Raw genomic sequence first — 72089 nt, forward strand, 5'->3', positions numbered from 1 at the left:
GGCACGTATGCCTAAGTATAAAATACATGCTTCAAAACTGTAAATTGTCATGCCATAATAAACAGTACAGCAAGGGAGTTTTTCGCTAAAAGGCCCAAGCTTACTAAATTCATTTGTGATTCTTAAAGTTCGACTGCAGTCTAAGTTCTCTTGTAATCTATCATATCTGGAACTTTGTGCCGGAGAGGTGGCCACCTCTCACGAACACTTGACCGGCCAACCCGCTAGATGACTCACGGTCGCTGGTGTACACTAGCCCTGGCAGGATAGCTATCAACTGCTCAAGACCCGAATTCGATTACATGATAATAGCCACATCAGATAGATATCATACTGAAATTAAAACATTTTATGGCAAGACATTATTTGAAATAACTTCAATTAATTTAGTCATGAAATAACTTGCTTGAACGTAACATTTAAACTCATTTGATATATATGAAAGTAATGCCCACCTGATAGTGATTTTCTGTGATACAAAAGCTCCTCAACAGATTGTCAATCTCGCCCTTGACCTTTATTACGAGAATATATGTACATATATAAGATATTTGCTCGAATAAAATCCTCAAATGAGAATGTGTATTTAACTATGCATGATCCTTATGCATGAATTATTATTCTGAAATAATAATCAGGGAATTTCTATTGTTAATCCAAGCTATTGGATTTAAACAAAAGCTAAGTCTCGTCTCATGAAGCCGGATAATTAATAAAAATTAATCCATTCTCTTAGGGTGTTCTAATTCGCCAATTAAATAAATCCATCCTTCGTGGTCGTTACTAAGATATAACTAATTCGGCTTATTCGCTGAATAATCTCATAAAATCTCTCGGGCTTAATAAATAGGAATAGTAATGTTATAAGATTAAATAATTAAAAGGCTCAACATAAGGCAGCCTAATAATTAATTAAGTAGAAGTTGGCTTGAATAATTAACATGAGAGGCCCAATTGAAATAGTTCATCGGCTCAAGTATTTAAATAAATCTTGGCCTAATAAATAAATAATTTGATTAGCTGGGCTCAATTAAATAAATCAAACGAGGCCCAACGAAGATAATATAACAGCCCAATAAAATAGATGGGCTTCAATTTAAATAAATTCGGCCCAAAGAAATAATGTAATAGAGGCCCATCTGAGTAAAATAAATAAGGCCCAACTGAAATAATATAACAAAGGCCCAATGAATTAAACTAAAGCCCAATTAAAATAGAATGCAGTTGGGCTTTCATTAGTAAACTCGGCCCAAAGAGACACAATAAAGGCCTACATGAAAATAAATACAACAAGGCCCAAAGAAAATAAATAGAAGGCCCAATTTTCGGCCCAAATATTAAATAAAGCCCATACAAATCAAAACAACAAATAAAGTCAAAGCCCATTAGAAATAATGAGAAGGGCCAATTAAATAAAAGTCTGGCCCAGTTCGAATTTAAATATGAAAGCCCAGACAATTAAAATTAAATCAAGCCCAGCTTAAATAATTCGGCCCACAACAATTAAAATTGTGAGGCCCAAAACAAATTAAACAAAGCCCAAGTTTCCTTTTAAATCAGGGCCCAAAGACTTTAATATAATCGGCCCAAACTTAAATAAAAGAAAGCCCAAATTTTAAAATAACTCAAGCCCAAACAAATAAAAAAACTCAAGCCCAAATCAAGCCCACTCTCTTTCTCTTCTCTCACAACTTTCGGTTCTTCCCTTTTCTATCTCTCAAGGAGCCGATCTCTCTCTCTAATTCCTCAAATCAGACGCCACCTAATATCTCTCTCTCTCTCGATCAGCCCCCAGCCGAGGAGTACGCCGCCTCCAACCGGCCTCAGCCGAGGCGCCTGCCGCCGCAGCTCCGGAGCCCGGCGAGGTCGACGCTTCGCCGCTTCTCCTCGTCAACGTCAATCCCTCAACGTCCTTCTTATCCTCTCCGAAACAGAGCTGTCACTCTCCCCTCCCAATTTAGAAATCGCCGCCGTCGCCGCTGCCCATGGAAGGACGGCGAACGGTCGCCGGTCGTTGCTCTGCCTGACTCGGACACTCCCTTCGCCCATCTCCTCTCGGCTTCAAACGTTCATCTCTCCCTCGAATCTATTGAAGGAACGAAGAAGAAGCCCTAATTTCTCCATCATCTGAATCTGCCACCTCCACTTTCGAAATCCGGCGAACGGCCGTTGCCGGTGAGTGAGGCCGCCCCTCCTTCGTCTGTCGACCTCTCCTCTCTGAACTCAGTTCTGGTCGAGCACTAGTCCCCTCAGCCCACTCTCAATCTCGTCGTTGCTGCTGCGTTCCTCCAGTGAGCAGGTAAAAGTTCGACGCCTCCGTCGATTCCCCGAGCCCCGACGCCGCTGCTGCTACTGGAAGGCCGGCTTCGCCGTGCCGCTGCACTCCAGAATCAGCGAGATTCGCCACTGAGGTCGGGAGTCTTCTACCCTTCACCGCTCGACGCCGCCGCCTGGGAGCGCCGCCAGCCGCTGTTGTTAACAGCAAGAGTCCGGCAGTCGCCTCTTCCGGAGCCGCCGTCGCCGTGAGTCGCAGAGCTCCGACAGTCCAGTACCACTCATCCTAAAGCTAAGTTCTCTAGTCTCGTTTATTTCTATTACGCGAATGTTGACGAGTATGCAAACTGAATATTGAAACATCAATGTTGGGACTAAGTCTGTGTTCGATTAAGAGCTAAGGTGTTCTCTTTCTTTTTGTCTGTGAAGCAATACTGATGCTATGGGATTTTACATGAATGAACTGATCATGCTCTGATACAAATGCTTGATATAATAGATGTTCGAAATAGAATAATACCTTGAATGTTCGAACTGATTGGTTGGTGATTTGTTGCTGAGTTATATGAACTGGAATGGCTGAAATAATTTAACAGTTTTGCTCTTCAATAAGCGCAGGTGATGCTAAGGAATAAGGTGGAAGAAATGTAGCCAAAGTTTACCTTGAAGTGGCAGAGTACCGGATGAAGGTCCCTGCTTCTCCAAAAACTTCTAAGTGTAAAAATGAGAAGAGTGGTGAATTGGGACTGATTAGCATAATTGATTGATTGGCATAGTTGATTGATTGGCATAATTAGTGGTAATGGTGGTAATGGAAAACAAAGTATAGTGGTGTAGAAAAGTGGTGAAAGTGGTGGGGGAAAGTGGTGGTAATGGTGTGGAGGAGTTGGGGAACAAAAGTTGATAGAAGAAAAAGAAATAATCAAAATAATGTAGAGAAGAATTAATGATGTATTTTCTCTCTCTCGGTGATTCTGTAACTGTAAAGTGGATCGCGTGCTCATAATTGCTTGTACTGTTTATTTAAATAAATCCCGATTTCGACATGTGATATTTTACTAAAACGATAAGTTATAAAATGAATCTAAATTAAATCCGTAGATTTAATTCGTTCATTGATCTGATATCTAAATTAAATCCGCAGATTTAATTAACTTATTGAGTCGGAAATAATTCACGACCTGAGTAAAAATAAAATCAAATTTCATCTCGCTTAAATAAATAACGTGACTTTGCTAAGTCAGTTATAACTCTGAAATAATATCATTGACTGCTTTAACAATATAAATTCAGGATCATAAGCTGAATTCATATCAGGATAATAACCGTTTTCATTTACTGATGAACAAAAATAAACACTCATTACTGGATTTAAAATATATAAAAGAGCGGGTCACTACACTATCACAAATTAACAAATTGTTATATTAATAATTTTACTTATGTGATACTATGCAGGGAGATTTGATTTCACTTGATAGTCGAAATTTTGGTAATTGTCACAATTCCATTAATTTGACTTGTGTAATACGATCGAGGCAGATTTGATTTACTTGATAGTCAAAATTTAGGTAATTGTCACAAATTTTATAATTAGTTGGTTGGAGATTTTGTGAGCTGATTCAGATTGTAATAATATTAGATTATCGAGAGACACTAAAATTAACACAAAGAATTAGAACCAACACCACAACAAATACATATCCAATTCTTGGGAATTTCATGCTTAGTTATCGATTATGTGAAAATCATATATATATATATATATAGGGGCGCGCTCTAGTGAGACCCCCTATTTTTCGTGTAACATGAGTACAATGAATAAGAAAATAATACTAATGAACAAAACATATATCTAATGAACAAGATGTATATACTGATGAAATATAAAATTTAAAAAATTCGTAATGAATAAGACATATATACTGATAAACAGAGCCGTATATATTGATGAACAATGCAGTATATACTGATGAATAACAAAATTTAAAATATTCTGCTCCCTCCAGCATTCGAACCCTGCGAAAAAAAAATCACCCTCCAGATACAATATCAGCCATAGGATTGATAAAATAAACGCATCAGATCGTGCCCTAAATTTCACTAAAATTAGGGGGTCTCATTGGAGCGGGCCCCTATATATATATATATATATATATATATATATATATATATGGTGCGGTTATAGTGAGAACCACAATTATCGTGAGAACATAAGAACCAATAAAATTACTGCATCTGCTATATAAATTAATGCATCCGCTATTAAATTTAATGCATCCGAAAAAAATAATTTTTTTGCTCCCTTCAGGATTCGAACCCAGCACCTGCATCCATCCACCAAGATGATGCATCCACCGTAGATCTTGATGATCGAATGGCTTAAAATGGTTCTCCGTTCTTATTTTATTAGTGGTTCTTATTTGAACCTCTCCCTATATATATATATATATATATATAGGGGTGGGCTACCGTGAGAGCACATCTTAAAATAAGAAATAAGAGCAATTTTTAATGTATGAATTTTATATAGAACACGTATGAATTCGCTGTATAAAGATATGAATTGTGAAAAATAAATTTTTGCTACCTTTGGGATTCGAACTCAGGACCATAAATCCATCCCACAGGATTATGAATCAACCGTAGATCTTGATGATCTAAGGGCTGAAAATGATTCTTATTTTATATCTTAAGAAATGCTCTTATTTTAGCCCATCCCTATATATATATATATATATAGGGGGCAACTCCAATGAGACCCCCTAATTTTAGTGAGATCTAGGACACGATCTGGTGCGTTTATTTTATCAATCCTATGGCTGAGATTGTATCTGGATGGTGATTTTTTTTCGCAGGGTTCGAATCCTGGAGGGAGCAGAATATTTTAAATTTTGTTATTCATCAGTATATATGGCCCTGTTCATCAGTATATATATCTTATTCATTACGAATTTTTTAAATTTTATTTTTCATCAGTATATACATCTTGTTCATTAGATATACGTTTTGTTCATTAGTATTATATGTCTTATTCATTGTACTCATGTTACACGAAAAATAGGGGGTCTCACTGGAGCGCGCCCCTATATATATATATATATAATTAGGAATTTAGGATGATTGTATGAATTTTTATAAGAAATAAGAGCAATTTTTAATGTATGAATTTTATGTAGAACACGTATGAATTCGTTGAATTTTAAAATTCCGAAAATCGAGAAGAATGTAAGATCGAAACTCACGCCTTAAGCTCAATTTCCCACAGACGGCGCCAATTGGTGAAACGAGAAACCAACACCTAAACTAGAAAGCAGTAAACGACACCGTATTTACGTGGTTCGGTCGAGAAGACCTACGTCCACGGGGTTTTGGGGGTTTTCCACTATAATTGACAGAATATTTTATAGTTTACAAGTTGTTGGCTAAGAAAAAATGACTATCCTCCTTAATCTATGCCTCAAGGCCCTATTTATAAGCATGAACATAAACTTAAGGCCCTTGGGCCCATTAGACCCCTAAAGCTCATTAGTCCAATGAATCAAGCCCAAGCCCCGTTATTCTAATCTACATCTTGAAATTGAGCTATCAGAGCTGGAAAGCGGAGCCGATCTGAACCAAGCCGAGAGTCAGGGCAATCCTGTATCAGATATCAGAAATAACCACAATAACAATAATAATAATCATAACTAGAAATATTCTCGTTATGTTTAGCACAGCGCTGGTGCATATTTCAGTCCTCATCAGTATGAATTGTGAAAAATAAATTTTTGCTACCTTTGAGATTCGAACTCAGGACCATAAATCAACCATAGATTTTGATGATCTAACGGCTGAAAATGATTCTTATTTTATATCTTAAGAAATACTCTTATTTTAGCCCTTCCCTATATATATATATATATATATATATATATATATATATAGGGGAGGGCTACAGTGAAAACACTTCTTAAAATATAAATATAAACGTTTTTTAATGTACGAATTTTATCCAACAGGGTTACGAATTCATCCAACATGGTTACGAATTGTGAAAAATAAATTTTTGCTACCTTTCAGATTCGAACCTAGGACCTTCATCCAACAAGGTTACGAATCAACCGTAGATCTTAATGATCTAAGGGCTGAAAATTGTTTATATTTTATATTTTAAGAAGTGTTTTTATTTTAGCCCTCCCCTATATATATATATATATATATATAGGACTAAAATAAGTACACTTCTTAAGATATAAAATAAGAATCATTTTCAGCCCTTAGATCATCAAGATCTATGGTTGATTCATCATCCTGTTGGATGAATTCATGGTCCTGGGTTCGAATCCCAAAGGTAGCAAAAATTTATTTTTCGCAATTCATACCTTTATACAGCGAATTCATACGTGTTCTACATAAAATTCATACATTTTTCCTAGTTCTTATTTATAATTTTAAGAGGTGCTCTCACGATAGCCCTCCCCTATATATATATATATATAGGGAGAAGATCAAATGAGAGTGGATAAATATGGTGAGAATGGAAAATGATTGTATAAGCAATATATATGTTGCATAAGATGCTTCTAATAACTGCATAACGAAATTCAATTAATTAGATAATGTTTTTGCTCCCTTCAGTATTCGAACCCAGGTAAAAAATTTATGCAGTATTATGCTGCAGCTTATGCAACACTATATATTGGTTTATGCAATCATTCTAATTTCTTATGAAAGATAGCATTCTCAGTATAACTCTTCCTTATATATATATACATATATATATATATATATATATATATATATAGGGAGAGGTTCAAATAAGAACCACTAAATAAAATTAGAACAAAGAACCATTTTAAACCATTCGATCATCAAGATCTACGGTGGATGCATCATCTTGATGGATGAATGCAGATCCTAGGTTCGAATCCTAAAGGGAGCAAAAAATTTATTATTTTCGGATGCATTAAATTTAATAGCGAATGCATTAATTTATATAGTAGATGCATTGATTTTAATGGTTCTTATGTTCTCACGATAAGTGTGGTTCTCATTATAACCGCACCATATATATATATATATATATATATATATATATATATATATATATATATATATATATATATAGGGTGCGGTTATAGTGAGAACCACAATTATCGTGAGAACATAAGAACCAATAAAATTACTGCATCTGCTATACAAATTAATGCATCCGCTATTAAATTTAATGCATCCGAAAAAAATAATTTTTTTGCTCCCTTCAGGATTCGAACCCAGCACCTGCATCCATCCACCAAGATGATGCATCCACCGTAGATCTTGATGATCGAATGGCTTAAAATGGTTCTCCGTTCTTATTTTATTAGTGGTTCTTATTTGAACCTTTCCCAATATATATATATATATATATATATATATATATATATATATATACACGGTCCAATTCAATAAAAAATTAGATTAAGAATAAAGAATCAATCTAGTTCATTGATTCTAAATGATCTAACGATCCAGATTTTATTAATTATTGCTTTTTGATTGATATATATTGTGCAGGAAATTAATTAAAAAATCGAGAAGGTTAGATTGGTCACTCTTGCAAATCACGATTAAGGCAAGATTAATTAATTATCATTAGAATCCCTTATTTTCAGCAACAAATTGTAGAAGGAGATCTCATTAAATATTTCAACGAATTGTTCTTCGCCCGTTCGTCGAAAAACTTCCTGCTCATATTTTCACTGTTATTTTCATAGCCCCTTATGGCTCAACATTTCTTTGTTTGCCGAATTTGTTCAACACATTTATATTGAATGTTCATTGTTGGTAGATATTGAGTTCATAAAGTTTAGTACGTGTAACATGTTGGTTATTGTAATGAACTTAGAGTATAACGTAATGAACATGTAACTTTTGAACAAATAACCGAAAAATATTTTTTGGTTATTGTAATTAACTTAAAGCATACAGTAATGAACTTAGAGTATAAAGTAATGAGCTTAAAGAATAAAGTAATGAACTTAGAATATAAAGTAATGAACTTAAATAGCTGAAGACTACGTAATTGAATTTTAAAACTAACTGCATTACATGCTTAAGGTTAATAATTAAAATAAATACGCATTGATTATGGAGAAGATGTAATTAATTTTAAGAGAATTATATAAATTAATGTCATTAATTATTTGTTTATGAAATATTGTTATAATTGCACATTATATTTAATCTTACAAAGAAATAAAGTTAATGAAATGTGATTCAAAAAAACTAAAAAAGTTTGTAATTGTATGTTTTTAAAATAGTGTTTAAAATTTTATGGTGAAAGAATAAAATACAACACGTACAAAAAATTAATTAATTATGTTAAATAAAAAAAAGTTGTGCAAAATTAGAATAAATTAATTTTGTGTATAGTACATAAAGAACAAGAAGAGAGAAGAATCATTATGTGAATGAAACATAATAAAAATGTTGTTTGAAAATAATATTTTTTACATAAAAAAAGCATAAGTCAGAATCTACCAAATAGATAGATTTTTTTTTTTTTTAGACCCAAACCAAGAACTGCATTAAAAAGAAGGAACATAGTTCACATCAAAGGGTAACCCCAAAGAAGAAGACAGGGGCAAAAAAGAGCTAAGAGCAACATAAGCTAATCTATCAGCAATGGCGTTTCCCTCCCTCGGAGTCTAGCTGAAAGCAAGGCTTTGAAAATTCCGTTTCATCTAAAAAATCTCACGCAATGAATCACCCAAATAGGAGAGGTCTTTTTCTTGGCGTTCAAGCAGCCAAAATAATTGTTGACAGTCCGTTTCAGCAATGATATTTGTCGAGCCACGCTCATGGCAGAGTTTGAGACCTTCAACCATGGCCAAAGCTTCACCCTCCACAACTGTAAACACTCCTTGTTTGAAACCGTATCTGCAACCCCACCACCAATCCATCCCCAGAAGTTAGAACCGCGCCAATTCCAATCCCCTTGCTCTGATCAACAGCAACATCCGAAGAGATTTTGAACTCATCTGCTCCATTACAATCCAAATGACTTGCCTGCTGCTGCTGCTGCGTTTGAACACTTACCGGAATCGAACAAAGCGCCCTATTTGCGATGGCGAGACAGTCCAAATGAGAGAGCTCCTTTTGTTGAAAAACTAATAAGTTCCGAGCATACCAAGTCGACCAAGCGAGCGTTGCAAATAAGGCATGAACCTCTCGTTGAGGAACACTTCTAATTTTCTCAAACCAATCCAAAATCGAGCAAGACTCTCCCTGACTCAAAGGTTGAAGTCGAAGAGGAGAGATAGCCCACAGAGTACTAACCCAGCCACAATCCCGCAAAGCATGCTCTAACGATTCTTCTCCAACTCCAATACAGATAGATTTGGTTTAGCTTAATTATAGAGAATCACGGCTATGTTTTCTAAGCATTTTACAATTGTATCATTTTTATCAATAAAAACCGCATGAAATCAGAATCTTGGCGAACGAATTCTTAGAAATTAGAAGTCGTTAGATTAAGTAAGATGGAGGGCCAAGATTACTTCTCTTTTTCTCAATTACATATAAGCCTTCTCAATTGAACATTGGCTATATATATATATATATATATATATATATATATATATATATATATATATAGATAGATAGAGTCGCGTTTAATGAAAAACACGAACACACCCATGTTCATCAAAATATATTGAACATATCAATAAGTTCTTTGAACATAGCGTGAACATAAAAATATTTTGGGGATTCTGGGGTTCGACACCCTACATGTTCAACATAAAAATTCGTTGAACATAGCGTGAACATATGCTAATTGTTAGATTAGATAAGATCAATGACTGAGATTTGTTATCTGTTCTTTGAATATTTAGTACTCTCAATTGAGCACCCACTTATATAGGGTTAGGTTCAATTAAGAAGGCCTATATGTAAGTGAGAAAAAAGAAGTAGTCTCATCTGTTGTTCTTATCTAATCTAACAGTCAGCATTTATTCACGCCATGTTCAACAGATTTTTTCGTTGAACATTCATCAAATATATTGAACATATACAACATGTTTGGGGGTTCTGGGGTTCGACCCCCCATATGTTCAACGAAAAAATCCGTTGAACATGGCGTGAATAAATGTTGACCGTTAGATTAGATAAGATCAACGGATGAGATTACTTCTCTTTTCTCACATATAGGCATTCTTCATTGAACCTTGGCAAATATATATTAGATATAGGAAGTGGTTCAATTGAGAAGCTCAAATGTGTTGAGAAGTTGAGAAGCAATTTAATAGATGAACATGTCAGTACGTTTTAATGAACATGGCAATTAGACCCTAGATCAATAAATTCTTTGAACATACCAAATATAACTGACGAACATACGAATCTATTTAATTTGTTAAAAAATACGCCACCGCCAAGGATCGAACCCCAGATCAAACCCGCGTTCATAAAAACTAATTGACATGTTCATCTATCGGATTGCTTCTCAACTTCTCAACACATTTGAGCTTTTCAATAAAACATAACCCTATATATATATATATATATATATATATATATATATATATATATAGGGGGCGGTTATTCAATAAACCACCCTTATTTTAAGAATTACGAACCAGCAAAAATGCATGAATTTTATGTATAACACGCATGAATAAACTGTATAAAGGCATGAACTGCGAAAAATAATTTTTTGCTACCTTTGGGATTCGAACTCAGGACCATGAATTTATCCAACAAGGTGATGAATCAACCGTAGATCTTGATGATCTAAGGGCTGAAAATGGTTCCTAATTTATATTTTAAGAAGCGTTTTTATTTTAGCCTTCCCCTATATATATATATATATATATAGGGGGCCGCTCCAATGAGACCCCCTAATTTTAGTGAGATCTAGGGCACGATCTGGTGCGTTTATTTTATCAATCCTATGGCTGATATTGTATTTGGAGGGTGATTTTTTTCGCAGGGTTCGAATCCTGGAGGGAGCAGAATATTTTAAATTTTGTTATTCATCAGTATATACTGCATTGTTCATCAATATATACGGCCCTGTTTATCAGTATATATGTCTTATTCATTACGAATTTTTTAAATTTTATATTTCATCAGTATATACATCTTGTTCATTAGATATACGTTTTGTTCATTAGTATTATATGTTTTATTAATTGTACTCATGTTACACGAAAAATAGAGGGTCTCACTGGAGCGTGCCCCTATATATATATATATATATATATATATATATATATAGGGTTGGCTTCTATAAATGACCCTCCTAAGAGCAGACACGCATAGCATGCTCGAGGGCCACAACCAGCCAGCGCGAATCCATCTGAACCAAAGCTTCGAGGGCCTTGCATGTCTGTAAAGAATTTAAGGAAGGAGTTGGTCTCTCGTCTGCAGACATCAAATTGGGACGAAAAGCTCGCTTCGACTCACCCCACACATCCTGAACTTCATGCTCGCGTGAAATCTGCACACAAGTAACTGTCGTCGATCACTGTAGCAACGCTCTGAAAAGCAAAACAATGTCCGTAAGACCCGAAATATCAGTCTCTCTAAAAATATAAATAACGTCCGTAAGATCCGAAATATCACTTTCTCTAAAAAAAAGAAAAAATAACTTTCGTAAGACCCGAAATATCACTCTCGCTAAAAAGAACAATAACGTCCATCAGACCCGTAATATCACTCTCTCTAAAAAGAAAAATAACTTCCGTAAGACCGAAATATCACTCTCGCTAAAAAGAACAATAACATCCGTAAGGCCCGAAATATCACTCTCTCTAAAAATAAAAATAGCTTCCGTAAGACCCGAAATATCACTCTTGCTAAAAAGAACAATAACGTCCGTAAGACCCGTAATATCATTCTCTCTAAAAAGAGGCGCATCTCCCGAAGACTCTGCTCGCTTCGTGTCTTTATTTTCGCAAAGGTGTAATAACGCCTAGAACACGCTGCTCATCCCACGCGCAAGCAAAACATAAATTATAATACTCCCTCCGTCCGCCAAAAGTAGACTACTTTGGTTGGGCACGAGATTTAATAAAATTGGTGATGATTTTGATGTAGTGGAGAAAGGGTCCCACCACTTTATGAGATGTGTGGTTGAGATTGAATTTGAGGTGTAAATAAAGAGTGTTTGTAAGGATAAAAGATTAAAGTGGGTGGTGGGACCATTTTCATAAAAAGAAAGTGGTATACTATTTGCGAACGCCCAATATAATAAAAGTGGTCTACTTTTGGCGGACGGAGGGAGTAGCAAAAACGAACGAAGTGATGTTTGCGAAGAGATGAACAGCCGGAACACCCTGCATTCCCGTCTACTTTATCAAAATATGGTATGCAAAAATTGCCTACTTTTTCATGAGGGACCCACCAATATTATTTCAATTTTAAAGGGATTGAATGTATGCGTCCATGTGCATGTGCATGTGCATGTGCATGTGCATGTGCATGTGCAATGTGAATACATGTAAACTGATATACATATGGCTGCCGCTTTTCTTTAATGGGCCCATTTAGTATACAGCCCGACATATTATATTATCGGACATCGGTATATATACTTTCCCCTCTGTCCACAAAAGAACTTTTTAGAAGAGAGTGACATAAATTTTAAGAAAAAAGTTATTGAAAGTAGAGAAAAGATTATTGGACGTATTGAGAATTGTGAAAATGTATTTTAATTAGTATTATGATTTGTGAAAATATGAAAGTAAGAGTAAATGAAAGAGTGGATTTTTAAAATGGCCACTTTCATATTGTAAAATTAAAAATTGTCCACTAAGATAAAAATATTAAAAAATGGCCACTGTTACCAAAATACCCTTCCACATTAAAAATTAAAAAAATGTCCACTTTACATCACCCCTTTAAAAAATCCCGCAATTCACAACCAGTGTGAATTCACAACCAGAATTTTTTGTTTGTGAATTCACAACTAGTCGAATTCACAGCCAAAATTTAATTCACAACCAGTCGAATTCACAACCAAAATTTAATTCAGAACTAGAATTTTTTGGTTGTGAATTCACAACAAACGAATTCACAACCAGATTTATATTGGTTGTGAATTCACAATCAGTCGAATTCACAACCTGAATTTAATTCACAACTAGAATTTATTTTGGTTGTGAATTCAAGTAGTTGTGAATTTGAGTTTTTAAAGTTTGAATTCAAGTAGTTGTGAATTTGGGGTTTTAAAATTTGAATTAACAACTAAAACTATAATTTAATTTATAGTTGTGAATTCGGATTTTAGTTGTGAATTCATAGATATGGTTGTGAATTCAAAAATATTAAGTTGTGAATTCATCGAGTTGGTTGTGAATTCAAAAACAATAAGTTATGAATTCATCAAACTGATTGTGAATTCATAGATCTAAATGTGAATTTAAAAATATTAAGTTGTGAATTCATAAATCTAACTGTGAATTCAAGAAATGACATTAAAAACATTTAAAATGAAATAAAATTGAAACCATACACAATTTGCAAAATTGGCAAGACGAGGGTGCATTGTATATACATATAATACTAGTAGTAGTAGTAAATATTAAAAGAAATGGCGAGTAAAATTAAGATAGTCGAAACATATAGATTAACAGTAAATTATAAATTTATAGATATGATTGAAACAAGCCACTCGATTTCCTTTTTCCACCTCTCCTTCCTCGTTGCAAACACTAGCTCTAGCCTCGATTGCTCCCCAGAAACAGAAGCTGCATAGGTTACGATGAACTAAATCATCATGGTCATGTTTTTCGAGTAGTCAAATTAAGTAAATTAAACTCTTTCCAAAGAGGGGTTGTTTCACAAATTGATGACGTATTGACGGAGCTGCTCACAAAAAAGGAAGTTGCCTTGGCTGCATAAAAGGATCCCACCGCCACTGCCGCAAATCAGCCAATTTCTCTGCATGCCTCGCAATCGTCGGAGGACCCCCACCGCCACTACCGCAAATCAGCTAATTCCTCCATCTATTCATTAGCCTTTTGATAGATATTATGGTTCAATACTTCAATTCCTCCATCTATTCACGAAGAACCAACGAGAGAGAGAGAGACAGAAAGAAAGAGCGAGACAGATACGCCGATCTGCAGCGACGCTGCACCCTCCATCTCCGTCACCACCGCACCACTGCCTGTAATGTTAGGAAATTAGACGCAACTAATTCCGCCCTGGATCTAGTGTGACGCAAAATTTTGGATATCGACCGATATGAAACGAGAAAAAAAAATGACACCGATATTTTTAACGTGGTTCGGCCAAACTGCCTACGTCCACGGACCCACACCAATATATTAGAGAATCTCAAAAGGAGGAGTACAACAAAATATCACACTGTATTTTGTATCTGCCTACGCAGAGGCTATCTCTCAACTCTCTTTTATCACTCGTGTATAACTTCCACACTGAAGTTTTATCTCACAAGATTTTTTCTCTCTCTATTTCTATCTCTCTCTAGATAGCTATGGTTGTGATTTTGGTGTTGTGTTGTTGTGTTTGGGATGCTGCAGAAGATGTTTATTTATAGGCAAATGGTGGAGGTGGTAGGTGGCAAATGGTGGAGGTGGTAGGTGGCTACCTACTTCCATTTTTTACTAACAATCTCCCACTTGAAGACTGATTTCAATCTGTCTTCACACCTCGATCAACGCAGCAGCCTTTCTGTCTTTGTCATTCTAGCAAACCAATTGAAGCTGAGCACAACTTCAATTTATCAATGGTTACTGCCTTTGTAAGCATGTCGGCTGGATTTTGAGCTCCTTGGATCTTTTCAAGTATTAACACCTCATCCTCCAACAGAGATCTGATGAAATGATAACGAAGTCCAATATGCTTCGTTCTAGAATGAAATGCTGAATTCTTTGCCAGATGTATCGCACTCTGACTATCGCTGTGCAAGACATTCTTCGTCTGATCAAAACCCAATTCTGCCAACAACCCTTGTAACCAGATCATTTCTTTGCTAGCCTCGGTGATTGCCACGTACTCTGCTTCTGTAGTGGATAAAGCAACAATCTTTTGTATCTGCGAGATCCAACTAACAGCAGTCGTGCCAACAGTAAAGACATAACCGGTAGTGCTTCTCCTGCGATCTACCTCACCGGCAAAATCTGCATCTACAAAACCTTGTAGTGCTACATCACCTCGTCGAAAGCATAAGCATCTATCAGTAGATCCACGTAGATATCTCAATATCCACTTTACTGCTTCCCAATGCTGCTTTCCTAGATTTGCCATAAATCTGCTCACAACTCCCACTGCATGAGCGATATCTGGTCTAGTACAGACCATGGCATACATCAGACTTCCAATGGCTGAGGCGTAAGGAATTTTAGCCATGAAGTCTCTTTCCTCCTTAGTTTTTGGAGAATGCTCTTTGGATAGGCGGAAATGGTTAGCTAATGCTGAGCTAACCGGTTTAGCACTGCTCATGTTGAATCTTTGCAAGATTCGATTGACGTAGTTGGCCTGAGACAACTGCAAAACACCTTTTTGCTTGTCTCTGTAAATTCTCATCCCGAGAATTTGCTTTGCTTCTCCTAAGTCCTTCATCTCGAACTCCGCTGAAAGCTGCCTTTTCAACTTCTTGATTTCGTTCAAGTCTGAGCCGGCTACTAACATGTCATCAACATAAAGTAGCAAGATGATATAGCTGGACTCGAACCTCTTGAAGTAACAACAATGGTCAGCATTGCACTTCATGTAGCCATTTTTCTGCATGAATCCATCAAACTTCTTGTACCATTGCTTCGGAGCTTGCTTCAAGCCATACAGGCTCTTTTTCAACTTGCACACCAGCTTCTCCTTTCCTTTGACAGAGAATCCATCTGGTTGTTGCATGTATATTTCCTCCTCTAAGTCACCATTGAGGAAAGCAGTTTTCACATCTAACTGCTCTAGATGCAAGTCCTCCGTTGCAACAATACTCAGGACCGATCGGATTGTTGTCAACTTTACAACCGGAGCAAAGATATCTGTGTAGTCAATTCCTTCTTCCTGTTGGAAACCTTTGACTACCAATCTTGCCTTATATCGCTTTGAACCATCATGCTCTTCTTTGATTCTGTACACCCATTTGTTGTGTAGAGCTTTCTTTCCTTTGGGCAACTCAACTAGTTCCCACGTCATATTAGAGATAAGAGATTTTATCTCTTCTTTCATTGCAAGCTCCCACTTGACAGAATCTCCGACTTGACATGCTTCTTCATAGAATTCAGGTTCACCAGCATCGGTCAGTAACATCTGATTCATGTACTTCCTGTTTGGAACATGAGGTCGAGATGACCTCCTGGGTATAGGAGTTGGAGCTGGAGCTGGAACTGGAGACTGTGGTGGATCAGCCTCAGAGTTGGGCTCCTCCGTCTGCAAACCTTCATCTGTTTGCTTTGATGTACTGCACTCTGCAGTATCATCTGGATCAACGTATGTTGGATCGTCACTTGTTGTATCGGTGGACTGAACTGCATTCCTGTCCTTGTACATCACATTTTCATTGAATATGACATTCCTGCTTCGAATGACCTTCCTGTTTTTGTCATCCCAAAAACGGTACCCGAACTCATCTCCACCATATCCAATGAAAGTACATTTTAGTGATTTGGAGTCGAGCTTACTCCTGGCATTATCACTAATGTGTACATACGCGACACAACCAAATACTTTCAAGTGAGAAAGTTTAATTTCTTTGCCGCTCCAAACTTCCTCAGGTATTCTGTACTCCAATGGTACAGATGGCCCATGGTTAACGAGATATGCCGCTGTGTTGACAGCTTCTGCCCAAAATTGTGTTGGCAGTCCTGCATGTATCCTCATGCTCCTAGCTCTTTCTGTCAACGTCCGGTTCATGCGTTCTGCAACTCCATTTTGTTGTGGTGTCCCTGGCAACGTCCTTTCTAACTTGATGCCATCCTGGTAACAAAATTTCTTGAACGCCATATCTTCGTATTCTCCACCATTATCGGATCTCAACTTCTTTATCCGTAAGCCAGTTTCATTTTCCACCATGGCCTTCCACTTCTTGAACGCCTCGAACACCTCTGACTTGTGTCTCAAGAAGTAAACCCACACCTTTCTCGAGTGGTCATCGATGAAAGTCACAAAGTAAGACTTTCCGCCATTGGATGAAACTGCTGCTGGGCCCCAAACATCTGTGTGGACTAACTCAAGCTTTACTTGCTTCGGAGTTCTACCACTGGTATTGAAACTCACCCTCTTCTGCTTCCCGTAGATACAACTTTCGCAAAAGTCTATATCAACAGACTGAAGCTCTGGTAGTTTCCCTTTCGAATGCATATACTTGAGCCCTTTCTGGCTCATGTGCCCAAGTCTTTGGTGCCACAGATTTGCATTCTTCTTGCTATCAGCAACTGCAATTGTCACACACGCATTCATCGTTGTGTATAGGCTTCCAGTATCCTTGCCACGTGCAAGAATCATTGCGCCCTTAGTGATTTTCCAATAATCACCAGAGAAGTGTGTATCACATCCTTCTCTTGACAATTGCTTGACGGAGATCAAGTTCTTCCTCAACTCTGGAATGTGTCTCACGTCCTTCAATTTCCATACAGATCCATTGAGTTTGATCTGTACTTCTCCTATGCCCACCACGCTGCATGGATGATCATCTCCAAGATATACTTCTCCGAAATTTCCCGACATGTAATTTATGAAGGAATTTCGATTCGAGGTGGCATGGAAAGATGCTCCAGAGTCTATGACCCAATACTCGGCCCTTTTCTCCATGGAACATATCAAGGCATCGCCTTCTTCTTCAGCCACAACATTGGCTTCGGTCTTTGTCTCGTTTCCCTTTGAAGGTACTTTACACTGCGTTCTGTAGTGTCCGACCTGACCACAGTTCCAACATTCAACAGACTTTGATTTGTTGGAATTCTTGTGGATCCTGGAGCTCTGCCTGCCATTCCTTGACTTGCTCCGTCCACGCCCTTGACTTCTGTTTGAGTTTCTGCCTCTGCTTTCTGCATTTAAAGCGGCACCTGAAGTGGAGACTACATCTGACTGCCTCCGGATCTCCTCGGTTAAGATCATGCTCACGACATCATCGAACTTCATTTTGGACTTACCGGCAGAGCTGCTAATGGCCGTAACTGTGCCATTCCAGCTCTCAGGTAACTGCCCAAGAATTAACAAAGCCCGGACCTCATCATCGAATTTGATGTCCACCGTGGTAAGTTGGTCCGTCACTTCGTTGAACTCGTTCAAATGTTCTCCAAATCTTCCGCTCTCCGTCATTTTCATATTGAACAATTTCTTGATCAAATGAACTTTATTTGCTGCAGACGGCTGCTCGTACATGCTGGATAAAGCTTTCATGAGAGACGCTGTTGTCTTCTCATGCTTTATGTTGAAGGCGACTGACTTTGATAAGGTCAGTCTGATTGCGCCGAGTGCTTTTCGATCAAGCACCTCCCACTCGTCGTCCTTCATATCCACTGGCTTTTCCTTCAAGGGCTTATACAGGTCCTTCTGGTACAAGTAATCCTCCATTTGCATTTTCCAAAATCCAAAATTCACACCATTGAATTTTTCCATTTTGGAAATTTTATCGTCTGTCGACATTGCTCCCACTCGATCAAAAAACACGATAATTTTCTCAAAAAATTCGTTTCTGATGTGGAGGTTCAGTTTACACTGCAACCACAGAGCATACTAAGAATTTTAAAAGAATAATTACCGTTGCGCACGAAACACTGTTCGCAAAATTCACTATTCACGTGGCTCTGATACCAGTTGTTAGGAAATTAGACGCAACTAATTCACTATTCACGTGAATAGTACCAGCGCAAGAAAAAAAATTTCGCCACCAACGTGGCTCTGATACCAGTTGTTAGGAAATTAGACGCAACTAATTCCGCCCTGGATCTAGTGTGACGCAAAATTTTGGATATCGACCGATATGAAACGAGAAAAAAAAATGACACCGATATTTTTAACGTGGTTCGGCCAAACTGCCTACGTCCACGGACCCACACCAATATATTAGAGAATCTCAAAAGGAGGAGTACAACAAAATATCACACTGTATTTTGTATCTGCCTACGCAGAGGCTATCTCTCAACTCTCTTTTATCACTCGTGTATAACTTCCACACTGAAGTTTTATCTCACAAGATTTTTTCTCTCTCTATTTCTATCTCTCTCTAGATAGCTATGGTTGTGATTTTGGTGTTGTGTTGTTGTGTTTGGGATGCTGCAGAAGATGTTTATTTATAGGCAAATGGTGGAGGTGGTAGGTGGCAAATGGTGGTAGGTGGCAAATGGTGGAGGTGGTAGGTGGCTACCTACTTCCATTTTTTACTAACATGTAAATCACCCCAAAAACCCCAAAAACAAACGATTTTCCCTAAATCCTTGCAAATCCCTAAGTAGACAGAAATTTAGGGGAGGCAGAGGACGCAGCGGAGGATGGAGGCGGAGGTAGAACACGCGGCGGAGGACACGACAGAGGATGGAGGCAGAGGATGTGGCGGACGCTGCGGAGGCGGAGGCGGAGGCGGTGGCCGGCGATTGGTGGAGAGGCAGATGAAATGAGAGGGAGAGAAGTGAGAGAGCGTAGAGAGAGAACACGTTAGAGAGAGAGTACCGGCCATTTTTTAATTTTTTTTAAGAGGAGGGGTATTTCTGACTTTTTGTTCAAAAACTGGCCACTTTTTTATATTTTTATATGATAGGCTAGATTTTAATTTTACAATATGAAAGTGGATAGTTTTATATATTAGCTCTAAATGAAATATGTATAAGTGCAGATGGGATCCTCTGCCCCACTATTTTGTGTGTATCACTGTGTACCACTTTTAATTTATCTATTTTATAATTATTTTTTATAAAAATAAAAAATATTATTATATTATGAACTCTATTAATATTTATAACTAAAAATTAATTTTTTTAAAAAAATTATATACCCTAGCTTTGAGTTAATGAACCAAAATAATCAATTATTAATTTAAATAAATAAATAAATAAAATATAAACCCTAATTGGATGAGTGAATCCTTGTTAATTATCTTTCTATAATATTAAAGCATAATAAATTAAAATTCAAGAAAATATAATTAAAAATTATAATAAATTAAGAGTGGTACACGGTGGTACACACAAAATAGTATGACAGAGGATCCCATGTGGTATAAGTGGTGGGTTGGGATATAATTCAAAAATAAATAAGAAGTTCTTTTGTGGACGGAGGGAGTATTATTTTGTTTACCCAAGTCAGTTTGTCCCCAACAATCTTGATGACATATCCTAAATTTTTGAAAGAGGGTTTTTTTTTTTTTTTTTGAAAAAAAAGGTTTGAAATAGTTGAATCTTTAAAATTCTTTGCAAGAGGGTAAAATTCTTTGCAAGAGGGGGTGTTTTCTTCCACGACGAAGAAGAAAAATTATGTAGATCTTGGGAAGAAATTTTTAAGATTTTGGGAAGAAGAAGTTTAAAGAACTTCTTTGCACTTACGGAAATTCAGATTAATGACATGGGTAGATTTGTCTTTTTTCACAAATCTACATAAGGGAAAAAAAAAATCACCCCTGTCAATGGAAATTCAGATTAATCACTAGACGATTTGGTCCGACCGTTCAATGGCCTGAATGGAGGTGAGCTGAACTTGAGAAATTACAGCTCGATCGATTTTTGGGCCGGCCCGACCCGACCCGATATGCTCCAAACACCCTATGGATCGGACCGGGCTAGCCACCCATCTATTTTGCCACCTCGTACGGACTACCACACAAGAAAAAATAATATTTGTTATTTTCTTTTTATAGGGAAAAATTTATAAAATTTCTTTTGCCTCAATTAAATTAATCTATATATAATATAAAAGATGGGGTTTTCTTCAAATTTTCTCTTTCCTTTCAATTTTACCAACTAAATTTTTCTTTTTTTATTTTATTTTATTTTAAAATTTTCAAAATATCGTTAATTTTGATTCATAAAGAAAATATTATGTCCGTCCCACTAGAATAGGGTCGTAATAATAATAAAAAAAAAAGGCATGTTGGTGAAGGAGGTGTAATACCCCGTTCTTTTCTAATTAAATTTAGAGTAATTTTGAACTTAGAATATTTAAGATGATTCACACCGGAATAAGAAAATAAATTTATTTTAAATTCCAACAAAATGACTTGCAAAACTTTTATAAATATTTAAGTTATTTAAATTTTTTATGCACGGCATACTAGTTTAATTTGATTATATGAATATGTGAATCGATCCGATATAATTAGCATTGATTTATGTAAGTTTTAAATTAAAGTCTATGCTGGACGTTAATTGTTATTATGGGTTGGGGTTTAATAATTTATTTATTGGACCTTTGTTTTGTTAAATATTTTGAGCATAATAAAGCCCACAAAGCCCAACCCTTGTGATTGAGCAGCACGTTTATACAACAAGATATCAACTCTTTTTGCATCAAAGCCATGTTTTGCTTTTGAGTAGAAGCTATAGTAAGCCCCTGCCAACTCCATGCTTCCATGCCTCTATCTGCATATCCTTCCTCACCATACACACAACAGAAATCACCTCAATTCTCTTATTCACAATCTCTCAAACAAACATGTTGCCAATGCCAAGGAGAGAGGCGGCGCGGAGGTCTGTGGAGACGAGAGAGAGAGGGAGCAATCTGGTCCAGTGTGATTGTGTGTTAGCCGAAGAGAGGGAGAAGAAGAGGGGGAAGATCGGCGCCGGTCAAACTCTGGCCTCTCCGGAGTTTCAAGGGCGGCGGTGATGGGTGAGGAAGACAGACGGCGCCTGCTTGTGTTGTGTGTGTTGAGGGAGAAAGTGGAGAGAGAGATTTGCGGGAGAATGAATTGTGAGGAAGAGGAAAAGGGTTAATGAGTATTGGGCTTGATTTTTTTGTTGTCAGCTTGGGCCCTCAATTATTAAATTAATTGGGCTGTCAACTTATTTATTTAATTGACCATTTACATCGTTTAATTTAATTGATTGATGTTTTAATTATTTAATTAATTACTTTTACAGATGATTTCATAATATTATTATAGGCATACATTAAGTGTAATTACTTATTATATGATTAAGCATGAAATGAATTTGTAAATGCATATGTAATAAGAGTATTTATGATTTAAATGGGTTTGTTTATGAATCCAATTATTAAAGAATTGAGTAAGGATATTGTTGGTGTCCTTGGTTCAAGAACTAGTTTTCAATCTTTATTATTATATTTTAAAAATCCGACGTGGTGAATCATAAATCGATAAGCATTTTTACTATGACTTAAGATTAGATTCAGGAGACCTATGAATAATAGATTTCTTTTAGGCTTTGTGGACCAAGAGGATTAGCGCTGCTATTTCGATTCATAGTTATGAGTAAAACTACAGGCTTTGCCTAACCAGGTGGGCTTACTTTCCAAATGTATGATTGAGTTATTAAGCTCTAAATGTTTCATGAAATGCAAACTGTTTATCCAATAAAATATTTTGTGCACTCTGCTCTGTTTAAGGCTCACAATTCCTAGATCAATCGAGGTTCTCTTATGACCTAACACGTTTGAGAATTATGTACACTTGTGAGTTGTTTCGGTGGGTTGATCTTCATAGGACACTAATTCATGTAAAAGGCATTATAAGGTGCTCGACGGGATGTGTTCCGGAGTATTCACTACAACAAAATCAGCCTATAAGGATGCTTATATGAGGACTCTTTTAAGAAAAGAGTCCTATTATGTATTTAATAGGACTCTTATTTTAAAATTGTCTTATCTAATTTATTGGGAGCATCCACCAATACAAATTATGTCTATCACTGCAGTGTAGAAACTACGCTCAATTCTGTAGTCTATACGAAAATTAAATAAAAGTAAAAAAACTAAAAAATAAAAATAGCCAAAATAAAATCTCTAAACACATATTCCCCCTTCTTCAAGAACGATACCCCCAAATCCCTATTTCATTCTTCTCCTTATTTTCCCTCTCACAAATTTCTACAATGGAATGGATTAGCAGCGACGATTCGCCACCACCATGAAAAATCTCGGTGACCACAACCTTCGCCGTTCACCATCGCGAGGAAGAGCTCCACCTTATTCTCTCTACCAGAGCATCATGTGGAACGAACGTCACTCATTCTGTTACTCCGCTATACCCTCATCGACCTCGACACTGCGCCAACAAAGCACGTTCTGCTTCCGACACAAACAAACCGGTGTAATTTCCTCTCTCCTTCAACTCGATTCGAATTGTAGCATTTTTGCCTCTTTGAATTCTGCATCTATTGATGAAAATATTCGCTTGTTATAAACTGTTGTTTTCTAGTATCAGATTGGGTAAGTGAAACTCAATTTGTAATTTTGACATTTCTAGATCATTCAATGCATAAATTACGTTATGAGATTTAATCTGCAACTGTTCGATTCATATAATTGGTGCATTTCCAACTGAGAACTCATTTGCCAAAGCATACTGTATTAAATTTGTGTAAGTATAGCAGTTGCATTTACGTTAACAATTGCTGTAGACTGACTAATTCCATTGGATTACCAGATTTCAGTTGACAATACCTCCAAGCATGGGATATGAACAAAATCCGTTGAGTTTGTATTATTGCTACGATGCTGAAGGTGAAATTTGAGATCATAACGTATATGCATTTCCGTTTTGCTACAGGTATAGATAACTGGCAAAAGCTGGAATGTCCTCACCGTGGAGTGGTGGCGATAATTTCCTATTTACTTTTTATGTTTTACGTATATGAATCATCCTCGTATTAAATCAACGTCATTATAAATTGTCTTTTTGCAGAGTTATGGGGTATCAGTTGAGGATATATTTGAAGTTGAGGTGAGCGCTGGTCCCTCCTTTGACGAAATCAAGAAGCTACCAAATAAAGTCCTGCTATTGTGTGGTGAGTGTTGGAGATGTTACACTGTATAATTTCATAGTGCTGTGGTTTGGAATTTTTAGTCGCAGGCTTATATTTCGTGGATATTGCTAGGTACGCGAAGTTCCAATTTGTTGCGGCATCTGGAAAAGAGTTTCTTTCCTTTGTTGTGTTTTCTGCTTGTTCCTGGATACATGGTAAGGTCTCTAGATGTAGTGAAGATTATATTCATCGTTTGACTTCCTATCGCTGGTACTAGTGTTTGTGCTTAGTTTGGGAGGGCGATAGTCTGCTTCGATGCTACAGCAGAAGCGGCCAGGTATGGTTTCACGGTAGTGGACAGGCCAGAGGGGTTTCTGGTATTGGCAGTTGCATCTTTAGACGAAGATGTGATAGAAAACTAACTGGTGCTCCAGAGGTGCATATTTTTATTACTAATTTCATAACTTATTCATGTTTCATTTTATCATGGTACCAAATGTGGTCTTTGGTCTGTGGTCTGCGAAGGACGCAGCAGAACTGGAGGAGAAGAAACGTGGGGTGATCAGGCAAGGGAGGAAGAAGACAGATGAGTCAGAGTATTTTATGTGGAATGATGTCAAGGTGTCATGTGGTAAGCTAGTCCCATCGGAGCATAAGGACAGCCCCCTCGAGTACAATGAGTGTGTTGTCTACGATTTAGAATAGGTGGGTATAAAGTTTCTGGTGGCTATGAAGTTTGAGGAGAAGGATTTCTACTCTTCTGACTGGACGTTGCAGAACATTACATCCAAAGGTATAATCTTTAATCTCCCATTTTATTTTATTTTTAATTGGCATTCTTGATATGTATCTTTGATTCTGGTCATTGCCTAATCTTGAACAGATATGCCAACTTACTGAAATGAACCCCAATTCCCTTTTCCTCCAAATAAACTATGAAAATCACAAGAGATGTGTGATTCCCTCAATATCAATGTGTTGCCCTTCTTTAGATTCTACAGAGGTGCAGAGGGTAGAGCTTGTAGCTTCAGTTGCACCCATGCAATAGTAAGAGACCGCGTTTTTTGTGCTTTTTTTACTGCGTAAATCTGTTTGATTCTGTTGCTGATTCATGTTGTGCAGCAATACAATGTCTCAGATCAAGAAATTTAAAGATGCATTGGCCAAACATGGCACTAGCTCGTGCCGTCTCGGATCAGCAAAGGGCTTGGATGAATGGGAGCTGTCTGCATTGGCCTCTCGTGGTCTGATTTCAAGAAATTTGGTGACAAATTCATCCAAGGATTATGAAGCTGATGTCTTTAGCATAAGATGACAATTTGGTAGGTGTGAATGGTGTTGGCTTAGAGTAAGACCATTAGTTCTGAAATGCGGCTTGGTTTCTCGAAATAGGAAAGTAGCATCTAGGTCAAGTGATATCTAACATTTTCTTCTTTTACAATTCCATGGCTATTAATACTCATCTATGATAGCAATTCTGAATTGTGCAAGAGGATTATAGCTAGTCTTTGATTGTTGATGATGTGCTGATTACTTAAATATTTGCAGGAGAGACTTCCTTTCTAAGGGGCATTATCAATTTTGTGCCCGATGGTTTCAACCGTAGTAGCATTTCACCTCTGAGCATAAAGGGCATCAATCTACAGAGAGGGAATCAATTGAAAAAGAAGAAAAGAGACCTTTATATTAGGAAAAGGCATAAAAACTAATATGGTGTTCTCGTGAGTGAGTGTAATGTACTTGTATGTTACTTCGTACTTGCATCATGATGTAATATTTTAAATTTAAATGTAATGAAATATCGTTTATTTTAATTTTGTCAAATTAGTAGTTATGCATGATTTTTGGTAATGAATCAACTCGTAGGAGCTAATATGAACCCAGGTAAGACTAGATATTATAGAACAACAAAATATGGACTCTATTAGGATACTCACTTATTAGGACACTCTTGAGTGTCACAAAAATGAGTTTTTCAAGTATCCCATAATAGGACTTTCATGAGTGTTTTATTACAGTGAGTGTCCTATTATGCATATTGTGACTAGAGCAAATAGGACTCTCTTTGGGAAAGTCCTATACTAGCAAAAGTCCTATTATATTGCATAATAGGACACTTATGAGAGTCCTATTAGGGGACTTTTGTTGTAGTGATTGGGTCCCAAATGGGAACTTAACTGGGTTACGTCCTCAATTCAAGTAAGCAGGAGTAATGGATCCGTCGGTGGCTAAAAGGTCCGACATCACAGCGAGTAACAGAAAGGGAGTGTGACATGTGCGCACAAATAAAATGAAATGTTTAACATGATTAGAAGTTCTTTCACTTTAAAACCTTCTAAGTATGTCAAGTATGATTGGATAAATTGTCCTTACGAAAATATGAAATGTTTTAGAAAATGCTTGCCCACTGAGTATATTAGTACTTAGCCCAAATATTTTCAGGTTAACTGGCTGGTGCTGACAGGACTGAGCTGAGGCTAGAGTTCAATTTCATATTTAGACTTCCGCTGTAGCAATAACTCTTATAAGTCTTTTGTTTCCTTAACTTAAGACTTTCATATTATATTTGAAATGACATCTCTAAACAAGCTTAGATTCTTAACTTCTAGTTATATGCTAATGAATGTCGGTTATCAGAAGCATGAAACAAAACTTGTGATTCAAATGGGCCTAGTCCGACTTGTTATCTTATTATTCAGGTTTTAACAAGATCTTTTCCTTGTGTTATTTCTATGAATTAGTTGCACCTCAATTGTAATTATTCCTTCAAGAATTGGGGTATGTGACATAAGGACACCAATGTAATGCTACCAACACCATCTCTTTTCTTCTTCTTCTTCCTTTTTTTTTTTTTTTTTTTTTTAGCATTTTAGTTGGTTGCAAAACTGTAATATATAATGTGACTTCTATAATCTGATGTAGTTTATGTATTCTCACGTGATATTATATCATGACTTTCCACAACTATAGCTGATAAGGAAATTTAATCTCCTCAAGTTTGGATTATTTGTGTTTAACATTACAAGATCTCAAAATATATATATACAGAGCTTCAAATCTTAAGAAATAAAACACATATCATCATAAAAGGTATGAAACCACTCACAATCATGTTGTAAGACGTTTCATAAATCTTCTTACGAGACTAAACTTTCAACATAGACACGATGTGAAATGAAACACACACAATTCTCGTGGCTCCTGAACCCAGTAACCTGACAACATGAACAAAACGCACCACAATGGATCCACAATTTACCAAAATCTCTTCATTTAGACTTTTCACCAATGGTGGTTGAAGAAGCTCAAGAAGATGAGAAAGAGTCACCACTTTCTCCCAAGACTCCTTCATAACCCAAACTCGATAGCCTCTAATTTGATAATTAAAACATAGCACACAAACGAAACCACCACTACTACAAAAACGCTCATACATAACGGATTTTATCCGTTATGTATGACCCCAAAAAACCGATAAGTATAGTGGTGATATCTATGATATAGTCATACATAACGGTTTTATAACCGTTATGTATAGTAGTATAGATAACGGTATGATGCGCTCATACATAACGGTACATAACCGTTATCTTTAACAATTATACATAACGGTTCCTACCGTTATGTATTAATGATATAACCGTTATGTATTAGAATTTGTAAATTATTTTTTTCATCATAGTTAACGATTTTTTGCACTTTTTATAACGATTTTTACCGTTATCTTTGATAGAAATACATAACGGTTTTTTTTGCACTTTTTATAACAGTTTTTTGCATTTTTTATAATTATAATATATTTTTTTCATTTTTCCTGTTATTTATCTCAAAAATTAAAGAAATAATTATAAAACAACAAAATGACATTGCCATCGATAACATATATTGTATAACATCCAAAATATTCATACATTATCATCCAAATATTCATAAATATCACATACATTTATGTCTAACAATTCTCCCACCATATAAGCACTAGGTTCTTCATATCGCCCAATTTTATACTAACTACACCACCAGGGACAAGAATAGCACCATCTTCTCCATGGAATTAATATAGTTTGCTTCTTCTTATTGAAGTAGTCCCAGAGGCATACCTGTATAAATTTCAGAAGAAAAAATCATGATTTTTTAGCAACTATATATACATCCACACATAATGAAACACTTTATTAGGCATTATGGCAGAATCAACTCTACAGTCCAAAATGAAAATCATCACTTAATTACACCAGATGATACATATAGAATGTATATGGTTTATTTCATTATCAATATATAAAGTATTCATCCAAGAGCTAAGCTTATTTTAAAGAGCTTATAAAGTTGTCAAAGTGTTTGGATAATTGAACTTATAAAGAGAGATTTTTTTGGTTAGAAAGAGATGAACTTTAAATAGTTATACGATGAAAATAACAAATTATAGTTTTAAGCTGTTTATAAGCTCAGCCAAACACCCTCCAAATGCACAATAAATTTCATGGTTTATTGCAATATGAATATATTAAGTATTCATCCAAATGCACAATAAACTTACACAATTGAGCAGCCAGTAGTGTTTCGCTTCTTCTGCGACGCCACTTCCTTTCTCCGTGGAGGTTGAAGCACAACCTTGATTGCAGTATCAAAAACACCTTTCACATTCTGCCAAACAACCAACCAAATTAGCATATAATCAATTGAATTAATTCAAGTTGTTGTTGGATACAACCTGTTGAGTCTTGGAGCTGCATTCTATGTAAGCTGCTGCACCAATCTGTTTCCTCAGCTCCTCGCCCTACACAAGTTGAGCCCGCCTTTGTCAACACAATCAAATACCAAATCCAACAATACAAAAAAGAAAGATGTACACACTTGGGCTGTGGTGATGATGTTAGATCCTCCTATATGATCAGCAAGATAACCCATGTCGTCCCGGAGATCTACACAGGGAAAACGTGTAACCAATGATTAATGAAGCTCTTATGCAAGAAAGAAAGAAGACACACAGACAGAAAGGGGAAATGAAATGTATACCTTCTTGAGGACATTTTCATAGCTAGCCCTACTAATTAAAGAGAAAGCCAACACAAAAATGTCAGCACCTCTGTAACTGAGTGGCCTCAACCTGCTGTAATCTTCTTGCCCTTTTAAATTCACAAAGAAAAGAAAAAATGTATATATGTTAGGAGTTTGAGTTTCCAGAAAAGGGATATAGTTATATAGTAAAAGGGGGAAATAATACCTGCAGTATCCCAGAGTCCTAAGTTGACAATGTTGCCATCTACAGCCACATTAGCACTAAAATTGTCAAATACTGTTGGGATATAATCCTGTCATTCACAAAAAACACCAAATCAAAATCATACAAAAATGGGAAACAGGGTTCAGGGTTGAGGAAGAGAGAGGGAGACTAACGGTAGGGAATTTGTTGCTGGTATAACAAATGAGCATGCAGGTTTTCGAAGTCAAGATCCCTATTTTAGCAAATAAATGAAATTTTTGGTTTTCGAAGTCAAAATATGTGAAGGAGCATCTCTCTTTCCCTTCACATACTACAACCTGTATATGCATATCAAATTGTAGCCATTATAAAACTGAATCACCATACATCTTCCTTTTTCCAATGTGCACAACCCATGTGATGCAGCATGCAGGAATATAAAATTTATGTGAAAGATATTAAAAATGAAAATGACTCAAACACCTGAAAATGAAAATGACTCAAACACCTGTAAAGAAAACACGCAGATTATTTTTATGAACGAAAGGACTCACAAGTCAAAAGAGAAAATGGTGGAAAATATATTAGCTGCAATCGTGGTTTATATGAAACAGATACAGAATCTCTTTCAAATACATAACTGATGTGGTTAGAAACTGCCAGAAGCTAAACCCTATGTTGGAGTAATGCAAAATCTCATTACACCTGTTGGCTTATCATCGACGCTCATCTGAGAATATAATTCAAAACTCACCATGCTGTACGAACTACAATATTGGAACCAAATGGACAAAGAAGTAACCGCAGCCTGACCTGCATTAGTACGAAGCAATAATTATATAATTCCAGATACTCTGCACAAAATTCAACTCACAAATAGCAATGCAGCATACAAACACATGCCTATGGAGATAAATCCTATCTTAAGTGTATCCAGACTCCATGAATGACGATGTGGATCAGTCGATGCAATAATCAATCATCGTAACCACAATTGCATACACACAGAAAAAGTTCAGTAAGACGCCACGCCACAAATACAATAAAACCTTCAGTCTCACATTCAAACATTAACCAAGAGCACACTTGAAATGCAAACAGTAAAACCTAATTACAATCAAAACATAAGCACTGAACACAAAACTCACATAAAAGGGTAATCCAACAAAAATCAGCAGCTCCACAACACAGATTAATCAAGGGCGAAAGGGCAAGAGGGGGCAAGCGAAATAATAGAGTTTCAATATGAACCGAAATTTTGGAATACTACACACCGAATTGAACCTACCTGAAGGCTACCCGCGTCGGAGGCGGGGATACGAGAAAGGGCTGAGCATCGGAGCTCCGAAGTGGTGCAGGAAACGACGGGACTGGGCAGAGTGGAATCGATCTACTGTCTTGTTGGGTCGGGGACGAGTGGAGCTAATTTGCTGCGCCGGGAAGAGTGAGAGAGATACGAGAATCATCAGGGGGGGAGGTATGGACAGCGGCGGCCGGCGACTTCGAGAGCCACAGAACAGAGCAGCGACGGGGAGTGACGAGTTTGATTGAACTCGAATTTGAATTAAGTTTTGATTTAGGGCTTTATCACAAAAGAGGAGTGGCGGGCCGCGGTGGGTGGCAGAGGAAGCAAGGACGCGGCGGGGGCAGGTGGCGAGTCGCGGCGGGGTTCTCGTCGTTGCCACGGAGGCCAGAGGGAGAATTTGTGGGGCGGCTGAAGGTGGTGTTTTTGGGATTTAGGATTTTAGGGCTTACGGGAACGAAGAGAAGAAGATTTAGGATTTTAGGATTTTATTATCTTGAGGAGATCAAAAAAAAAAATATAAAAGATAAATGTAAAGAATACTCATACATAACAGTGTTGAAGCACTCATATATAACGGTTAAAACAACCGTTATAAAAAGACGCTCATAGATAACGGTCGGCTTAACGGTTCGATAATACCGTTATGTATGCAATTAATAGATAACGCTCATACATAACGGATTCACTAAAACCGTTATCTATTTCAATGGACAACAGTACATAGATAACGGTTTTTTGTCAAAACCGTTATCTTTTCAAAAAATGCGCTCATACATAACGGTTTTCTAAAAAAACCGTTATGTATGAAGTGTTATGTATGTGTAATTTTGTAGTAGTGCACCAAGCACATCCACAATGCCATCCACCTCTTGGTGAAAGGGAAGCTCAATCCTTCCAAACACCTCACTCTTCAAGTCCCAGTAAAAAAGAGATTGCTGACTACTATATGTTTCGAGGTTTTTGTGTATGAAGAGGCGAGGGTTTTACTCTTTGTATTTACAACAAATAGTTTTATGGGTTTCACCAATCACGAAGATGGGCTCGATCTAAATTAGTTGGCACGGCCCCATAATATTTTAAATAAATAAATAAATGTAAATATTAAACTAAATCAAAATATAAGTTAATACGCATTATTATTTATAAATAAAATAATTAATTCGAATTACATAATAAAAAATTAAAATTTAAAAATATATAAATTTTCAACTTGCTTCATCATCTAATTTTTTAAATTAATATTCAGTGGTATATACTCTTTGGTTAATTTTAAACATAGCCCCCAAATCTCTCACCATAGCCCCCCCCCCCCCCCCCCCCTAATTAAATTAATAATTAATTAAATAATAAAAATACTATTATATCCTTATAACCCCCAACAAAAAATGCTAAATAAAAATATATTTTATTCCATATTCTCAACTTAAAATTTTACTCATAAGGTAAATACTCCCTCCGTCCCGCCCAAGATGCTACATATTCTTTTTATAGCCATCCCAACGAAGATGATACATTTCTATATTTGGCAACAATAAGGAATTTTAAACACTTAATTAACACTAATTAAGTAATCTCTTATTACCTTCTCTCTCCTACTTTATACTTTATTATTACACACTTAAAACACTAATCTACATCTCCATAAATCTTGTGCCGAAAAGCAAATATATTGTCTTGGCCATGACGGAGGGAGTATATTTTATAGCCCTCATCGTTTTCTTTCTGGTCAGACTTGATATGAATTCAAATTCCCAAAATTTTCTATTTTCAAATTCCAAACAAATAGATCATAATTCATTTCACAAAGAATCAAAATCCATTTCTATGTAGTGATTCTATCAATCACGAAATGACGACTCTCTCTACCTACTGATTTCGATTCTGCCTAAGTTTCTTGATGGCTCTAACATCGATTTCAATAGTATTAGGAGGGAACAATGGAGATGGGATAGGTCCCGAGCACAATAATTGTCACTGCAAATTTTCCATTAAATAGTTAAATTGGATTTCATGGAGTTATCTTCTTTGTTTAGTTTTCGAGAAGTTCTTGTTTCTCTTTGTGGGTGGAGAGTTTTTTTCTGCTTCATGGCTTTTTAATACTATTAACAAACAATTAAACATTACTATGACAAACAAAGATGAATAAGAGAGAATATAACAAGGAAGATAAACATATATTGGATGTATGTAGTTAACATTAACATTACCGACGGACACGTCAGTCGGCAAAAATAAAAATAAAAAATAAATAAGATACATCACTTTTTCGTTGGTAATCACTGATGAACATGTGTTCATCGGTCATTCTATCGGTGTCCAACTGCACTTTTTGTAGCCTCTCAACTAATAATTAAAACCGATGTCCCCAAATTATAATACAATTTTTATGAACTTTTATGTCCTTTGTCGGAAAAGAAATCAAATTCTTAACCAGAGAACTTGAATTCGCAATTGTGCTTTCGGCAATTTAGTTTGTTTAGGCTTTATATGAGTCTTAGCCCACGTTTGGTTGAGTATTTTTAGAGGTTTCAAAAGGATTAAATTAATTGAATCCATTACTTGTTGTTTGGTTAGGGTAGTGAGTTAGCTATTGCCCTTACTTGAGGGTAACTCAATCACCCAATTTGTTACCCCTCAAGATAGAGGGGAAACAAAATAAAGGGAATCCCTTACTAATGATTCATTTCTATTGTTAAACCAAACATTCAATAAAAATAATAATGGTTATTGTTACCGATCCTTTATTTGATTCCATTCCCTTCCATTCCTCTACTTGAACCTTATGAGCACTTATTATATATTGGCTCCATGGCTTCGAGTTGATGAGTAACCTATGCATTATTAATTGAATTGGTGAGGTCGACGAGCGGTGGAGATACATGAAGCAACAATTAAACAAAATAAGAGTCTGATTATTGATTGGCTAAAAAGTCTTCAAGTTGATGAGTAACCTCTGCATGAAAAAATATCATTAATAGGAGATTCATGAGTTCTAGGGTTTTTCCCCTCCTTCACGCGGCAGCTGCCACGGCTGCGTAACGTAGCCCGCCCTATGATACCTTCTAGGGTTTCTGCGCAATCTTCAGATGCGGCGGCTTCAATGGTCACTACCTCCGGCACCGTGTTGGGTTCCTCTGAACAGCACATACTGGCGCCTGAGCCGAACAAACCGCCTCTCATCAAGGCTTCCTACGCCTCCACTCTCCGGCGTAAAGCAGATCACCCCGCCGATGTGCTTGCTCATGATTATTCAGTCCTCAAGGCATCGTTGATTGATGGTAAACCTACGTTGATCCTTTCGCCGGATTTCCATCAACGTCAACTAAAGAAATTCACCCATGCTTTGCATGGTCGGTTGCTCCTGCACAAAGGGGATAACCCTAGGTTTGCCAATGACCTACAGGTGGAGCTCACCAAACTTTGGAAGATTAAGAAACCCTAGCACATCGCACCTCTCGGAAAAGGGTGCTTCACTTTGCAGTTTTCCTCGGCCTCTGATTCCTCCGCCGTTGCTTTAAATCCGGTTTAGCGGCTTAGTTCCGATCATCTTTGGATTCAAGCGTGGCAGCCTTTCTTCGATCCTTACAAAGCTTCGACTTCCCTAGCACAAGTTTGGTTGCGTATCTTTTATCTTCCTCATGAACTTTGGCATCCGGAAGTTATTGCGGGGATCGCGAGACATGTCGGGGCGTCGATCAAGATCGATGGGATATCGGCCACAGCTCGAGTTGGGTACTTTTCTCGTGTGCTTATTGAAATGGACATTTCTAGTCCAGTGGCTGATTTTTTAGATGTCAAATGTGGTGCTCAATACTTCACTTTGGAATTTGGATACGAGAATCTTCCGTATTACTGCAATACATGTCTTGTTGCTGGCCATTCTACTAACTCTTGCAGGAGAAATGCTAATGAGGACACTGAGGTGGATCGCAAGGATACCGCGGCCGTTGAGGGCTTCAAGGAGGTCAAGAACCATCGGGTGCAGAAACCGAACTGGCGTCAGAAGAACCGAGGCATAGCAACCCTCACTTGGACGAGGGTGAAATTCCGATCCCTCATGAGACTACGGCGACGAAGTACAATACACATTTTGAGATGGTGGAAACGGATGAGGGGGAGTCACAACGCAGTGAAGGAGTCCCTCAATTGAACTCTTTCGCAGCCTTGGACGTCACAGAAGTTGGTGAGGAGATGGGTTTTGGGGCTGGAGAGGATATGGTGCAGAAACGTGGGCGTGTGGATGCTGAGGATGTCCCTGATGACAGGGCAGACCAATTGGTTGGTACCAGACAACCGACAGATAATACAATTGTTTCTGATACACAGATTGTTATCACCCCGACGCATGGTAGCAACACAGATCTGGCTTTGATTGTGACGCCAAGAAAGGCGACGATGGAGGATCCCCCATATCTCGCGGTCGAGGGCGTCCGAAAGGGGCTACCAAGAAGGGGAGAGTTTCTGATTCCTCTATCAAGCACCGGCCTCGGCGTATAATCAAGAATGATATGTCTTCGAATTTCCAAAAAGCAGCAGGTCGTGCTGCTGGTGCCGTTCTTGACACTCTTTCACTGGTGGAGTTCTTGAATAAAGTGAAGCATGCTCAGTCTGGATGAGCGATTCTGCAAAATTTTGTGATTCACTCATCTTCCGACGCAGCCCGATCTATGTCGGTCGTGGTCTCTACAAAAAAGAAAAAATAGGGAGATATGTTGGAGGACGAAGATTCTTTTGACAAGGAAGATCCTCTAAGAATGTTCTCTTAGTTTTGGCCATTTTTTGGTTACCCGTGATCTCTTGCGGGTGCTTTCGCTTGTTTTTGTCTTTTCTCTTATTTCTCTTTTTTCATTTTTAATAAAATTTCTATTTCAGCATATGAATAACCTCTGCATTGTTAATTGAATTAATGAGGTCGGTGAGCTGTGGAGAAACATGAAGCAGTACACAAATGGATGTATTTCTATCATTTGGAGATTTTGAGTGGATGTTCTGCCATAAATTGATGCTTTGCCATAAAACAGTGGGCGTACCTTCGCAATTTGTGATTTTTGTATCAAATTGATGTGCTCCTATTTTTAGAGGATTTGAGTAGTGGCAAATTGATAGTGAGAGTTGATCTCAGAAAGTTCCGAAGCTTGTAAATATTTCGAATTTGTATTTTAATTTCATGAATCTTGTAGTGTATAAAGATTGGGAAAATTAGTAGATTTATGCTTTTCTGTAGGAAATTAAATTTATAGCCTATTAAATCCTGTCATGTGGAAATTACAAATTAAATATGAAATTATATACTTATTTTATATTTTGAAATTAAATTAAATATAATTCTGAGATTAAATAAATATATAATTATTTGATTGTGTGGATTTATTGACCAATCAGAAATTGACATGTGAAAAATCTACATAAAATATTAATTATGTAGATAAATATGAATCTTGAGGAGCCAATTAAATCGCGCCACCTCAGCCCTAAAAGCCCAATGTGAGGGCCTAAAGCCCACCAGCCCACTTCATTCTTCACCTATAAATATGGGTCATTTGTGGAGTCAAATGGAACACAAATCATTTGAGAGCTCAAGCATTGAATGAGTAATTCACTATAACAAAGTCATCTCCAACAATCAAGACGTTCTACAAGGAAGTCAACGAGTTCTTCATCAAATTCATCTCCAACAATCAAGGCGTTCTACAAGGAAGTCGACGAGTTCTTCATCAAATTCATCAAAGTCAACGTTTAATTCAGAAATAAGGTGGAAGCCCTCTGGATTGACGTCATCAAATTCAAATTCAAGTTCAAGTCAAATACAAATCAAAGGAGATCAATAAGGCGTACTTCCCTCCAAAGATTTCAAGAAACTTCGAAGAGGATAATTAGAGGATCAAATAGAGATTCGCAACCCGCAATAAATTTATCTCAATCCATATATTTTGGATTTGTACGCATTTTTGTATTTCATTAAATTGAATACAATTAAAATTTGTGTTTACACTTTCTATAAAGGCTTATTATTGATTGGCTAAAAAGGCTTCAAGTTGATGAGTGACCTCTGCATTGTTAATTGAATTAATGAGGTCGGTGAGCAGTGGAGAAACATGAAGATAAAGACAAAAAAAAAATTAAAGTTTTTTATTGTAGTGGATAATTTTATTTTTATTGTTCTAAAGTGGTCATTTTCAAAGTTCCTCTTTAAAATAATACTCAATAAATTAATAGCCAATAAACTAGTAATAAATTTCTTATGTACCAACTTGGGACATTCAACAAATCATCAGTTTTAATAAAATAATAATTTTTTTAGAGAACTCCTCTCTCTATATGTCATGTGAACATTATAAATTAATAATTTTTAAAATATTACAATTATGAATACTATGATAACTTATTAATTAAAATATGAACTTATTATTGAATCTTTGGAAAAGTAGCAATTAAGCCCCTAATATTGACACCCCTATGGCATTTAGCCTCCTATACTCAACATTGGATCAATCAAGCCCCTGAGATCCCAATTTTGGAAAAATTAACTCTCTCCCTAAATGCCGTTAAGCGCCATTATCTTTTCATTTTTTATTACATATGGCGTGGGACCCACCACATATAATATGCAAATTTCACAATTTCTTCTTCGCCAAGCTCGCCGCGGCCCTCTCCGTCCACCTCGCCGCCTTCTGCGCCGACGTTAGCCATCGGTGACTATTTTCCTCAAACATTTCCTTCTGTATAATGACCATTTGTTGTGGGAAAGATGGGTTTGTTATTGAAGTTTGATGCTGAGTTTTGATGAAGCGTTTGCTATTAAGTAATTCAATATGCTTGTTATTATAAAATGTCATATTTTCTATTTGAAAAAGTCAAAAATTCTATTAAGTTATTATATATGCTTGCTCTTATAAAAATTCATATTTAATATGGTAAAAATTCGTATTAACTATTATATATAAAAAGTCACAAGTCATAAAAGTTAAAACCTTAATAACAAATATGACTTTTCATGAGAGTAGATATGACTTCTTTTCAAATCAAATATGACTTGTCATAAGAGTAAGAGCGGAAAATTACTTCATCTTACAGTAACACTGTCACACCCCAATTCTTGAAACAAAAACTATAACTGGGGTACGACTAATCATCTAAATGAACAAGGGAAAATCCTTGTGAAATTCGAATAAAAGGGATAACAATCGGGCTTAGCCCATTTGGATGAAGAAAGACAGGTATTCAAGTGATACAAATCAATCAACAAACATAATAACTTCAGGATCACAAGTTTAGTGTCATGCTTCAGATAACCAACATTCACTGATTGAAATGCTTGAGAGTCAATAGTCTAGGCTCAACAAAAGATATTGTTTAGAGTCACAACATAATAAGTCTTAAGTTAAGGAACAAAAGACAGATACTGGCTAGTTCTGCAGCGGAAATCAAAATAAGGAGTTGAACTCTAGCCTCGGCTCGCCCCGTCATCACCAGCCATTAACCTGAAAACATTTGAAAGCATTTTTGGGCTAAGTACTAATGTACTTAGTGGGCTGCAACTTTTAAAACATTTCACAAACTATAAGAGCAGTTTATCCAATCTTACTGACATGACATAGAAGGTTTTAAAGAGAAATAACTTCTATGCATGTTAAAACATTTCATATATATATATATATATATCTTTGATTGCGCGCAGTTGTCACACTCTATTCTGTTACTCGCTGTGATCCCGGACCTTTTAGCCACCGACGGATCTCTGTCTCCCGCTGGCTTGGACTGAGGGCGTAACCCAGCCAAGTATACTTTGACCTCGGGATGCTACCCAGGCAGGCCTCTTATTTCTCATGCTCCGGAACACATCCAGTCGAGCACCCTTATAACGCCTCTGGTTAGAGCCCGATGGAGATCAACCCATCGAGTCAACTAACAAGTGTACACAATTCTCAAACGTGTTAGGTCATAAGAGAACCTCAATTGATTAACTGCACGAGCCTTAAACATGGTAGAGTGCACAAAAATATTTATTGGATAAACAGTTTGTATTTCATGAAACATTTAAGCTCATTAGCTCAATCATACATTTGGAAAATAAGCCCACTTGTATAGGCAAAGCCTGTCGTTTATTCTTATCTCTGAATCGGAATAGCAGTGCTAATCCTCCTGATGCTCAAAGCCTACAAGAAATCTATTCTCAATAGGTCTCCTTGAATCTAATCTTAAGTCTTGGTGAAGTGCTTAACATTCTATGATTCACTTAGCCGGGTTTTCAAAATTTAATGAATAAATAATTGAAAACATTTCTCTTGAGTTAAGAACACCAACAATATTCTTACTCATCTTTCTTTAATAATTGAAATTATAAATAAAACCAATTAAATGCTTTTATTGCAAGAAAAATGCAATTTCATGTCATGCTTAGCATATAATAAGTAATTACTTAAAATATGCACATAATAATAATATAATATTATTATGCAAACTAGTCTTTGAAAATAATTAATTAAACTAATTAATAGTTCAATTAATTAAAATAGGACAGCCCAATTAATTTAATTAATCAAGACAGCCCAAAGTTTTAAAAATAATAACTGACCCAATTGATATTTAAATAAGGGCCCAACTGAAAATAAACCAATCAGCCCAACTGAAAAAGAATTAAACTGAACTCAGCCCAACTGATTCGGCCCAACACTCCACCCCCTTCTCTATCAGTCACGCTCCCCCCCCCCTCCCTTATCAGTCACGCTCCCTTCTCAACACTCGACTGCTCGACAGTCTCTCTCGACTGCTCGACTCACGGCCGCTGGAGCTCGCCGGAGCAAGCGGCGACAGGCTCCAGCTCCCTTCTCCCTTATCCTCTCCACTCAAAACGGCCGACGACAGCAGAAGAAGTGGACTGCCGCCGCGTCCTGTCATCTCCGCCCTCTTCCTTGGCGACGGCGAGGCGCCGCCGACTCCCTCGGCCTCTCTTTCTCGGCGACAGCAACCCATAGCTGCCGCCGTCCTGACCTCGACAACACTCAGCCCAGACCAGACCACCTCTCTCTCTCCAGCCGTGGCCGGGCAGCAGCGGCACCGCCGCCGTGCCCTGCCTCCCTCCGCTGAACCCACAGCCGCCCATCTCTCTCCACCCCCCTCTCTCTCCGACCGACAGCAGTAGATGGAGCAGACTGCCGCCGCCGCCGTCCCGCCCTCGACAAAACCCAGCCCAGACCCGGCTCAGAGCGGCAACAAGGCCCTTGCCTCGCCATCTCTCCCTCAAAACTCCGGCCGACAGCAGCAGGAGGACCACCGCCGCCGACCGCATCTGCCTCCCTCCACTCTCGACTCAATACAGCAAGGTCGAAGACAGGGAACAAAAATAAAGCTTCAATTTCTACCTTTTCTTTCTTTTCTTTACAAACATGCTTGAATGTAAAAATTAAACACCTATGTGAACAGAGTGCAAATATAATGTATGTATGCGTGTTTTCCTTGTTGGCAGTTTGAAATTCTTCATACATCTTTCTATAAAATGAGAGTAGTAAGGAGTCAAAGATGAAACCTTTGAGAGTTTTCAGTTGTTGAAACACAGATGGGTAGCTGCTTTGATTTACTTGATTGCTGGAAAAAGGTTTGAAAATAGAGGGATTATTAACTGAACTGTTTTGTGCGAAAGGAGGTAACAACATAATATGAGTTCTTACCACAGTCGCTGGATTTTGTACGCCAAAGAGAGAGTCTGAAATGGTGGGAATTGCCAAGAAGAAATGGCCTAAGTATGTTTAGTTATGATAGAAAGATGGAGATTGGACTGCCTGCACAAAAGCATGGCCCAAGGCTGACTTTTGGGCTGAAATTGGGGGCTGCAGCAGGTAAGTAGGGTGGCTGCAGCAGGGTAGGGTGGCTGATGGGAGAGGTGAGTGTAAGTGAGTTGAGTGACATTTGACATATAAAATTCCTCAGGATAAAATTGTCGAAACTGTAATAATTCTTCAGGGTTGGCTAATTAAAAACTCGTGAAAATGCTTGAATACTAAATTAAATAAATATGCAATGCATAAAAATTTAATAACTAAATTTACAAAAGTTTTTGTAAATCACTTTTGTTGGAATTAAAATAAATTCATTTTCTTTATCCGGCGTGAATCATCTTAAATCTAAGTTCAAAATTATTCTAAACTTAGCTCGAGGAAACAGGGTATTACAAATACTTAGAGGGTTATAAGCTGAAGTTCCTCTACCTCAACTTATTTTTTTATAATCTCATATGCAACAATCTTTTTACAAATATTTTTCAACTATAATTTATTATTTTTATCATATATCATTCAAGTTTATTTTTCTTCGATTTTCTCTCTCTAAAAAAATATTTTCTCTCTCTAGCAAAAAAATTCTCTTTCTAGCAAAAAAATTCTCTCTCTAGCTTATAAGCTCAATTATCCAAACACTTTGACAACTTATAAGCTCTTAAAAATTACATCTTATAAGCTCTTGAAACATCTTATAAGCTCTATAAGCTCTTTGAAATAAGCTTAGTCAAACACCCTCTTAGTTTTAAAGAAGACTTTTATTCGTATCAAATACTCCCTCCGTCCCTTATAAATATATAATTGACCACGACATGAGTTTTAATAAAAATTTGATTGATGTATTAATTGTGGAGAATGAGTCCCACATTGAGAGTATTATTAAGTAGATTGTGAGTAAATAGTGTAAGTTAGAAGGATAAAATTGTAAAAATTATGTGTGGGTAATGTCCAAAAATAGAGTATGCATAAATTTGGGGACATACCTAAAATTGAGTTATGCAGAAATTTTTGTACATACCAAATACTCCCACCGTCCATAAAAAATTACCACATTGGTGAGTATAGTTTGTGTGGACCATACTACTATAAATGAAAATGACTGATTTTTTGTAGATGGATCAAAAAGGAAATTGTGGCAAATTTTTTATGAACGGACCAAAAAGTGAAATATTAATAGTAAATATGACTTAATAGGAAATAAAAGCTTTTCTAGCAAATAAGACTTCTGTTCATAGTAAGATTTTTCAAAAGAGTTAAAATATTAATAACAAATGACTTCTCATAAGAATAAACAAGACTTTCATTCATAGTAAATAAGACTTTACTTGCCCAACTGGAACTACGTTAGCAACATCCTTCACATAGCTATCACTCACAAGCCCCCTTCTAAGACTAGTTTCAGAAGATGCAACAGATGATCCTCCACTAGTTTCTGGAGCATGTGTACCGGAAGCATATGTCGCAGCAAGAGTCCTCTGCTGGGGCTTAATAACACACATAATATGAAATTACAGAAACAATCTGATCAATGTTGAGAAAGGTAGCGTATGTCTCTGAGCTGGCAACCTAAGTTTGTTAACATTCGTCAAGATGCTACGTCTGGATAAGATGTTGCTCTTTTTTGTTGTGATGGCAACAACTTGATGAGTAAGTAAAATGTTGGTGGGACAAGGAAAACACTCATTCTCCAATTTCATTATCTGGCACACCAAAAGTAGAGTAAAGACCTAGATTAAAAACCAGTAAACAAATCATAGACTTAAAACAAATCATAAGCAAGCAAGAGTATTAGCAGAACGAAGCCTCTCTTTTCCTGCATTCAAACTTAAAACTTTGGGAAGCTAATAAAAGTTGTAATAGTGCAATTCTATATTCAAAATTGTTGGAAATTGGTTGTGAGTAACCAATGTTTAATAATTTTTCGAGTACCGAAAACATTTAATTTAGCAGAATTAAATGGGACAGGATCGATCTACGTTCCGAGTAGATGATCGTAGTATATTTATTTACTCAAAACCGATTTCCGGTGAGTGAGAAATAATTATTTAAAGTTGGGTACTTGAAATATGGAGTTGTGGAAAGAGATAAGCATTAAAAAGATGTTAATGCCTATGCCACATTATCCTGTGGATGATAATTAAGACATTATATAAGTTATTACATCAGTGCATGTAATTAAAGAGATGTGCACAAGTGATGGGTTGCAAAACCCACACGCGCGCGCCGCCGTCGCGTGCTCGGCCCCGGTCCACGACCTCGGCCGTGAACTTGGATCTTGGCAATTGGTTCTTGGGTTGGTCTTTGGGCTTACCCTTAGCTCCCAAAGGACCAACGATTTCTCGATCCAAAGAACGAGGCCCAATCGTTTGGGCCCACACGTGCACAAGGGGCTCGACCCGACGGGAGGACCCGTTGGTCTCCCAACTAAAAGCTTCCACACCTCCATAACTCCCGCCATTATTGAACGTCATTATTGGACGGGAGGGAGTTACAACGTAACTGCCACTATTACTGCCGTCATTATTGGACGGGAGGAAGTTACAACGTAACTGCAACGTAACTGCCGTCATTATTGCCGTCATTATTGGACGGGTGGGGGTTACTTGGTAACTGCCGTCATTATTAGACGGGATCCTCCATAAGTGGACTGTGCCTATAAATAGGACAGCCACTCCATGCATCCAAACACTGAAATTTGCATTCTAGCATCCACATACTCTCTGCACTCATATAGTCCAGGAGTTCTGTTCTCGCCTCATTTAAGTTCGCCGGAGCTCGTTGGTCTGCGGTGCTGCTACCTACGAGACGAAGCCGTTTTATCTTTGGGGGCGACACGCCAAACCGAGAGCACTACCGGGGCGTATCTCGTCTTGCGGAAAGAGGATCCTCCTCGACTCGGCTGTTTTTCTGGTTTCGTTACTATTGTAATTTCAATACAATTTTCTTTGTAATCTCCTCTCCTACTTTTCTGTTTCATTGTAACTACGCCCGCAAGCTTATATTCTAACAATCGCAAGACGAGATACGCTTGCAACGTGGGAGTTTGAACTTGTAAACTGAACTTAAAACTTTCGTAACTTAAACACCTTTGCTGGAGATGTCGACCGGTCCTGCGAACTCCACCGAGGCTGCCAACGCCGTTGCCGCTGCCAATGCCGCTGCCGCTGCCTCTGCCGCCGCTGCTGCCGCCGCCTCCGCCGCGGCCGCATCAACCGTGGCACCCGCCACCTCTGCCGCTGCTGCCTCCACTTTTAGTGGTGGTCCTTTTGGTGGTTCAACACCACTTCCTTTCATGTTTGGTGCTAACCAAACCACACTTGGAGGAGATAGTTCCGTGCAAGGAACGATTGGCCAAACTCCGTTTGGGTCAACATTTGGTTCCACTTCGAGTGGTTCCGTGGGGTCCATGTTTGGACAGAACGTTGGGGCCTTCGGGACCAACATGATGGGCTATGGCCATGTGGTGGGGTCGGTTCCAACCCAACCCCCAAGGGCGAACGCAACCGCCGATAAGCCACCAAAGTTTTGTGGCTCCGACTACAAGAGTTGGCGTCAAAAGATGTTCTTTTACCTCACGACGTTGGGGTATGCGGGATACTTGACGGACAACGAGCCGCCCACACCGGCGGAGAACGAGACGAGCTTCACCGTTCGTGCAGCCTATGATGCGTGGCATAATGGCGATTTTCTTTGTAAAAATTTCCTTCTAGGTGGTCTAGGGGATAGTTTGTACAAAGTTTATGTTGATGTAAAGACCTCCAAAGTGTTGTGGGAGGCACTAGACAAAAAGTATAAGCTAAATGATGCTAGCACTAAGAATACTTGTGTAACCAGGTACATGGAGTACAAGATGGTGGACTCGAGGCCCGTCATCGACCAAGTGCAAGAATTCCAACTCATCTTGCACGACGTACTCGCCGAGGGACATGTGGTCTCCGACTCATTCACCGTGGTGGCGGTGATTGACAAGTTGCCCCCAAGTTGGAAGGACTTCAAGACCTACCTCAAACACAAACGAAAGGGGATGACGTTTGAGGACTTGATCGTGAGGCTTCGCATCGAATGCGAGGAAAGGAGGATCGATGGCAAGGGGAAGGGCCAAGTTGAAGCCAAAGCTAACTTGTTGGAGCGTGGTGGCCCATCCAACTCCAATAACAAACGTGCTCGCCCAAATGCCAAGGACAAGGGCAAGGCAAAAATGAAGGATTGCTACAACTGTGGCAAACCGGGTCACTTGGCAAAGGATTGCTACAAGAAGAAGAAGGCGAGACATGATATCATTATCATTGAGTAGAAGTTGATCAAGACAACTTGGCGGCTTAGACTAGAGTTTGAGTCCAAGTTGTTATAATCATTGTTTAGATAGCACTTGGTAGAGCATAGCCAATGAGCTTATCTAACTCAATAATAATAAGAATGAGTTTATTTCTTATCTATTTGAGTGTTGTGATTTATAGCATTGTAGACATGTGAATCTAAATGCGATAAAAAGATTAGTAAATATGGATTTACTAAAAATAAATGAATTTAACACTCAAAACAAATGTCAAGTTTGTGTTGAAGCAAAAATGACAAAGTCTCCGTTTCATTCCGTTGAAAGGAGCACTAAACCTTTAGAACTAATCCACACCGACGTGTGTGATCTAAAGTTTGTGCAAACTCGAGGTGGTAAGAAGTACTTTATCACTTTTATTGATGACAGCACAAGGTATTGCTATCTTTATCTTCTAAGAAGTAAAGATGAGGCTATTGAAGCTTTCTAGAACTTCAAAACAGAAGCCGAGAATCAACTTGGTAGTCGAATTAAGATGGTTCGAAGTGATAGAGGGAGAGAATATGTTGCTCCGTTTGAGGAATTATGCAACGCTAGTGGTATAATACATCAAACAACTGCTCCATATTCACCTCAATCTAATGGTGTTGCTGAACGCAAGAATCGAACTCTTAAGGAGATGATGAATGCCATGTTGATTAGTTCTGGGTTACCCCAGAACATGTGGGGGGAGGCTGTTCTATCAGCCAACTATATCCTCAACAAAATACCACTCAAGGGAAGGGACGTCACTCCCTATGAGTTGTGGAAAGGCAGAAAGCCCTCATACAAATACCTTAAAGTGTGGGGGTGTTTAGCCAAGGTACAAGTGCCTCCACCCAAACAAGTCACAATCGGTCCTAAAACAATTGATTGTATCTTTATTGGGTATGCACTAAACAGCAATGCACATCGCTTTTTGGTTCACAAATCAGATATTCCAACAATGACTGTAGGAATGACGATGGAATCAAATAACGCTGTCTACTTTGAGAATATCTTTCCTTGTAAAGACAAGGGAAAAGAAGCAGCTAGTACAAGCAACGATACTAGAGAAGAAGCTACTAGTTCTGAACCTGTTGAGACAGTGCCCGAATCGCGAAAGCGACCAGGCCCTGACCTTGAAGTGTCAGAACCAAGACGTAGTAAACGAGGCAGGATTGCCAAGGACTTTGGTCCAGAATATATCGCATTCATGCTAGATGAAGAACCTTCATCTATCAAAGTGGCGTTCTCTAGACCAGACGGACTACTCTGGAGGGAAGCAGTCCAGAGTGAAATTGATTCAATCATGCAAAACCACACTTGGGTGTTGGTTGATTTACCCGAAGGTTGTAAACCCTTAGGATGTAAATGGATCCTAAAAAGGAAATATAAAGCTGATGGATCAATAGACAAGTATAAAGCGCGCTTAGTCGTTAAAGGATTTAAGCAGCGTGAGGGGTACGATTTTTTCGATACCTATTCACCAGTGATGAGGATTACGTCTATTCGAGTGCTTCTCGCGATTGCTGCTCTGCACAATCTTGAGATTCATCAAATGGATGTTAAAACTGCGTTCTTAAACGGTGATCTAGAAGAAGAAGTCTATATGGAACAACCTGAAGGGTTTGTAGTACCTGGACAAGAGAAAAAGGTATGCAAACTAGTAAAGTCTCTATATGGACTGAAACAAGCGCCGCTGCAATGGCACTTGAAGTTTGACAATGTCATGTTGTCAAATGGCTTCAAAATCAACGAATGTGATAAATGTGTCTACATCAAGAGCACCAGTAATGGATATGTTATGGTGTGTCTCTATGTAGACGACATGTTGATTATGGGAAGCAACAATCGTATCATTGTTGATACAAAGAACATGTTAAAAAGGAATTTTGACATGAAAGACATGGGGTTAGCTGACGTGATCCTTGGAATGAAAATTCTCAGGACCACTGATGGAATAACTTTGACACAATCTCATTACATTGAGAAAGTGCTCAAAAGGTTTAATGCGTTTGACAAATCGCCTGTAAAAACCCCATTAGAACTCAACGTTCACATGAAGAAGAACATGGGTGAACCTGTTGCACAGGAAGAATATGCAAGGATCATTGGGTGCCTTATGTATATTACAAATTGCACTCGACCTGATCTTGCATGCCCAGTGAATAAATTGAGTCGCTATACAAGCAATCCAAGTAAAGAACATTGGAAAGCACTTGAGAGAGTTTTGAGATACTTAAAGTATACTCTAAATTTTGGAATACACTACACGAGATACCCCCCGGTACTTGAAGGGTACTGTGATGCGAACTGGATATCCGACGCGAAAGACTCGTTATCAACGAGTGGTTACGTGTTCACTATAGGGGGAGGAGCAATCTCGTGGAGGTCTACAAAACAGACATGTATTGCTAGATCCACCATGGAATCAGAATTCATCGCTTTAGACAAAGCAGGTGAAGAAGCCGAGTGGCTACGAAACTTTTTGGAAGATATTCCATGTTGGTCAAAACCCGTGTCGCCTGTTATGATAAACTGCGATAACCAAGCAGCTATTGGCAGGGCGAAAAGTGGGTTGTACAACGGTAAGTCTCGACACATACGTCGACGACATAATACCGTAAGACATTTAATCGAAAGTGGAGTTATCTCAATTGACTATATAAAGTCAATAGATAATCTGGCCGATCCGCTCACTAAAGCTTTGAATCGAGATCAAATGTATAAATTGCTAGAGGGAATGGGTGCTAAATCCACAAAATAAGGATGATTATAGTGGTAACCCAACCATGATGACTGGAGATCCCAAGAACGTGGTTCAATGGGAAAACTAAGCTATAAGATTCCAAGTAGAACACTCATCTACTTGCATTCCCTAGAGAGCAACTGAGTGTTGAAGCCTGCTTAGTGGTAAGGTTAAGTTTTCGACTTTTAATGATTCCTAAACACCTCAGGGAGGTTGAGTATAGCAGGATACTCGGAAAAGAATCACCTATATAAGTGAGATGTGGGGGCCGCATCGACCTAACACTTATGAATCCAAAGAGCTGTCCAAGGCCCGCAAAGGACAAAAACGTGAGAACGAAATGAGGTTGAGGCGTTAGTGTGTTAATACTGTTGTCTCGGTATACACGAAGGAGAAATGGTTCAAAGACATCAAGTTCTACCAATTCACCAGTATATCCGATAGTATTAACTAAGGATGGTTCAAGGCCGCAAACCACCTATTCTAATGCACTAAGGTCTCTTGAGAACAGAGCTTGTGTCTGCATTTGCATTTGGCTATTTCCACTCATGTGGGGGATTGTTGGAAATTGGTTGTGAGTAACCAATGTTTAATAATTTTTCGAGTACCGAAAACATTTAATTTAGCAGAATTAAATGGGACAGGATCGATCTACGTTCCGAGTAGATGATCGTAGTATATTTATTTACTCAAAACCGATTTCCGGTGAGTGAGAAATAATTATTTAAAGTTGGGTACTTGAAATATGGAGTTGTGGAAAGAGATAAGCATTAAAAAGATGTTAATGCCTATGCCACATTATCATGTGGATGATAATTAAGACATTATATAAGTTATTACATCAGTGCATGTAATTAAAGAGATGTGCACAAGTGATGGGTTGCAAAACCCACACGCGCGCGCCGCCGTCGCGTGCTCGGCCCCGGTCCACGACCTCGGCCGTGAACTTGGATCTTGGCAATTGGTTCTTGGGTTGGTCTTTGGGCTTACCCTTAGCTCCCAAAGGACCAACGATTTCTCGATCCAAAGAACGAGGCCCAATCGTTTGGGCCCACACGTGCACAAGGGGCTCGACCCGACGGGAGGACCCGTTGGTCTCCCAACTAAAAGCTTCCACACCTCCATAACTCCCGCCATTATTGAACGTCATTATTGGACGGGAGGGAGTTACAACGTAACTGCCACTATTACTGCCGTCATTATTGGACGGGAGGAAGTTACAACGTAACTGCAACGTAACTGCCGTCATTATTGCCGTCATTATTGGACGGGTGGGGGTTACTTGGTAACTGCCGTCATTATTAGACGGGATCCTCCATAAGTGGACTGTGCCTATAAATAGGACAGCCACTCCATGCATCCAAACACTGAAATTTGCATTCTAGCATCCACATACTCTCTGCACTCATATAGTCCAGGAGTTCTGTTCTCGCCTCATTTAAGTTCGCCGGAGCTCGTTGGTCTGCGGTGCTGCTACCTACGAGACGAAGCCGTTTTATCTTTGGGGGCGACACGCCAAACCGAGAGCACTACCGGGGCGTATCTCGTCTTGCGGAAAGAGGATCCTCCTCGACTCGGCTGTTTTTCTGGTTTCGTTACTATTGTAATTTCAATACAATTTTCTTTGTAATCTCCTCTCCTACTTTTCTGTTTCATTGTAACTACGCCCGCAAGCTTATATTCTAACAAAAATTGAACTACATACTATGAGAATCTATCACCCCCACCTACAATCCTTTCCTCTCTTCTCCTATCAAAATAAACATTGGATACAATAACTCTTCCATAAAATAAAAGGTAATCAAAAGTAGGCAATAGATACATATGAAACTCAAGTTAATGAAAACAAACAAGAATACGAGTATCTAATTCCATCAATCATTTACTTCATGACATTTACTATAACAAGCATGTTCTATTCAGAATATTATTCAAATGCACCAGTGTAAAATTCCAGAGGAAACACAATCTATGATAAACCATAAGAAATCCAGAATATTAACTATATATAACAAGCATGTTCTACTCAGATAAACCATGAATAATATTCTGGATTATCTAACACAATTCATAAATAAATACTTTTATTTAACATTATAAATAAATACAAGGGTCTACAGTACTAAGGGAGGACTAGGATCTACAAGATCAAAATATATATTTATATATATAAAGCATCGAAATAAAACACCTATCATCAAAAAAGCTATGAAACCAGTCACAATCATGTTCTAAGACTTGTTTCATAAATCTTCTGGCGAGACTAAACTTTCAACATAGACATCATGTGAAGTTGAATCGACACAATCCTCGTGGCTGCTGAACCCAGTATCCTCACAACAGGAACAATACTTGAGGTTGCGGAACACATTATCCCGACAATCATAGACCACCACAATGGATCCACAATTTACCAAAATCTCTCCATTTAAACCTTTCACCAATGGTGGTTGAAGAAGCTCAAGAAGATGAGAAAGAGTCACCACTTTCTCCCAAGACTCCCTCATAACCCAAACTTGATAGCATCTAATTTGATAATTAAAACATAGCAGACAAACGAAACCACCAAGCACACCCAGGTCAATGTCGTCCTTCTCTTGATCAATCTCTCCATACATCTCTTGATCAAAGGGAATCTCAATCCTTCCGAACACCTCACTCTTCAAGTCCAAGAAAATAATAACTTGATCATCCTCGTACATCCAGTAAAGCTTCCCACCTCCAAACAGCCCCCCCTTGCTAAATGGAAGGAAATATGGGCAGAGCTCAATTGTTTTCCATGATTTTGTCCTGGTACTATAAATTTCACCAACGCTGGAGTTATATTCAACCACATTCACAAACACCTTGTACTCATCACTCGATTCAACCCAACCGAATCCGAAATTATCAAAATCGTCGAGATAATAAACAATTGAAATTTCTGGCAGTTTCTTGGATATTCAACCCAACCCAACCACATGCAGAGAAGCCCATTACAGCTCCCCACAATGTCATATCCCATCGACAATGTAATCCTTGGATAAACTAAACGAGGCCATAATGTAGTATTCGTTGGATAAGCTAAAGGAGAAAAAGGGATAGTATTTATTGGTCCGCTCAAAACCGACAGCAGAGAACATTGCTCAGGCCATTCAAACAAATTCGCCTTTACATTGAACCTTTGTTGGGTGAAAGAGGGGTTTTTCATCGAATTTTGGTAGTGTTTTTTAATGAATCTTTCGCTGGCAATTAAAGAGCCCCATGATTTCGAAACGCACCTGAATCTCAACAGTGATTTCACCGGCAGTCTTGGCAGTATTTCTCCAATGATTTCTTCCGGAAGATGGAGAGATTGCTGACTATTGCTTTCGATCTCCATACCCAATATGTTTCTGAGGGCTAAGAAGAAAAAAATAGGAAAGGGTCAAGATGTGTAGCATCTTTTTGTGGCATTCTACCAATTATTACTAATATTAGAGCGGAAAGAGAAAAGAAGAGCAATAAAAGAAGTTATGAAAATGAGAATAAATAGGAAAAAAAAAGGAAAGAGGAGATGAGAGAGAAGACAAATAACCGTAAATGTGAGGTAAGATGGGAGAGAAAAGAGGGAGGAGAGAGAAAAAAGCAGATATAATATATATTTTGAAATAATCATATCTTATTTATTTTAAATTTATTTTTGATAATTTTTATATCAAATTAAAGATTTGTCATGATTTTTAAATTGAGATATGTATTGAATATTTTTCATTAATAAAAAATTATATGCAATATAAATTTATATCTATGGAATATAAATCTATATCTATATAATATTTTTCAGTTTTTTATAGATTTTTTTCCCTTTATGTGTATCTTTTCTTTTTCTTTCATCCAACTATTGTGTAGTTTCGAATATGACAAGATATTCGATATGTTTCTCTAATTAAAGATCACGATAAGAGTTTTTTAATATGTTGCTTTGCATTTCTTTTTGTGTGTTTGATTTTTTTTTTTTGTAGAATAATTAATTATGTAATTTTATAGTAGCACATAATTTAAATTTATTGAAACCATTTATATTTTGTTTTAATAGTGAATGACATATGTCTTATGTTTAACATCTTTTTTCCGCTGACCCACTAATAAAAATTGTTATTCGTGAACATTGTAAATTAAAATTTAAATATATATAAAATAATTGCTAACATTTTTATTCAAGTTACTCGGCATGTATCCACTCACGATTCACTGATAGAATTATTGTTATCATCATTGTAATAAAATTGAAATGTAACTAAAATAATGAAACATTATTATTCAATGATATATATTTTTAGAACCAATGTTATAAAATTAAACTTAATGAATCATATCTTATTTTCAAATTATATAGAAATAATGAGTGTAGCTAAATTTCTCATATAATATTTTACTACATGAAAAAATTGGTCTGATTTAATTATTTACGTGAGATTAGTACATACAATTTATATTTGATAATGTTGAGTTTTCATAAAATTTAAATTGGTTTCAATATTCATTAATTTGACCTCCATTACATTGGTTTCTTTAGAGACTTCAAATTCATAAATTTACCATATTTATTATATACTCATCTCTTTTTCACTATATGTAATGTGTTTTTCATTTTGATATGTACCACTATCCTTGATCAATTTCTATAAAAAAAAAAAAAAAAGGGAAAATGTGCAGATGTACCCTTGTAGTGGTAGCTCCTATAGCGTATAGCTCCCCTTACTCAATATGTGTGCAAATAGGCCCCAAAATAGCTCAATTAAACCCTTTTGACCAAATGGTGTTTTCCTCTGTTACTCAACATTTATTTTTTAATTAAAATAGTGGGGCCCACCTTTTGCATTCACGCGGGTATTCTCACCGAACAAGTATTCCAACATTCGTGCCATTCCAAACCTTTACCATTCTGCAAAAACCATCGAAGAAGAAGCTTGGAGAATTCTACGAAGACGATGAACAAGAAGAACAAGTGCAACGACGAAGTGAGTGACTAAATACGCGCGCAATAAGGTTAGTATTCATCATATTTGAAGCTTGAATAATGGTTTTTACATAACATGAAAATTCCCTCCGATTTGATTTTTTTTCAACTTTTCGAATGAGCATGAACAACAATTTGATAATTTTTTTTGTTTTCTCTGTTTCTGTGTCCAGCATGCCCCTTGTTGTTAACTTTGTTTTCAGCTTTTGGGGTTTTTGGAAGAAAGATAATGACACCAGTGAATTGTTTTATGATGGATATAATTCTGTGGAAATAGAAGAAACCATAGATAATATGACCTATGATCGAGTTCTTGTTGAATTCCAGAACTGCTACTCTTTTCCACCTAATAAAGTATATGCCCTAGCTAGATGAGGATGATCTGTTGGGGTCCCGGAGGGTTGACTGAACAGGTGTATGGGATACACATGTAGGCTATTTTTCGCAAGACAAAACAAACTAACCAAGTTTCAGTTAGAAAATGGTTGTAGACTGATACTGAAATGACTTCAGTAATATGATATCAATTTAGCACTGGGCTTTAACTGATATCCACTTAAGGCTTCAGTCTAGAGTTTGTAAACAGAGTAGAGTTATCGATCTAACTGATGTATGATAAGTTAAACCAATAACTCAGTAGCGGAATTTAAACTTAGTGCGAATAGCCTTTAGAAAAGGTTTGTCACTTGTGAAATCCTTAGTTACACTTTTCAGTTAAGCCGGTTTAGTTGAAAATAGTTTTAGCACATATAAAGGAATAACTGAAAACATATAAAGAACACAAGGATTTTTACGTGGTTCGGAAATAACATTCCTACTCCACGGCCAGATGATTAATCTGACAAACACTATAGGCTAATGCATATGGGTTCATAACAAACCTACCAACACCACTCTGAGTTGGATTTCTGGCTCACTCTTAGCAAGCCTTGACACACTTGTGCCCTATCAGCGTCTCACTAAAATCTCTGGAGTCAGAACTCTGATCTGAACTCCCGCTTGGCTTACCGGGTGCCAAGGAACCTATCTGTTTAGTTTACATGGTACTAAACAACCACTCAAACACTATTTTCGCTCGATTGAAAGGGTTTGGACTCTTCCAACTAAGACTACTGAGAACAGGTTCTCAAGTAATCTATTCTAGGCTAATGATAAAACAAGAAATGCCTAGTTTTCTAAGAGAGTTTAGGTAATTAATCAGCTAGACTGATTTTACAACAATTAAGTACTCTCTTCTTCGATTCGAAATTCTATCTATGTAAGTGCTGGCTCAAGAATTTGACAGAGCTTCAGCGTATGTCTTCGAATCGGTGAAGGTTGCCGGCGTTCCTCAAGCGCTATTTATAGGCGAAGTCTTGAATAGATCCGTTGGAGAGATGGTCTTCAGGATTTATGTCGTTGTGAGAGGATGTCACTTCTTGGGCTGAGGTGGCAATCTTCAGATACTCCTTGTAGCAAATACTTGAATTGTCTTGTCCTCGGAGTATGGCACTCTTTAACACTAAAAGATAAGCTCTGGTAGTTGCAAGGATGATCTTCAAATCTTCGGCATTTAATGTTGTTGTACTCGAGCATTTAATGTGGCGTATTCAATACTCTTTACTTCAGTCCAATGCAGAATGTCGACCGGTACTTGCTTTGGACTTTTGTTGATGATGATATGTATTGCTTGAGTATCTCTGACTGGTGACTGGTGACTTTCAGTTAGGGTGCGTCCTTTGGTGGTTCGTTCAACATGCTTCAATAAAGCTGCCTTCAGTCTTCGGTCTTCAGTCAGCTGATCTTCAGTCTTTGCCGCTTCAGTCAAAATTAGTGAGGACTAAAACAAAACACTTGAGTCCATAATATGAATATAGGAAAGATAAGCTTTTCCAATGGTTTTGATGATATCAAAACAGGAGGTTGGATATCTTTTTGTGTCCCAACAACTTTCCCCCTTTTTGATGATGCAAAACCATATAAAATGGAAGAACTTGATAATCATTATGTGCTGTAATAGTATTTATTACAGCCATCCTAATTGACCCTGAAAAAAGAAAGTTTAAGATCATTCAATTACTAGACAAGTTCCCTACCTCCTTAGGGTTTTCGTTCTCTAGTCTCCGCTAGGGTTTTGTCATCTCTTGGTTGAGTTTTCGGCGTCTAGGTCTTCCCTTTTCCATTGGCGGCATTTTTGTCCGATATCTCCCTCCTCTCCTCTTTCTCTCCCCCTCCCCCTCCCTCCATCTTCTCTGCTGTTGTTTTGTGGTGGTGTTTTTGCTCCCGTGCGGCTCTTCCACCGAGTTGCAAAGGTTTTTTCTATCCTTTTTTGTGTTTTCTCTGTGACTATAGGTATGGAGCGAGGACAATCATCGAGGGATTCTGGGTACGATGGCAGATCAGAGGGTCGCACCAACCGTAAGTCGAAAGTCATCAATATCAGGGGATCTGATGGGGCTGGATCCTATAAACCGCCTTTACCCCATTGCCTGGTGGGGAGACTTGTTAGTCAATGCCTTCCTAATGGCATTCATCTCCTGGACATCATGAAGAGATCCTGGAAAACCCAACATATATTCGTTGCGTGCGAATGGAGAAAGAATCTATATCTCTTCAACTTTGAGAGTCGAGAGGACCGCGATTAGGTCCTACAAAGGCAGCTTTGGCATTTTGATGGAAACCTTTTTGCTATTACTAGCCTGGATGATACCGCACAACCCTCTAATATCAAGATTGACAGATGCAGTTTCTGGATAAGAGCCTACGATCTACCAATGAAATGTCTACAACCTAATATCCTGGAAAACAATGCGAGCCAGATTGGTGAGATGGAAACGATTGATACGGAGGATAATTATATGGGATGCTTTGCCCGCTTTAAAGCCAATATTGATATTACCTCTCCGATTCTTCGGGGAGTAACTATAAACTTTGAGGGGCAGGAATTATGGATACCCCTAAAGTACGAGAATTTTCCGATCTATTGTTACAGATGTGGTGTCATGGGTCATCAAACTCAAACCTGTGACATGGAATCCGAGGAGGATGGGAATGGCAAGTACTTCGAAGATCTGATGTACGGCCCGGCTCTGAAAGCTTCTCCGCTCAAACGGCTTCGCTCTTTTGGCAATAATGAACAAGCTGCAGCTAATTACCACAAAACCCTTTCTCGTTCCATTGTCTCTGATTCGAGTGTTCCGCGAAAACTACCCTTCACAATCAATAAAAACCCCTTCCAGCCCCGTGGATAACATGTCTTCTGCTAAACTAACTCCCTCCCATCTCGATACTGCCACAAATCCCAACAAAGAACCTGTTGGGAACCTTGTGGAATATCCTAACCCTTGTTTTGATGATACCAAAATTCATAGGTCGTAATTGTAATAGACTAGAATTGATTTGAACTCAAGTGTTAGAGTTCAGTTCTAGTTTAGCTTGCGGTGTCTAAGACTGAAGACTGAAGACTGAAGAACGAAGGACTGAAGACTGTAGATACCAACTGAAGTATCAGTTGAAGAATCAGTTAGGAACTGATTACTTAATGCGTGCAATGGACTGATACTAAAGTCAAGTATCAATTGAACATTCCTCCTCGGACTGATCTTCCAACGTTCAGAGGAAGCCACGTACTCACAAAGTACAGCCGCATTAAATGCAGAGATCTCAGGATATCCTCATCTCTGCAGAGGTCATTCCTATCTGGTGGTTACTTTTCAGAGACGTCACATCTCCCGTCCATCAAGAGAGCCGTTTCCACCCAGACAAGGAACCTCGAAGATTGAAGCCTCAGCCCAAATTCGAATTGCTCTCCAACGGAAGAAATCTTGATGACGTTCTACGCCAACGGATCTATTCAAGAGTTCTCCTACAAATAGCGCTCGAGGATCACTTCAACCTTCACCGATTCAACGACATAAGCTGAAGCTCTGCCGAAATTGCTACTCAGCCTAAAGCTTAACCTCCCAAAGCTTGAATCGAAGAAGAGAATTCCAAAGCCAAAATCAGTTACTGCTGATTACACATATTCTCTTAGACCTTAGGCAAACCTCTGTTTACCCAGAAGCCAAAGGTCAAACTTGCTTCAAAGAACTTGTTCTTTGTAGTATAGTTGGCACTCGTTCAAACCTCCCCCCCAAAAGAGTGTTTGAGTGATTCGGAGTTCAGGAAGGTACTCTGACTCTGAGTGAGAAGTCTTAGCACGGGTTGTGCTGAGCAAGAGAAATCCGACGCGAGTGAAGCGTGGGTACTGAAGAAGGGTTTTCTTCAGTGGTACGATTGTGTGCACCCGGCAAGCACACGGTTTGGTTTGCAGTGCACCTGTTAAGCACTTGCGGAGTGGATTGTTGGTCTGATCAACCAACCGTGGATGTAGAAAAGGGTTTTTCCGAACCACGTAAAAGTCTCTGTGTTGTTTACAACTTTCAGTTTTATATTCTTACTTGTGTTATTTCAATTGATAAACTGAACACTGATTAATTGCAAAGAGAAACCTAAAAACCAACAACGTGCTCCACCGAGGCTATTGCGAAACTAAGTTTAATTTCCGCTGCGTATGATATCAATCTGACTGATCTATCTTCTGATAGTCAGGAAGATTGTTATCATCTCTGTTTTAGCAAACCCGACTGAAGCCCTTACTTGCATCAGTTAAGTTCCAGCAACTTAACTGATAACTCTTTACTGAAGAGCGTTCAGTATCAGTCGTCAACCTTGTTTGGTCAAAACTATTTTCAGTAAAATAGGAGTCTGTGTTTGCGTGTAAAGTTTCATTTTGATCTCTATCTGAGATCCCTCTGATTGAGGAGTTTTAAAAATAGCCCATAGGTGTATTCCCCCCCCATACACCTATTCGAGACCCTCTGGACCTAACAGAACCGCATAAATTCTTAGCCAACAGTAAACCCACCCCCCAATCTACTCCTACCAACCTTGTCTTGCCACAACACTCTAACATACCTTCCCACCACCCACCTACTCCACCAGCTAATCCCAAGATAACAAATCCCACCCCATCAACTAATCCCAAAACCTCAAACCCCACCACTTCGCTTTCTTCCCTCTTGGGAACAGCTCCCTATACTCCTACCCATGAACTTATCACCAACCTTCAACTCAATTTCAAATGTTCCATATCGACCCCAATAGTTACCACTACCTCACAGAATACACCCAGAATTTCCCACAATAAAACTAAATGGACACGTACTACCCGCCCCCACCAAAAAGCCAAAACCTCTTCTATCCCTGCCCCTTCTTCCACTTCTGGTCTCCTTGAAAATGGTTCTCGCGCGAAGAGGAGAGAACCGCCATCCCCATCAAAGAGGACGTTAAAGAGCTAGTACAGAAACGGCTCAAAAACACCGCTATTGATGACCAAACCCCCTCAACTGCACTATCGACGGAGATTGCTTCGAAGCAATCCCGCCGGGCACAATGAATAGCTTGGTTTCGAACTATCGAGGGCTTGGGAACCAGTTGTTCGCAATTATTTTCACCACGCCGCAAGTATACGGTGTAGTTGCAATATAAGGGAAGCAAGGTCGTATCCCACAAGGATTGGTGAATTCAAACTTCTAAATACCATTAATAAGTTGTTTTCAATCTATTTAGACAACCAAAGATGAAGAGATATTGAAGGTTAAATCAAAGTTAAATTAAAGCAAGCAAACTAAATAACAAAAATATAAACTTAGTTAATAAATTGGGGAATGACTCAAAGGAAAGTTATCCTAGGGACTAGATTTCGATGGATCGTAATGAACTTCAATTTAAATCAATATAAATCTTGTTATGACTTACTTATCTAGGGCGATCTCCCCACTAGTTTTAGCCCCCTCCCGGACGACTAAAACAGTAGATTACGGGTCATAATTGCCGTCCCCGGTCAATTTCTAACCTATAACTCCCAATAGCACAAAAGATCAATAAGCCCTCACCCACCTCTCAACCTCCCGGTTTATTGAGATGATATGTATCAAACTCCTAATCTATTGTAATTATCCTCTCCCGATTCAAATCACAAATTAGAAATGCACAAAAGGTGGCCAACCAATCATACAAGAGATAAATCTAGGACTTGAAAAGATAACAATAAGCACAATCAAGATATATATTGAACAAAGAAATCAATCCATTACAAATCCATCTAATCTAATCCCTAAGATAAGAGATTTTAGCCAAGCATATTCATAATAAAAGCAAATCTCAAGTCATAAGAAAACATAAATAAAGATATAGAGAGATAGAGATTCATAGACAAATCCTATAATCTTGATCTTCAATCATGTAGTCTTGATGAGCTCCTTTCCAAGTCTTCCCCTTCTTTATTTGATTTTGGTGTTGTTTTTGTGTGTGGAAGAGAGAAAAAATGGTAGAGAATGGAGGCTAGGGTTTGGAATTGGAGAGTTGGGGAAGATGAAGTGGGTGTGTGTGGTGAATGAATGGGGAAAAAAAAGAGAAAAATGGAGTTTTGAGGCTAAAATCGCGTTTGGGGTCCATTTGGGGGAGCCCCGCCCTTTTCCCGCGGTCACGGCCCGCGTCCGCGGCCTTCAAACGTGGGGGATGCTCAGGGGACCCGCGGTCCCGCCCCGCGGCCGTGGGTGGTGACCGCGGGTGTCTCCTGAGTCGGGAACAGCTGACCCGCGGTCTTACCCCGCGGCCGCGGGTGGTGACCGCGGGGTACTGGGCGTTTTGCACAGTCCGCTCGTTTTGCTCTGTTCTCCCTCGTCCGGACTCGGATTTGGTCGCCGTTTGCGCTCACGGATTCCTCTCGAGACGTACTTCGATCTTATGTCTTCAAAATCCTCCAATTAATTCTTGATTTTCCCTGAAATCACTCCAAAACTACACCAAGGAATTAAAACTCAACAAAACTCAAAATTGGGATACAAACACATATTAGCAATCAATTCATGGGGGCAAATGACAACAATTCATGCGATATTGAGGTACGAAAACCATGTTTGTCACCAGTCGACAGTTCGTCAGCTTGCTTGGTTGATTAAGCAAAAGAAACCCGACTTGGTTTTCTTGATGAAGACTAAGTTACTCACTAATGAATGGTCCTCGATTTTTTTACAAATTGGTTTTAACAATTTCTTGGTTGAAGATTGTGATTGCTCGTCGAGGGGTCGCAAAGGTTGTTTATGTTTGTTGTGGTCAAATGATGTTATGATTAACCTCAAATCCTCGTCTCTTCACCATATTTTGGTGACTGTGGATGATGGCGGCCGACCGCCTTGGGATTTCTGTAGTATTTATGGGTGGAGTAAAAGTGATGAACATAGAATGACCTGGGGCTGGGATCTCTTATTATCTCTTCTGCCGATTGTGGGGGGAACGGTGGATTTGTGGCGGGGACTTCAACGAAACTATGTTTCACTATGAGAAGAAAGGTGGTAGCCCGAAGTTTGATTCTCGGCTTATGGAGTTTCAGATGGTGATCGATCGGTGCAAACTGGTGGACCTTGGGTTTACGGGTGTCCCTTTCACATGGATGAATAACCAAAGTGGAGACGACCACATTCTGGAGCGTTTGGATCGTTCTTTGGTAACGAAGAATGGATCATTGTTCACCCGGGTTACGAAGTTTCACATCTTTCTCGGAAGTCAAGTGATCACTGTCCGGTTCGAGGAAGATTACCAACACCGAAAGAGGCCTTTCTGTTTTGAGGCTATGTGGCTCAAGGACAGGAGATGTGTGGAGGGTTTTGACAAGTTATGGGCTTCAGGTGTCGCTGCCAGTAGCGTGGATGATGTGAAATGCAAGTTAGATGCCATGGGTCCTGAGCTTAAGTTGTGGGAAAAGACGGAGTTTGGCCATGTTCGCAAGCAAGGGGCCGAGCTCAGGGAGGAGTTAGCTCGTCTTCAACATCCGAGTCATGATGCTGATTCTAAAGAAGAGCAAAGGGCGATTGAAAATGAGCTCGATAAACTTCTTAAGAAGGAGGAAATCATGTGGAAGCAGCGCTCTCGGGCGGATTGGCTCAATGAAGGTGATTGTAACAGTGGGTTCTTCCACAAAGTGGCTGAGGGTCGTAAGAAAAGGAATTACATCCGTGAAATCCACAAACTGGATGGTACTTCAACTCGCAAGCTTGAAGAGATGGATGGTATTTTTCGTGATCATTTCCGCGACCTGTTTTCTGCCAACAGTACCCAGGATCCATCTTCGGTTTTCCATGCTAGCAATTGACCCTGTGGTCACCGATGACATGAACAGGATGTTAAAGGCCCCTTATACTCGGATGGAGATTGCGCAAGCTCTTAAGCAAATGCATCCGATCAAAACACCGGGACCAGATGGTATGCTAGCCCTTTTTTACTTTTCTTGTTGGTCGTCTGTGTAGTGTGATATTGTCCCTAATCTGCTCTCTATTCTGAATGATGGTGTCTGCCCAAAACCTCTTAATTCTACATTTATTTGCCTTATTCCTAAAAAGAAAAAATGTTCCCTTTCCATTGACTTCCCATTGACTTTCGCCCCATTAGCCTTTGTAATGTGGTCTATAAAATTATTTCCAAGGTCATTACTAATCGTTTGAAGTCTGTTCTCCCTGATATATATCATTAATGAAAGCTAAACTGCTTTTGTGCCGGGTCGTCAAATAACGGATAATGTTTTGTTGGCTTTTGAAAATTTTCATATAATGAAAATGAATAAAGCTAAAAAGAAGGGTGTTTTTGCTTTTAAATTAGACATGGCTAAGGCTTATGATAGAGTTGAGTGATTTTCCTGGATGCTATAATGAGAAAATTGGGGTTTCATTCTTCTGCTGTGAATTTGATTATGCGTTGTGTGACTATTGTCTCTTTTCGGGTTTTGGTGAATGGTTTTCCTGGAGAGGAGTTTCTGCCTAGCCGTGGTCTTAGGCAGGGGGACCCTCTTTCTCCCTTTTTATTCTTATTTTGTGTTGAAGCTCTTTCAAGTCTTCTTAGACATGCGGAAACACAAAATTTGCTACATGGAGCTCGTCTTTGTCGCACTGCCCCTCATGTTAGCCATCTTCTTTATGCGGATGACTGTATTATCTTTGGCAGAGCAGATGTAAATGATATTGGTGTGGTTAGGGAGATTCTTAGCCTTTATGAAGGAGTGTCGGGGCAGCAAGTGAATCTTGATAAATCGGTGGTTTCCTTTAGCTGCGGGCTGTCTCTGGACACTTCTCAGGAGTTGGCGAATTTACTTGGTGTGGTTTATGGGGCGAGGCAGGGTGCTTATCTTGGTATACCAAGTATTGTGGGCCGCTCAAAAACTGAGATCTTCCAAATGCTGGTGGATCGCACTAGGAAAAAGACTAAAGATTGGAAGCGCCGCTTTCTTTCAGGCGCTGGAAAAGCGGTTCTTATTAAATCTGTGCTGCAATCTATTCCTACTTATCTTATGAGTTGCTTTGACTTACCTGACCAAATTTGCCAGAGACTCAACAGTGTGGCCTCTAGCTTCTTTTAGGGTAAAAAACAAGAAGAAAGACGTATTCATTGGAGAAGCTGGAAAAAATTGTGTGTTGCTAAAGATTCCGGTGGTCTTGGGTTCAGAGATCTTCATCTCTTTAACCAAGCGTTGTTGGCTAAGCAGGTTTGGAGATTACTTATCAATGACTCCTCTCTCTTAGCTCGTTCTCTGAAAGCAAGGTATTTTCCGCGGTCGGACATCCTCCTTGCCAATAAAGCCCATAATCCTTCCTTTGTGTGGAGAAGCTTATTGGTAGGTCGTGATCTTCTTACGGAAGGTATTGCTTGGAGATTCGGCGATGGAGCTAGGATCAAAATCAGTTGGGATTGACCCCTTTTGCAGACGTTGTGGTGTGGCGGTGGAGACTTCTGAGCATGCCCTCCGCGACTGTTCATGGACTCGGTTTTTTGGGAGGCTTTTCCGCTTCGTCTTCCATCGATTCCACGGGCCCGGTGTGGTTCTCTAGAATTCGTTCCATCCAACAGAAGTGCATCAGAGTTTTGCCACCCTTCTTTGGTCGATTTGGTCTGCTCGAAATCAGTTGCTCTTTCAAGGAAAGGATTTGAATCATCAAGATTGTTTCTCTATGGCTCAGCGGGTGCGTCTGCCAGCAGATTTCGCAGGGATCGAAGTCCTCTGCTATCTTGGAAGGGCTGCGTCTGGGAATTGAGGACATTATTATTGATACAGATTGTTAAGATCTCTAAGGAAGCTTCGGACCCCTCCTACCTTGGAGATTCTTTTTCTGAAATTCATTCTATCTCTGCTGCTTTTCCAAGGATTGCTTTTAGTTGGACGAAAAGACAAGGCAACATGATAGCTCGCTAAACTAGCCCTTATTTCCAGGATATCTCCTGCTTTTATTCCCACTTTCTTAAACTCTTCCATTATTCATTAATCAAAGTTGTTTTCTTTCCCTTAAAAAAAAACTGTATTATTGAGTTATTATATATGAGAGAGATCAAATCAAATAAAAAAGGGTCCTTAACGTGAGTATCTATTAATTAGTATATAAAAGAATACATTTTGAATTGCAATAATTTATTTTAGGAAATCTCAAATTCATTATTTGTGACATAAATCTTCTATATAAAACACATGAAAATGCATTTATATTTTGTATAAAAAAACATGAAAAACGCATTTATTTCATTACCTCTACAAATATTCCACATTTTAGTGCAAATTATATGGTGAGTAAACGAGTATTTACAATTGTGTACTGTTTGCAATTTCAATTTGACCTTTTCAATTACACTGTGCAAAATTGTATATGATATGTGCAAATTTAGTTAATTACTTAGTGTTCAACTATTTGTGTTTCAGTACAACTCTTTATACCATATTTTCAGTTATTATTTTAGTTTTTTTTCTAAAAAATGTATAATTTTATTTTACAATGTATAATAATATTGTTATATATATATATTTTTAGACGAATATTGTTATATTTATTTTTTCTGAATATCGAGATAGAGAAGTTGGTGTATTTTCGAAAGCAACTAGAATAGAATGGGCTAAACCCCATTCTCTTGTGTACGTGGCTGATGTATTTTCTTGAACTTATTGAATTATATCAAAGTTAACATAGACTAGTATGCTCGTCCGTTGTCATGGTTCACGAAGCAATTGAAGGGAAGGTTGAAGAGGCGGAGTTAGGTATTCTAACTAACTCGACAATTGCTGGTGATCAGAGCCATACACGTGGCTAGGAGTGGCGGAACGAGCAAAATGAGTCGTGTTTCCTTTAATTGAAAAAACGCTGTATCACTTTTGTTAGTTTTAATATTCATTCGGTTAGTTATTACTGTACCAGAGTTTGTTAGGGGACCACTTTACTATAAGTCTCCCTTGTGGTGTAAAATGCGGGCATTCAGAAAAATGAAATCTCAATTCCTCCTCTCAAATTCTCACCATCTCTGCAACTTCTCTTCTTCTTCTTAATATCCTTGTTTTTTTTACGATTTATTCATATCAGAAAATCATAAAAAGAGTTGGGTTCACTACAATTGGTATCTAGAGCCAAGTTTTTACTCTCCTTGAGTGGAATTTTGGGCTAAGCTATGGCGGAAGCTACACGAATGAAGGATCTACAAGAGGCACAAAAGAAACTCGATCAAATTCTGCAAGCTGAAACTATGAAACGAGCAGCGTCGGAGGAGAAGATCAATGAGCAGATCATGGCTGTAGATCACAAGGTGGAGCAGAAGATGTTGGGTATCGATCGTAAGTGCGATCATCTCTCCAAATTACTGGCGGATATACAACTCCAGCTGCTGAACATGAATAAGGATAAAGGTAAAAATGAACCACCTATTTTGGCCAGAACTCCTTTTCACTTGCGTTCTGGTAGTGGGTCTAAATCTGCATTCACTGCTTACTCTTCCAATTTTAAGTCAGATCAGTCACAAGGCAGTACGGGAAATTCGTTTCATAGGGTGGATTTCCCTAAATTTGATGGATCTAATCCTAGATCTTGGATAATCAAGTGTAACACATATTTTAAACTCACTTCTGCCCTTAGTGATGAACAGATGATTCGGTTGGCTATACAGAACTTTGAGGGTAGGGCTTTACAATGGTTTCAGAATTCTGGCTATGAGAATATTTTGGAAATCACTTGGGTACAATTTCTGGAAGTTATTGCTTCCAGATTTGATGATATCAATGATGTTAAGGTTATTATGGAGTTTAAAAATTTGAAGCAAACTGGCACTTATGCCCAATATGTCGACAAATTTGAGGAGTTGCGATCTTAAATGTTGAGTAACCACATGGAGTACTCTGAGAAGTATTTCATAGCTTGTTTCATCAGTGGGTTAACTGAAGAGATGCAGAGTTTCCTGTTGTTGTTCAAGCCACAATCATTGCAGGATGCTATAGAGATTGGCCAAAAACAGGTTCTCACCTTGGATGCTCTAGCTAAGAGAGTTAAACCATCTCCCAGAGTCTTCAACAATCAGAGTACCAACTATAAGAAGCCTGAGGGGTTGGGGGTGCAGAAACCACAGAATTCTAACAGCACTAAAGTACCCATTAAGCTACTCACTAGTGCTGAGATGGCAGCTAGGAGAGAAAAAGGGTTGTGCTACAACTGTGATGATCCTTATATCTTTGGGCATAAGTGCAAGCCCAAAGTATTTTGCATGTCTATGTCAGAGGAACAAGAGCTTGCTCATATTCAACAACATTGCAAGCAGGATGAGCTAATGCTACCTGAGCAAGAGCTAAACCCAGAGAATGAGCAAATACCAGAAACTGAGGTTTCAGTTAATGCCATTACTGGCAATAATTGTTGGATTTGTATACTGAAAGCAAGAACTTTTTATGCTTGTATACATTGATTCATGTTTTCACTGTTTTATCTCCTATCTGATTGTGTTCATGATTGCATATGTATGTTCTTTATCTCTATATAAGTAGATTATATGGTGTGTTGTAGATCACAGAAAACCGTATAATTGAAATAACCTTAAGAGATATAATATAATCACAGCCGAAATAACTCTAGGACAAGTTATTGGTTTAGGCTGCGGTATAGATGGAAGTAGTTTGTCTTGACTACTTATCTATACTGGTACGTCATAACGTATTGATAGGACCACAGTGAGATGTATTCTTCTATCTGACTTAAGTGAAGAATCAAGATCTCGGTAACTTATATGATCTTAATACTAATAAGATTTCAGATATATATGTTGATTCGTTTATCACTTTGATTTACTATGAGTGAGAGTTATATAGTAACTTGAGTACTCTGTATCTTGGGTGATAGCAGTTAATATATGATATTTGATTATCTGTATTAGTACTCGTATCCGATAGAGGATAATGACATCCCCTTAAGGAGCTCAATAATGTTTATTGCGTTAAACCCTGCAGCTTGATTAAGTTCAGGCGCAATAATAAGGTTTGAGTGGTACTGCTTAAGGATTACAAAGAGATTAATTAATTTAAGCTGTCAGAGCTCTAATTAATTAATGGATGTCGGATATTTTAAATACGAGGATTTAATAAGTCTAAATACAAGCCCCGACTCAACACCGGCAATAAAGGGGTAAGTCAATATTGGTTCTCTAGTGGAATGAACTGATATTTATAAATTAATTATGGTCTGGGCTGACCATAGATAAATTAATTTATTTGAGGCCCATCTTTATTCCTTGTATCTGGTCCCTGGACTGGCCCAATGTCTCCTAGCCCAAGTAGGGCTAGAAATCGCCCAACACACCAAAACTGGCGCCCCCCCCCTCTCTTCTCCTGTATTATAAATACAGCTGTCAGCTCTCAGGAAACATACACTGATAAATATTAGGGTTTTGAGAGTTGTAGGAGGCGCAGGAACGTGTAGGAGGTTTCTAGCTTGGGACTTTCATAGCTCGTTGTCCATCCAACGGTGAAAGCTGAGCAGGATACAATTCAGAAGATCAGAACTGGAGTCTTTCGACACGATCATCAACGACCTCTGCATCCGCTTTACAAGTAAGTAATTCCTAACACCTATGTGCAGCTGTTAAATTCATAGGAGCATGTTTAAGATTAATCGTTGTATGATAAATTAATAATAATCCAAGAAACGATCATCGGGCAAACGGAACGTTAATTCAATTTAATATTCCTTCAATAATGGCACCAAAACTATGAAAATTATTGGAGAAGTGAAAGGTAAGCGGGTGCAACTACTGATTGACACTGGAAGCTCTTTGAGTTTCATCAAAAGCAGCACGTACGGCTATATCTTTGAACAGCAAGGTCACTACTGATTCTCATGTGTTAGTTAAGGTGGCAAACGGTCAGCAATTGGTCAGTACACAAGTGGCTAAGGATTTTACTTGGAAGGTCTAAGGCCATGAATTCAAATATCCACTCATATTGCTAGAGCATGAAGGATATGACATCATATTGGGTAGCGACTGGTTGGAGCATTGCACTCATATTTTTCTTGATTATAAAAAAGTTACTTGCACTGTCCATGTTGGGGATAAAAGGATCAAATTGCAGGCCATAAATCAAATGACTGAGTGCATAATAGAATCAGGGCCAACTTTACACTCCTTGATCCATAAGAACTTCAATGAGATTGAGGAGATCTATCTTCTTTGCTCTCCAATTTTTTCAGTAACAGAGCCGAAGCTGGATACACCGCCTGCAGCCTTGGCGACCCTCTTGGAGGAATATGGTGATGTGTTCTCTGAACCTCAGGGTCTGCCTCCTACGCGAGGAGTGGAGCACCACATTACTCTTAAACCCAATAGTGTACCAAAACAACAACATCCTTACAGGTCTTCACATCACCACAAGGAATAGATAGAAAGGATAGTAAAGGAGTTACTGAAAGATGGCATCATTCAACACAGTACTAGCCCTTTTGCGGCTCCCGTCATTTTGGTTAAGAAGAAGGACACCACTTGGCGAATGTGTGTCGATTATAGGTATCTAAACTCCCTAACTGTGAAGAATGACTATCCAATACCAGTTATTGATGAATTACTTGATGAGCTAGGTGGGGCTCAATTTTTTTTCTAAATTGGATTTAAGGTTCGGGTACTTCCAAATCCTAGTAAATCCTGCTGATAGATATCTCATAGCCTTCAACATACACCAAGGCCATTATGAGTTCTTGGTAATACCTTTTGGGTTTTGTAATGCGTCGGCTACTTTTCAATCTTTGATGAATAGGGTTTCAGTGAGTACTTAAGGAAAAGTGTGCTCGTATTCTTTGATGATATACTGGTGTATAGTAGGACCTGGGAGACACATTTGGTCCATTTGAGGGAGGTTTTAGATTTATTAAGGCAACACTCCTTATTTGCTAAAAGGAGCAAATGTCATTTCGGCCAAAAGAGCATAGAGTATCTGGGGCACATTATCACTGGCGACGGGGTATCTACAAATCCTAGCAAAATTTCTAGCATGCTCAACTAGCCTATACCCAAGAATGTTAAACAATTAAGGGGCTTACTATGTTTAACTGGATACTACATGAAGTTTATCAAAAGTTATGGGCATCTTAGCCGGCCACTCACATTATTATTGCATAAAGATGGATTCAAATGGAGTTCTGAAGCTGAGACTGCCTTCCAGCAGTTGAAAGAGGCTATGACTACGGCTCCGGTATTGGCTCTACCAGATTTTACTAAACCATTTGTGATTGAGACCGATGCTAGTGGTTATGGGGTTGGCGCAGTGCTTATGCAGAATAGTAGGCCCATTGCTTTTATGAGCAAGGTCTTTTGTCCTAAGAATCAAGCTCTCTCAATCTATGAGCGAGAGTTTCTCGTTGTGGTGATAGTTGTCCAAAAATGGAAAACTTACTTACAAGGCCAAAGGTTTATCATTAAAACGGATCAGCAGGCTTTGAAGCATTTATTGGATCAGAAATCTATTAATCCAATCCAACAGAGGTGGCTAGCTAAGCTGTTGGGATTTACCTATGAGATACAGTATACTAAAGGCGTGGATAATAAGGTTGTAGATGCTCTATCCAGCTGTGTTCCTGATGGAGCAACGTGCTCTGCCATTTCTACTATCACACCACTTTGGATTCAACAAGTGATGTTGAGCTACAAGGATGATGCTCGGGTTAGTAAAATTCTAACCTCTTTTGCTAATGACTCCTCGAGTCATGTGCATTACAAATTTGAAGCGGGTCTCCTTAAATATAAGGGCCAGATTGTGGTAGGAGCTGACCCTACCCTCCGAGAATCATTAGTAACTGAGATGCATAACACGCCCTACGGTGGTCACTCTGGTATTTTAGGAACTTATATGCGGCTAAAGAGCTATTTCTTCTGGCCCAAGATGAAGCATGATGTCCAAGCAGTGGTACTTGGCTGTGATGTTTGCCAGCGAAATAAATCTTATGTGGGCAACTACCCGGGCTTACTGCAACCATTGCATGTTCCCACTAAAGCTTGGGCTGCAATTTCCATGGATTTTGTCGAAGGCCTTCCTAAATCTTTTGGGAAGAACGTTATATTGGTGGTGATAGACAGGTTCACGAAGTATGGACACTTCATTGGTTTCTCTCATCCTTTTACAGCTCAGTCAGTTGCAAAGTTGTTCCTGGATGGTGTTTATAAATTCCATGGTCCTCCTGAGGTAATCGTTTCTGATCGGGATAAGGTATTCACTAGCTCTTTTTGGAAGGAGCTGTTCAAGTTGATGGGCACTGCCCTGGCCCTTTCTACTGCTTATCATCCCCAAACGGATGGTCAAACGGAACGTTTGAATCAGTGTGTTGAGAATTATCTACGGTGCATGGCCAGTTCAAGCCCGAAACATTGGTTTAAGTGGCTGCCACTTGCTGAGTATTGGTATAACACCAATTATCACTCCGGGATAAAATGCACTCCTTTTCAAGCTTTATACGGCTCTCCACCGAATCAGCTAGGTATGGGGTCCTATGTCGATGTGACTAATGTGGAAGCTAAGGAAGTTATGGAGGAGCGCCGGAGATTTACTCTTCAACTTAAAGAGAATCTGACTGAGGCTCAAAGTCGAATGAAGTTTTATGCCGACAAGAAACGGCAGGACCGGAGCTTCGAGGTTGGTGATAAGGTTTATCTTAAACTTCAGCCTTATCGCCAGAATTCGTTGTCATTACGCCGCAATCTCAAACTTTCTGCAAAATATTATGGGCCCTATACAATTTTGCAGAAGATCGGAGCTGTGGCCTATAAGTTAGATTTGCCTGAATCTTCAAAAATTCATCCCGTTTTCCATGTTTCACTCCTTAAAAAGTGTTTGGGAAAGGGAATAACTCCGGCTGCTAACCTGCTGGCTATTGATTTCGATGGGTGTTTTTTGGTTTCTCCTATGCCAGTTCTCGACCGCTGTACTCTGCAGAGAAAGGGTGTTGACTTTCCCCAAGTTTTGGTTCAATGGCAAAACCAAGATCCTGATCTTGCAACATGGGAAGATGTGGCTTTTCTTCAGCGTAAGTTTCCTGCTTTTGATCCTTGTGGAGAAGGATCAGGTTTGGTGGGGGGTATTGTCATGGTTCACGAAGCAATTGAAGGGAAGGTTGAAGAAGCGGAGTCAGGTATTCTAACTAACTCGGCAATCGCGGGTGATCAGAGCCATACACGTGGCTATGAGTGGCGGAACGAGCAAAAGGAGTCGCGTTTCCTTTAATTGAAAAAACGTTGTTTCACTTTTGTTAGTTTTAATATTCATTCGGTAGTTATTACTGTAGCAGAGTTTGTTAGGGGACCGCTTTACTATAAGTCTCCCTTGTGGTGTAAAATGCGGGCATTCAGAAAAATGAAATCTCAATTCCTCCTCTCAAATTCTCACCCTCTCTGCAACTTCTCTTCTTCTTCTTAATATCCTTGTTTTTTTTACGATTTATTCATACCAGAAAATCATAAAAAGAGTTGGGTTCACTACATCCGTGTGATGTACGGCGAGCATCATAATTAAATAATATTTTAAATAAATAAATATAAATATTAAACATAACTTATAAGTAGATCAATTATGAATTCATAAAAAGAGATATTATTATGTATTTTCAGATGTATGCTATAAAGTATATATTTGATAAAAATAAAATTAAAATATACTCAGAAGAATCCAAATCCATAACATAAAATAATACTTCCTCCGTCTCACGAATCTTGAGTCACTTTCCTTTTTCGGCCGTCCCACGAATCTTGAGTCATTTCCTTTTTTGGCAAAAAAATCATCTTTATTCACCTTTACACTTTTTCACGTACCACACTTAACACACTAAATATTATTTTCTTAATTCCCGTGCCGAAAAGAATTGACTCAAGATTCGCGGGACGGAGAGAGTATAATTTGTAAAATTTCAAGAGTAAGAGTGCAGCTTCTGTGTTGACGAAAAAAGAAGACATGTGTTCATTTAGAAGTGGACGAAATATCAGTTGTTAACATTCTTTTTATACTTTTACGATCACACCTATATATTTTTCAATATTGAATTTAATTTTATTTTATTTTTTGAATTGAATAGTCATATTTTATATGATAACTAAGAACTAGTGTTTAATTAGTTTAAATAGTTTTAAATTAAAAACTCAAATTAAATCCCCTCAAAATAAGGCCCATCTACCATCTATCATCTCATCTACCAATCCATAATTAAGAAAAGAAAAAGAAAAAAGGGTTTAATGAAACCATCAAGTGCCGATTTTGCATTTCTGTTGCGTCGTCTTCTTCTTCGCCTTTTGCAATAAAGCGTGCTCCTTTTTCAATTTAAAGAGGGAAAAAAGATTAATAGAAGTTGCTTAAGAGTTTCCTCCCTTTCACTTTTCAATTTTCGGCGATTAATTGTCTCTGTCAATCGGCATTATTGCTACCAACGCTCCCAGCAATTGATACTCACTAATTTACCGATTATTTTGCCTGAACTCATTGATGAGCGTTGACAATTTTTATGTTAAATCTTTCACCAACTTTCCCCTTTCCCTCTTCGTCATGGAACTTATGCAGATTTTTATTTTTCTATTTATTTATTTATTATGGGTATTGGACTGTTGTTATCAGCTTGCATATAAGAATCTCCAAACCAAATGCACCATTCTTGCGTTTAAAGTTCGTATAGATTCCTAAAAGCTATTAGCTTTTTTTTTTTTTTTTTTCCCTAGCTTGAAACATATTTTTGTGGCTAATCATGGGATGCCTCAATTTACCAATTCGCAGAAGCATAAAAGTTTTGCAGGTAGTGAAACTGGAAGGCAAAGTCATAGAATTCAAATCAGCAATTGCTGCGAAGGAAATTGCTCGTAAACTTTGAAGGGTGCAACCATCAAGAAAATCTAGCAAGTTTTTGATGCAAAGGGTTTCGAATATTTTGGGGTAGAGAAAGAGAAAATAAATTCAATGAGTAAAGAGAAAGTTTGATAGACTAGATGAAAAGATAATCGTGGGATAACTCAAGAGAAAATAGAGGAGAAAGAGAGAAATGTGTGAGAGAATAAAAAGTTACCACTAAACTGACCTATTATATTATAAAAGTGAATAATTTATTAATTTTGCAACCTCAATAAATAACTTGTATTTTTTTTTAAATAACAATTAAATAACTAAATTTAAAAATCAAATCACGATGAATTCGAATTATAAACATAGAAATTAACTACGCTAGTATTAAGCAAACACACACAATAAATTTGCATTTTAGTACTCAATAATTTAAATCAATATGGTTGACCGTTGACCGAGTTATCAATATTAAAAAAAATTATAAATATTG

General features: G+C 38.2%; 3 protein-coding genes across 3 annotated transcripts; 1 reads left to right on the forward strand and 2 right to left on the reverse strand.

Moving 5' to 3' along the window:
- Positions 1 to 27973: 27973 nt before the first annotated feature.
- On the reverse strand, positions 27974 to 31420 carry LOC131017235 (rac-like GTP-binding protein ARAC7). The gene is given in 8 exon segments (XM_057945963.1): positions 27974 to 28225; positions 28666 to 28772; positions 28840 to 28905; positions 28983 to 29254; positions 29353 to 29440; positions 29526 to 29669; positions 30086 to 30144; positions 30620 to 31420. Coding segments are annotated over 7 exon segments (726 nt in total). The 5' UTR covers positions 30089 to 30144; positions 30620 to 31420; the 3' UTR covers positions 27974 to 28179.
- Positions 31421 to 49456: 18036 nt separating this feature from the next.
- LOC131018207 (F-box/kelch-repeat protein At3g06240-like) lies at positions 49457 to 50395 on the reverse strand (the record flags this gene model as incomplete). The annotated part of the gene is made up of 1 exon (XM_057946931.1): positions 49457 to 50395. A coding segment is annotated over one exon (699 nt), but the record flags the coding sequence as incomplete, so codon positions are not given.
- Positions 50396 to 59785: 9390 nt separating this feature from the next.
- LOC131018208 (uncharacterized) lies at positions 59786 to 62333 on the forward strand. The gene is made up of 5 exons (XM_057946932.1): positions 59786 to 60524; positions 60568 to 60717; positions 61332 to 61753; positions 61865 to 61990; positions 62124 to 62333. Exons 1-5 carry the CDS (start codon positions 59786 to 59788, stop codon positions 62331 to 62333), a joined length of 1647 nt encoding a protein of 548 aa, XP_057802915.1.
- The last annotated feature ends 9756 nt before the right edge of the window (positions 62334 to 72089 follow it).

The sequence above is a fragment of the Salvia miltiorrhiza genome, chromosome 3 (assembly GCF_028751815.1).
Source record: "Salvia miltiorrhiza cultivar Shanhuang (shh) chromosome 3, IMPLAD_Smil_shh, whole genome shotgun sequence".
Classification (NCBI taxonomy): Eukaryota; Viridiplantae; Streptophyta; class Magnoliopsida; order Lamiales; family Lamiaceae; genus Salvia; species Salvia miltiorrhiza.

Bases quoted from the DNA above. Each gene is read 5' to 3' on its own strand.
- LOC131018208 (XM_057946932.1), top strand. From the start codon at position 59,786: ATGTTTCACTATGAGAAGAAAGGTGGTAGCCCGAAGTTTGATTCTCGG. The intron at 60,525-60,567 runs GTATTTTTCGTG...TTCTGCCAACAG, and splicing joins CAAGCTTGAAGAGATGGATG to TACCCAGGATCCATCTTCGG. The intron at 60,718-61,331 runs GTATGCTAGCCC...TTTGTGTTGAAG, and splicing joins CAAAACACCGGGACCAGATG to CTCTTTCAAGTCTTCTTAGA.